We start from the raw sequence: 60,948 nt of genomic DNA, 5'->3' as shown, positions 1-60,948 counted from the left end.
CCCCGTCCCTGCCTGCCAGGCTTTTGCGCGTGAGCCCCGCTTCAGTGCCCCAAAGAGACACTTTCTTTTGAGAGAGGGAGGGAGAGAGAGCATGAGCAGGGGAGGGGCAGAGAGAGGGGGACAGAGGATCCGAAGCTGCCAGGCTCCGTGCAGAGAGACAGATGCAGGGCTCGAACTCACAAGCCGTGAGTGAGCTCGTGACCTGAGCCAAAGTCGGACGCCCAACCGACTGAGCCCCCCGGGCGCCCCTGAGACCTTCTTATTTTCAACCCCTCCCTCACACCTTCACCCTGGATACCTGTGCCCAGGAAGGAGGAGAAGCCGGGCCTCACTGAGCACCTGTTTCTGGCACAGCTGCTCCCAGTCGTTTTCTTGGATAGGACCGGCCTGTGAGGGAGGCGGGATCATCTCAGCCCCATTTCACAGATGAGGAAGCTGAGGCTTAGGGAAAGAAGGCCCGCTCAGTAAGGGGCAGGGACGGGATTTTTCCTGGTGGCCGTACCAGCACCCCCTCCGCCCTGCTCCCTGGGAGGAACACAGCAGCTTCTGGGCAGGAGCCGCGCCGTGAGCCGGCAGGATGAGGCACGCCTGTCGCTGTGGCTCCAAACACAAGCAGCCAGTCTTGACCCTCTCAGGATGTTGGCAGCCACTCCAATGGTGGAGCAGGTGCCTCACGACCCTCAGGTGCCCGAGGTACATCACAACGCTGCCCTGGGACTCTGCTGTGTCCTCCCTCCAGGCCCCAGGCGCCCAGGCAGTCGCCCTCAGCCCCCGGAGCGTTTGGCGCCCAGGGGCCAGGGCGGATCGAGGCAGCGGATGCTCAGACACCTGCGCCATGACATGAGTCCAGGCAGGCATCGGGAGCGGAGCGGGGCTCAGGGAGGGACGTGCCTGGGCGAGGTCACGCGGCCAGTAAGCGGCAGAGCCAGGATCGGCACCCAGGTTGGGCAGATCTGAGCCTTAGAAAGAAGAGCCGTAGAGAGTCAGGGACCCCGGCCTTTTATGGGGGTGAAGGTCGAGAGTGCCGTGCCAGGGACAAAGCCACGGACGCTGGAGTGTAGGGTGCATCCCTCCCATTTACTCGCTCCCACTGAGGGTGGTTTGGGCCACTTTATGGGTGAGGAGGCAGAGGGGACTCAGAACCCCTGCCTGGCCCCTGTCCACTGGGCTGAGCCCTTAGGGCCCAGGAACGGGACCACCTCGCCCCCCACCCTAGGCCCCTGCACTCCCGTCGAGAGCTCCCTGAGTCTTCTTCTCCAGGAGCAGCACCCCCTTTCTTCACCTCCCTGTGGGACACGGTTTCTGGTTCTTTATCCACACCGTGGCCTCCTGCAGGGGCCACCCCGTCCGCTTCACTTCTGACGTCTAAACTTCTCTCAGCGGGGTGACTGATGAGGTTAGGGTCTCTGGAAACTGGCCCTGAGGCCTCCCCGGTGACCCTCCTTTGAGGATCTCTGAGCCAGGCTGGCTGGGGTCGCCTGTCTGCCACACCTTCCCAGGGGAGGAGGTCCTGCCCACCTGCCCCTGGTCCCACCGTAAGCCAGACCGGAGCTGGGTTTCCAGCCCCCCACTTTTGCCCCGGAGGAGGCAGCACGGGCCGGAAAGAAAGAGGGGAAATGGGGAGTGGGGTGCAGGGTAGCAGACGGAAGGACGTGCAAGTCAGAGGACAGATTGGAGGGTCGGGTGGGGGAGAGGAGCTGCTGTGCCCCCTCCATCCCTGGGGCAAGGCCTCACTTGGGGGTGCCCCCTGCACGCCATCCCCCCTCCAACCATCTTGGCAAGGGGAGGAGGGAGGTTCAGGGCGGCCCCTTCCAGCCCGAAGCAAATGGAGCTAGTTCCTCTCCGTGAACACGGGGGCGGCAGATCTAAGGCAAATTCACGGCCTTTCCTGGCCCCCGTTTTCTTGTCGCCTCCCCCCCGCGTACTTTGCGTAAGCCTATCATGGCTCTCCATCACCTCGGCCGCCAGTGGCCACACAGAGGCGAACGCGGGGACGTTGGGCCCGCACTGGGCCACGCGGGTGATGGTTGTGTCAGGCCCAGGCCACCCTGGGGCGCGTGCTGTGTATGCAACCCTGAACGAGAGTCACGGCACCACGGGGTTCCCGGGCGCTTGTCCTCGGAGCGGCCCGCACCCCAGCCTCACCCACCTGCCCCTCCCAGATGATGTCAAGGCCACGGGGGCTGCGGAGATGATCCAGTCCGGGGCACCGAAGCCCAGGGCTCACGCAGAGCCTCGTGCACCGAGCCTCGCGCACCCTGGGGTTTGAGTCACTGGGTGTATGTGTGTCAGTGTTCAGGGCTTTCATCAGAATCTCAAAAGGATCCTCATCCTCGAAATGTTAAGAGCATTGATTCCATTTTACTCGTAGGGAGGCCGCAGCCCAGAGAATGGCAGTGACTTGCCCAAGGGTAGTGGCTGCACAGCTGGCCCGGAAACCAAGGCTCCTGGCTCCCCGTCTAGTGCTCCTTCCTCAGATTTTGGCCTTCAGAGAGATCATCCCTGTCAAGGGGGCCCCTTATTCCTTTCCCCTGGGAGCCCCTCAGTCCCCACCACTTTCTGCAGCCCACATTCGGGTCTCCGATTCCTCCAGTCCACTCACTCGCTGTGTGGCTCTGGATAAGTGACTGTCCCTCTCTGAACCTCAGCGTCCTCATCTGCAAAGTGGAGACATACCAAGAGCACATCAGAAGGTCGCGAGAATAGGGCGCCTGGGAGGCTCAGTCGGTTAAGCATCCGATTCTGGATCGCGGCTCAGGTCATGATCTCCCGGTTCGTGAGTTCAAGCCCCGCATCAGGCTGTGTGCTGACAGCACAGAGCCTGCTTGGGATTCTGTCTTCCCTTCTCTCTGCCCCTCACCTGCTTTTGCTCTCTCTCTCTCTCAAAACAAATAAATAAACTTAAAAAAAAAAAAAGGAAGGTAGTGAGAAAGAAGTGGGATAACAGAGATGGAGAGGGCTCCACGCGATACCTGGCATGCTGCGAGCCCTCAGAACACGTTAGCGACGGAAGTGACCTGTGCGCGTTGTCACCACCATCCCGGCAGGCCTCGAGGCTTCGACCCTGCCTCCCCCGCGGAGCTCACAGTCTCCGAGGCTCCGGGCCACGTCCCCCGGGTGTCCTGTCTGTGTCCCTCGAACCTCGCCTAGCCCTGCCGCACCGTGAGCTAGTCAGCGCCTGCTGGGTTCGTGGTTCCCTCCGCCATCGTGCACCCTGGGGCTGGGGCCACACCCAGGGGCTCCGGTTAATTTAGATGCTTTCTTTTCTCTGCCATCTGCTTACCCCCCGAGCTTGGTTAGAGAGCCTGACTTTGCTGGGAGTCTCCAGAACGTCCCGGGACCTCCCAGCAACCGCTTTATTCTCCCTCCTTAGAAGTGACGCGTGCAGTCGCTGTGCCTCTGCAGCTCAGAGCAGGGGTGGTTCCTGTGAACTGGGGCCAGGGATGGTTTCCTGGAGGGGGCAAGGCACCGACTAGCCCTCGAAGAAGGAGCCGGGCTTGGCTGAGGTGGGACAGGGGGAGAGCATGAGGTTTTCGGCCAGCTTTCTGTGCCTGGGAACCCCCTCTCCCCACAACCCCGGATCCCAGAGGCCTTAATGGGCCCCAGCTGTAACAGACTCGTCTGTGTCGAGCATTCCACAGTAGGTGTCCCCAGGCTCCCTCCGGGCCACCAAAGGACCACAACGACATTACGCGGACAGGGTCTCAGTTTCCGATGGGTGCCCTGTTTGCTGGAACCATCTCCCTTTGGAAATTTTCAGCTCTCTTTTCTGACAGTAACCCCGCCCCTTGGTGCTGGGTACGAAGGGGGCACCCAGAGCGGGGCTCACCCAGCAGCGCTGACTGCTGCGTTGTCGGGCTAACGGGTATTAACTGCCTCCCTCGCCGCTCCCATTCTCTTAGCTGCTGAAACGCTGCTTTTTAGCAAAGGCCGTGACCTCATGATGTTATACGTCGTGGAGATTGAGAACCAGGTCCTAGCATCTGACTGTGTGCTTTGAGTCCCCACTTTTGCTGGTTGTGCAACCCAGGGTGAGCTTCGTAAGCTTCTCTGTGCCTCAGTTTTCTCATCTGCGGAATGGGGCCGGTCATAGTCCCCGTTAATGTGATCATCGAGCGAGATGGTGAATGGCGAGCACACAGCATGATGCCTGGTTCTTACTGGAACACCTGTCCTGGGTCAGGGGCCGTACATAAAGTACTACCTGCCAGGATCAACTTGATCCGGTTCTACTCTGTCTCCTGGGTGAGTATCTGTGCCCTTTACTCCCAGATGTTGGAAATGTCAGGGGCATGGGACCTGTCCTTAACCGAGTGGCAGAAGGTTAAGTTTGTGTCCGAGATAGCAGGACATGCTTTCTCTACCTCCACAGGGCGTTCTCCCAGACCCCCCAGGGCCCACCATGCCCTAGGAAGGGATCATCCTAATTCTAGCCTCTTCTTCCCCCCCAGAGTTCTCAAGCTTCTCCACCTGTCCAGGTGTTTCCCCACCCCTTCGGCCATGGCAAGACCGTCACTATGTAAATGTCTGTGCAAATCCCCTGGTGTCAAGGCAGGGCCACCTCCGGGGACCCCTCACTTCCCAGCCATGGGACCCCGGGCCAGGGAAGTCTGCTCCCTCATCATCCTGCCGCGGCTCCTGGCTGAGCCGGCTGAGAACTCAGACTTCTACTTGGCTGGGGATTACCTCCTCGGCGGCCTCTTCACCCTCCATGCCAACGTGAAGGGCATCGTCCACCTCAACCTCCTGCAGGTGCCCCAGTGCAAGGGGTGAGTCGCCAGTGTGGGGCTGGAGGTGGTGACGGGGGCGGAGTGGGAAGCCTGGGCTGGTCCTGTGCTCCTCAGGGGACCACGCCAAGACCAAGGGCTCAAAATGCTCTTCTTCATTCATTGCCAACCTCTCATCCCGCATTATCCCCACCGGCCTGCAGGGAGACCCCGTGCGGTTCATGTTACCAAAATCTTTGGCAATTGTATTCTGAAATATGGAGAGCTGGTTGTCCCACCGCGTGTCTTAATAAATAAAGAGTTACAGGGTATTTGAGCCTGGAGGGGTTGTCGAGACCACCCCCACCTACTTTGTCAAGTGGGGAACTCCCACTGAGCCCATGTCAAGTCCAAGTCTAGAAACCAGGGGTTATGCCTTTGGAAGGCGGAAATGTGGTTTTTCGGTCGCAGGTTCTCAGACTGGAGGGGAAGGTTTGCATTTCTCTAGGGCTGCGGTTAGGTGGGAAGGGGTGCTTCCAGGACCAGAAGGGATTTCCTCCACTCACCTTGTCCCCTGTGAGCCCTGGGGGTGGCTGCATCACTCAAGGTTGGGTGAGACACCTTTGTGCAAGCACGAAGGCTGGGATAGCGGACCCAGCGTGGGATGATGAGATAGCGACTTGGTGCAGAGAGGGTGAAGGCGTCCTGTGAGAGAGGGAGAGAAAAAAGAGTGTGTAAAAGCTGACTGTAAGAAGTGCCCCCTTTATGTGACGTTGGGGAAGATCACACGCTGGCTCGGGAATGACCAGTGTGGTGGTTACCAGTGACGGCACATTGGCGAGTGAATGTGCTGACGCCGGTGATGACAGAGGGGAGTTCAGTGATGGTGGTGATGCCGATAAGATTGAGAGCAGTAATAATGGTGATAATGCAAAGAGTGAAGACTATGGTGAGAATGGCGGTGGTGGTGATGGTGATAGGTGACAACGATGAGATAAAAATGCCGGAATCTTCTGGAGTGGCTCCTTCTCGGGCCACTCCTCGGCTTTCCTATGGCAGGCAGAGGGGACTCCCCGGCTCTCCCATCCCTTCCTCCTCTCACTCTGGACCTGCCTCTCACTCCACCCCACGTGGCTCCCCCAGGTATGAAATAAGAGTGTTGGGCTACGATCTCATGCAGGCCATGCGCTTTGCAGGGGAGGAGATCAACAGCCAGAGCAGCCTGCTGCCTGGCGTGCTGCTGGGCTACGAGATGGTGGCTGTCGGCCGCACCTCCAACGACGTCCAGCCCGTGCTCCACTTCCCGGCAAAGGAGGACTGTTCCTTGCCCATCCAGGAGGACTACAGCCACTGGGTGCCCCGTGCGGTGGCTGTCCTCGGCCCTGGCAACTCTGAGTCCACTGTGACGGTGGCCCACTTCCTCTCTCTCTTCCTCCTTCCACAGGGGAGGCCCCTGGGTCCTGGGGTAAGGAGCTGGGGGGCAGAGGAGTGGTTATCCAGGGGGCTCACTTCCCCCCACCGATCCTGGGGGTAGGAGGAGGCGGGAAGTAGGGTCAGAATGTCAACCCCAATCCTAGGAAGGCAGCCCAGCCGCGTGGTTAAGAGCTCAGGCTTTGGAGGCAGACACACCTGGGTGTGCATCTTGGCTCTGCGTCTTGGCCATTGTGAGGTCTTGAGCAAACCTCTTAACTCTCTGAGCCTCATCTTCCCCACCTATAAAATGGGATGATAAGAGTTCCATCCTAGGACTGTCTGAACGTTAAAGGCTTTAAGCTATGCAGGAGTTTGTAGGACACAGAAGCTAGTCGCTTATGTAATGGTACGTAAAGCATCTTGCACAAAGATGAAAACTCAGGAAGTGCTGGACACTATCTTGTACGGTTGCCCGGCACAAGGCCTGACGCATAAGAGGTCCTCAAAAAAGTGCCATTGGTATGACTACTGTCATTCTAAGTGTTGTCATCGTCATGATTAAAGGTGCCTCGACCAGAACTGGCATAAGGTTTTTACGCATTAAAAAAAAAAAAAGTTTTTATGCCCTAAAAAGCAGCTAGCACGAGGCTCGGCACATAGTAGGTAGTTACACTGTTTGCTGTCATTTTTGTTATGTAAAGTGCCAGGGGTCTGACACGTAGCAGGTGCTTAGTAAACATTAATACGCTTACATGAGGCATCTAGTCCAGGACTAAACTCATTCTTTCTTATGTTTAACAAATATTTATGGAGCAGGTGCTGTTGTAGGGCTGGGGATACGGCAGGGAACAACACCTAGAGCTCATCTCTTGGCGGGAGAGCCAGGCCATGTCCGTAAACACTGTGATATAGGCTGTTGGAAAGTGAGATGTGCACCGGACAGAATGAAAAGGCCAGCAGGGCGAGGGAGGCTGGACAGGTCGGTGGGCAGGCGGGTAGGGGGAGACCTCAGTTTCAAGCGGGGTGGCCAGGAGGCTCTTTCTGACAACTGGACAACCACCTGAGGGAGGGGAAGGAGTGAGGGAGCTATGTGGGTGCCTAGGAGAAGAGTGCTCCGGAAGAGGGGGCAGCGAATGCAGAGGCCGGCAGGAGCCTGGTGCGTTGGCCGAACCGGTGAGCAGCCCCGGGACCAGGCGGGACAGTAGGAGAAGACGAAGCCAGAGAGGCGAGGGCCGGGGTCAGTGGTGGAGCCCCTTGGGGGCCACGGAAGGACTCTGGCTGTCCTCGAGTGACATTAGGAGCTGTTGGGGAGTTTTGAGCTGAGGAGTAAGGTGACGGACAAGTGGTCGCAGAGGCCACCGGCTGCCACGAACAGCAGCAGAGACAGCCAAGGGGAAGGGTGGGGGGATGCTGTGGTGACCCCGGGGTGGGGGGGTGATGGCGGCCTGGTGAGACCCTAGCTCACGCTGGCGGCCCTCCGCTCTCGGGCAGATCACCTACAGCGCCATCAGTGACGAGCTACGGGACAAGCAGCGCTTCCCGGCCCTTCTGCGCACAGCGCCGGGCGCCGATCACCAGACCGACGCCATGGTGCAGCTGATGTTGTACTTCCGCCGGAACTGGATCATCGCGCTGGTGAGCAGCGGCGACTACGGCCGCGACAACAGCCAGCTGCTCAGCGATCGCCCGGCCGGCGGCGACATCTGCATCGCCTTCCGGGTGACGCTGCCCATGCCCCAGCCCAGCCAGGCGGTGACGCAGTGGGAGCGCCGGCGCCTGAAGGCCATCGTGGACGAGCAGCGGCAGAGCTCTGCGCGCATCGTGGTCCTGTTGTCGCCAGAGCTGGTCCTGCACAACTTCTTCCGCGAGGTGCTCCGCCAGAACCTCACGGGCGTCGTGCGGATCGCCTCCGAGTCCTGGGCCATCGACCCGGTCCTGCACGACAGGCCCACGCGCTGCACAGGCTCCTGGGCTGCACCCAGACCAGCCGCTCCTAGCGGGTCGTTTATCCCTGGCAGGTGAGGCCCCGCCCACGGAGAGTCGGGGCCACACAGCGCAGGCGCCGCCACAGCCCTGAGTGGTTGCCACGGAGACCACTGCCCTGCTCTAGCGTCCCCCTCTCTGGCCAGGTCCTGGGCAAACTGGCAGGAGAGGCCAGGGGACGTACCCTGTCCCCAGACACATAAAACCAGAAGTGCTTCATGGTGACAAAACTCCTTTTTTTTACATTAATGTAGTCCTGGCCGTCCAAGATAGCCTGTCCCGGCAGGAGATTTGGGTGAAGTTCCCTGGAAGGAGGCCTGGCAGGCAGTGGGCACCCCGGGCCCCCTGCCGTTTCTCCAGGGTGGCAGCCTTGGGGGAGGACTTCTGTGTTCAGCTCTCTGAGGCTCTGCCTTGGGTTTATGCACCTTCTGTCGTTCCAGGTCTGGACGATTCAGAGGAGTAAGGAGGCAAGGAGTCGCCTGGATTCAGACCTGGAATTTAAATCTGTATTTTTCTGATCTGCGTGCTCGCGCGTGCACACACACACACACACACACACACACCTAACCACGAAGTTTATGTGGGTAGAAGATTTTACTGAGGATCTGGAGGACCAGAGGGGAATTTCATCAGAGACGCACACTGTGCTTGAATGCTTCCTTGTTCGTTTGTTTGCTTTAAAGTTTGGGGCTTAGGTACTCCCCTAACGCTGTCTATATTTTGTCTTTATTCTCGCCTTCCTCCCCTCTTCTCGATCCCCCCTCCCCAAATGCTTGTCTGCTTCCTCCACAGAGCCATTGAGTTAGCTCTTTCAAAAACTCCCCCTTTCCCTTAATCTATTTATTTGTAACCTCTCTACCCCATAATCTCAGAGCCTAACCTTGCAACCCTAAGTGCTTATTTTTTTCTAAAACTACAATGATTCTTTAAAGGAATTCTAGCCTCAGCCAGCAGAATATTATATTTTACTGTGTGCCCTGCTACATTAATAATATACATAATTATTATGGGTGCTTTACTGTCTTTTGAGCATCCAGTGGTCCATGAGTGCCTGGAATACATCACCCTAAATCGTGGCCATCCTACGAGGTCGATAATCCACAGATAGGAAGGCTGAGACAGGGAGTCAAAGTGACCTGTCTGTGGTGGTTTTAGTGGTGAGCAGTGGTTCGTGGCTTTGAACCCAGGTCGGCCCTTTGAACCCACCGATTTTCCCACCGTACTGTTCAGCTTTCCTAGACAACTGTGGCAACGGCTGTGATGAAGGACCAGTTGACTTCTTTCCTCTCCCAACAGTGGAGACCAAAGAGCACCAATCATGGCAACTCATTTACTGAGCACCTGCGACGTGCCAGGCCCAGGCTGGGCACTGCGGGTGCCCCGGACCCTCACCCTGGGAAGGACAAGGACAGTCGGGAAGATCTGTCTCTGCTGAGTGCTGCAGGAGGTCAGAGGTGCAGTGTGTGTGTGTGTGTGTGTGTGTGTGTGTGTGTGCGCGAGAGGCGGCATCGCTGGGAGTGAGAAGGGCCAGGGAGGCACTTGACATCTCAGGAGGAGAATGGTGGTCTGGGTCGTGTGATCAGGCCACTGTGACCAAAGGATGGGGGACAAGGGGAGCTGCAGGTGACATTGGAGGGCATTAAGTGCCGGATGAAGGAGCTGGGGCTTTGCTCTAGACGCAGTAGGAGCCCACAGTGAGTTCCAAGGCAAGCACCGAAATTGCTGTTTTGAAGGCAATCCAACAAGCCAGTTTGGGGTGGAGGTGGAGGGGTGACAGGGACAGGAAGTAGGGACCCCAGCCCATCATCCTATGGCAACGTCTCCCAGGGTCTCCACTGGCGTGAACAGTAGAAATGATGCCCTTTTGTGCAGACGCGTTAGACCACGATGCCCTCTGCCCGGGGGTAGATGCCACCCTACCGCGGGCATACTGCCCGGTGAGGGGATAAGCTGAGCTCCGGCTGTCCCTCTCCGTTACCCCAAAGGCCCCACTTGTGCAGGGCTCCCTCCCCCCAATGCTGGGTCATGCCACGCCAGCCTGTGGATTTTTGTCATAACTCTTACCCCGAAGTGTCTTTGTTGTGTTTATTTACTTGCCTTCTTGTTTATCGGCTCTTCCCCACCACCCTCCTCCTCCCAGACGTAGGCCGGGGAGAGCAGGGACCTTTCAATCCTACCGTCCTGTTCTGTGCTGCTGGAACCGGATCTGGCTCAGAGTTGACTCTCAGTGGATATTTCTTGAATGAATGAATGAATGAATGAGCCCCTACTATGTCCCGGCACTGTGCTAACCCCTCTGTGTGAATTATCATCTATCCCCAGACGCCCTGTGACTAACCACTGTTACTCGATGGTTGCTGCCCATACAGAGGGGAGATGGAGGTTCAGAGGAGTGACGGTCACCCAGCTAGGGAGTGGCCAGGGGGTGGTGACGCTCCAGGACAGGGGCAGTGGGGATGGAGAGGAGGGCGCCCCTTGGGGGCAGGGAGGAGGGGGAGGCCCAGGTGAAGGGGAGACTTGGAGATAGAGGCCAGGAGGACGCTCCGCCCGTGATGATGGGGAGGGGGCGATTAGGGGGAGGCTGGGGAAAATCCAGGCTGGCAAATGAGAGGGGGCTTCGGGAGTCCAAGGGAAGATCTTCAGCAGGTCGTGGAATCATAGAGCGTTGGAGTTGCAAGGTGTTCTCAGAGTCTTGGGGTCCCATCCTTTTACTTAATGGGGTTGGGACTGGGGCCCTTGGGGCTCTAACAGTGACCAGCCGGCCGGGACCACAGGCCACCTGCTCACCACCCTCACTGGCTCTTCACTGCGTCCTTCTCTCCGCCTCTGTCCACCCCAGCGTCTCAGCTGTGGCCCATCTGTCCGTCCGTTGGGAGGCAGAGAGCTTTGTCCTCAGGCAGACCTGGGTTTGAGTCCAGCTTGGCCCCATTAGCGGTGCAACCTGGGGCAAGTTAATTAATATCTCTGAGCCCCAGGTTCCTCCTGTGCTGGCTGGAAAGGATAATACGCACCCTGCTGAGCTTTTGTGAGGATTAGCAGTGATGTGTACACATTACCTGCTGCCGAGTAGAAGCCGAATGTCCTTCTCTTTCTCCTCATTCATTTCTGACACCAGTGTCTGGACAATAGTCCAGACCTCCTCCACTCAGGAGGGTTGCAGGGACAATACTTTCTGACCCCCTGCCTTCGAGCCCTGGAATCCGACACCAGGACCTTGTTGGTTCCCTGTGGGCCCTTCACGGCATCCGGATCCCCATCCAGAGGCCGCCACCGGGGAGGAGTTTCCTCCTCTCAGCTCCCAAGACCACTGCCCTCGGTCCCAGCAACATGTGCAAATTCCAAAGAGGCTTCTGGAGACCTCACTCCCTGGGCAGAGCAGGAAGAAGGCTAGGGCCCGAAGCGCTTGGCTGTCTGTCTGTCGGTCCCCGAGGCGAGGTGAGCTCTGGACCCCCAAGACATAGCCCAATAGACTCTCTCATTTATGGAGGGAAAGCCGAGGAGTCAGATTGATGGGGTATCTAAGTTGGAAGCTCTTTCGAGGGCGGGGGGTGGGCGGTGGTCTGCCCAGAGAGGTTCAGTGACTTGGCCAAAGTCACACAGCAAATTGAGGAAGGAGCTCAGATTGGGATTCAGGCCAAAGGATGCCCAGTCCAAAGCGTGTTCCAGTTTGTACAGCTTCTGCATTCTCAGAGTGACGGGGGATGGCACGGGGGAGAGACCGGAGGGTCGCCTGCAACTGTGGGGAAGCCGGAAGCACCCAGGGGGCAGGGGTGAGGGCAGCTGACCCTTGCAAGTGAGAGAAGCGGTGGACTCTGGAGCCCAGGTGTTGGGTCCCCACGGGATGGCCGAGGTGACTTCCGGGGAGCAGGAACAATGTCGACACCTCGGCCGGAGGGGAGAACTTCCTAGTTTGCAGGCCCTGTGCTAAGCTCCCAACATTGGGAAACTCACGTGTTGCTTCAGAGCCCGGGAGACAGGGTTTTTGTTGTCCTACTTTGCGGAAGAGGAGACTGGAGCTCACGGAGGTTGGGCGACAGGCCCAAGGCTCAGAGCAGGTGGCAGAGCTGGTGCCTGAACCCAGGTGTGTCCGACGACAGAGCCGGGGCTCCCAGCCGCTGCCTCCCGGGTGGCCACATCTGCGGTCTCATTGCCCCCTTGTAGGGATGTGGACGCCCAGTCTCGTGGGGTAGTCACTCTCCCCCAGATCGGGCCCGACTTCTGACGCCAGCTTCGCTTCCTTTCCCTGTGGCCTCTCCAGCTGCTTCAGGAAATCTGGAAGGTCAGCTTCACCCTCCTGGGCCACCGGATCTTTTTTGACCAGCGAGGGGACCTACTCATGCGCCTGGAGATCATCCAGTGGCGGTGGGACCTGAGCCAGAACCTTTCCGGAGCATCGCCTCCTACTGCCCGGTGCTACGACGGCTGAGGGCCATCCGTGACGTCTCCTGGCACACGGCCAACAACACGGTCAGCTCTCGGAGGGCTGGTGGGGGGCTGGGACCTGGGTCTGGGCACTGGCTCGTGCAGGGGTGGCAAGGGCCCTGTGGACCTGAGATCCATTATTGAGCAATGATGGCGTCCCTATTTGTGGGTGTCCCTCCTCCCATTGACTAAGCACTGTGGAAGTCTAGAGCTTTCTGGATCCTCAGGACCCAGGGGCTCAGGGGGCTGCGCAAAGTGAACGTTAGGGGGACACGTGTGTGCTAAGGACTTCAATTCTCATGTCAACCCTGGGAAATAGAGAGTACTGTTCCTCCTGTCTTTGGGGTTGGAAAACTGGAGGCACAGAGGGGGTCGTGTGACCCATAAAAGGCCACACAGCTTTCGCACGTCTCTATACGCAGCATTCAGTCTACATCCCATCGATTAGTACTCGCGTTTTGGGGACAGTAGCTGTGCCTTCACCTGTGTCTGACGTCTGTCAGTCTGAAAGCTCCTTTGTTGTACCCTCTTAGGTTACAAGCTGTCAGAATGGCCGCGATGTGGGGAAGGGTAGAGACCCAGCCTCGTGGGGAGGGGGGGAGGCGGGGGATCTAAAAGTTCAAAGAGCCAGGGCACCTGGGTGGCTCAGTCGGTTAAGCATCCGACTCTGGATCTCAGCGCAGGTCTTGATCTCAGGGTCGTGAGTTTAGACCCCTGTGTTGGGCTCCGTGCTGGGCGCGCAGCCTACTTAAAAATAATAATAATAAAAAAGCTCCGCCTGCCTTCACCAGTCCTCCCGATGGACTGCACACTTTATCCACAGTTTCTGTGGTCCCGGGTGCCTCTAGTTCCTATGCTTCGTGGGGGTTTTTATGGAGTCAGTTGGGTTGGTGTCTTTAATGGTTTGCTAGGGCTGCTGTCACAAAGGGCCACAGTCTGGGGGCTGGAAGTCCAACTCAAGCCGTCAGTAGGGTTGGTTCTTTCTGGAACCCTCTCCAGAGGGAGGATGTTCCAGGCCTCTCTCCCAACTTCTGGTGGTTAGCTGGCCATCGCTGGCTTTCCTTGGCTTGGGGTTTTCTCACCCGACCTCTGTGGTCACCTCCACGGGCACTCTCCCTGTGGGGGTGTCTGTCTCCAAATCTCCCCTTTTATAAAGACATGGTTCATATTGGAGTGGGGGCCCGCCCTACTCCAGGATGACCTCGTCTTAACTGATTACCTCTGAAATGATCCTAGTTCCAAATTCACATTTTTAGGTCCTGGGGTTTCAGACTTCAGTGAACTTCGAGGGGACGCAAGTCAACAAATAACAGTGTCTTTGCCTGGGGTTTTTCCTGGGAAGCAGAGCCTGAGGCAAGGGTTTATGTGCAGTTTATTCCAGGATATGCTCCATGGGAGCAGGAGTGGGTGACGGGGGAGAGTCCATTAGGGATAGAGAGAAAGTCAGTAGCAGGGAATGTTCTTAAGCTGGACACCGGCTGTGAGCTCGATCTTACCGGAACCTTCCGAGGGACCACTTTGGAATTGTCCCCAAGGGAAGGAAGTGGATGGAATGGATCCACTGGTCTGTACCACCCCCCTCCCCGCTGTGGCCCAAGGTCGCCGCACGGGGCATTAACTCCCTTGTGCGCAGCTCCCCACGAGCATCTCACACGACAGCCCCCGGGCAGAGAGCGAAAGAGACCGAGTGCAGCTTAGGGGAGGTGCCGACAGGTAACCCCTGCGTGGATTGGTTGCTATGGCAGGGGCAGGACTAGAAGGTGGGCTGAGAAAACGTGAGAGAAGCCACAGAGATGGATGGCCTCCCGTCGCTGTGCTCACGTCCTCCCCACAGCCTGGTGGGCTGCCATGTTTGGGGCAGCAGCCAGCCCGGCGTCTTCACGGGGACTCGAGTGGACACCATCACAGGCCCTGCAGCTGCAGTTCCCTCCTTCCGCCATCCATTCCGGAGTCCTTCGCCCTTGGCCACTTGGCTGGTGGGGTGTTCTCGACATTTGTCCCCGGGTGTCTGAGCCCGCAGTCGCCTTGTCCGTGCCGGCCCGTGGTTGTGGCAGGTGCCCAGTAATGACCCGGCCACTGCGCTGAATCTTCTGGACTCCTTCCTACCCTCTTGTGTGGTGGGGACCTGGCCCCTCCTGCTAATCCAGGTTAACTACCTCCTCCTTTCTTGGCCTTCTCGTTCCCTGACGTGCGGCCCCTGAAAAGCCAGGAGGTAACCTAGCACCCATTTTGTCTGGGGATATGTGGACATGTTCCCTCTTTGGAGGCCAGACCCTGGATTCCAGGAGAGTCCAGCCTGTGGGGACAAGAAACACCGGTTCTACAACGAGCCCCCGAGAACAATGGTGAGCGTGGCCGAGCCTTCTTCCACCCCGTGGTGGCTGGACCCACGTGTTCTAGCTGTTGGGGCCACAGTGCTACATACCCGCCTTTCATTCAATGCTTATACCTCACCCTGAAGGGCAGTGTCCTTACCCTCAAGGTGTTGTCTGTCCCCCAGCTGGTACCTTACCTGAACGCTTAATACACCATACCATCGTTTTATCAGACGGGATACTTCTCGATGGTGGTGTGGAATGTGTTGGTATCAGTGGATCCTGTGGTCGTGTGCCCACATCACACCCCCTTTGCCGCACAATGGGTCTCTTGTCTGGGGTGACTTTGTGGGGGGACGCATGACAGTAACTCGTTCACTCTGTACGCCCTGGGATGGGGGTGCTGCGTGGCAGACAGGGAGGCACGTTCTTACACGGATGAGTCAGTGCTCCCTCCAGGGAAGAAGGCACCTGCGGTTGATAGATGGGCCGGCATCCATGTAGAATGGTACCAAATCAAGGGCTCAGTGTGGGTTCCGGGCTGGAAGGTTAGGTGTTCAGCGGTGCCGACCACGGAGAGGAAGCCCACGCCGCTGAGCTCCCGCCCACAGCCCCCATCCTCGCCACCGCGGGCACTCCGTGCAAGCCCCGGGGCGGCTGACCCGTACTGGAAGCTTCGTCCTGTCCATCTGGTTCTTCATCGCTCCCTGGGTTCTCGACGGGCATGGGCCCGAGACACAAAGATCATCAGGCTTTGCCTCTCGTACATCCACGCACACACCCTTCTGCCCAGACGATGTCTTCTCCACTCTTCTGGTCTTGTTCTTTCCAGGCCCACCGAGCAGCCGGCCAAGCCATTGGTCGCTGCCCAGCCATCCAGGAATATCCGCTCTCCGGGGCCTTTCTCCGTCCACACCAAGTGAACAAACACGTGCTGTGCTCTCAACTCTACCCCCTGGGGACACGTTCCCTCGTTACCGCCCTTCGGGGGCGTCCCCGAGAGGAGCCTAGTGTGGCAACGGTCCGTTTTGAGCTCACGTTAATATATCAAGCTGGGGATAGATTACCTGTGAATCACTGACCTAAGAAACATACATGTCCGTGCCCCCTCCCCGCCGCCCCCGGGGCCTGCTTTGGCCTGATCCCAAATGTGCCATTTCCGTTGCGTGGACATGTGCCACTCTTCCTGCCTGACCACACAGCTCCATGCCTCTGAGAGTCACTTGATGTCCTGAGGCCACGTGCTTGTTCTCCACGAAGGCCCGGCAGGACACCAGGAGCTGATTTTCAAATAGAGAGTCGTACTCTGGTGGAAGGTATGTTACAGCTACGTTTTGCAACCTCTCATACTGGGGCTGGACCCTCTTGTCCCCTGCAGATGACGCTGGCATCAGCAAATCTGCTTGGCCACATGGCCCGAGTGGCAAGGACAGCACGTCCTACAGACAGAGCCTGCTTCAGAGTCCTCCTCCGGGCTTGTCATCGTTTGCCTGGAAACCGGATGTCGTCCGAGCCACCTGATAAATGCGGGTTGCAGCAGTCTTTCCAAGAGCGATTTATGCGGTCGCCCCCGATCTCGAGAGGTTCGCCAAGTGCCATACGTCTCTAACGGCAGAAGGCAGAAGATGTCACAAGTCGCTCTGTCGCGTAGACAGGATGTCCTGGCCTTTCCCAGGCCACAGGAGCCCTGAAAGCATCACCAGTGTGGCAGGGCCGTTATCATATACCCTCGTACCTAAGTATTTGTGTCTCGCGTGGGCGTGAAGGGTGCTTCCTGCTTCCTACTCACCAGATCCCGTCGGTACGATGCCATGAATAAAGTGGACCCGCATGATGTTCTGCCGAATGTCAGAGCGATCCAGTGCCATGTGGACAGAGAACAGTACAAGAGTAAACTTAACTGCAATAAGACAGCAAATGGTAATGATTTGAGAGCTTTCTCCTCTTTTAATCAGGCATTTAGAGCTGCACAATCCCCTCTAAGTACTGCGTTCACTGCCTTCTATAAGTTTGGGTATATATTAATGTAAAATAATTTTTTAATGTTTATTTTTGAGAGAGAGAGAGAGAGACAGAGGCAGAGCATGAGCCGGGGAGGGGCAGAGAGAGAAGAAGACACAGAATCGGAAGCAGGCTCCAGGCTCCGAGCTGTCAGCACAGAGCCCGACGCGGGGCTCAAACCCACAAGCCGTGAGATCATGACCTTGAGCCGAGGTCGGATGCTTAACAGACTGAGCCACCCAGGCTCCCTGAAACTTTATACTTCTCAAACACTAACTCCCCACTCTCCCCTCCTTCCCGCCCCTGAAGCCACCCTTCTATTTTGTGGTCCTATGAATTGGACTCAGAACCTCATATAAACGGAACCACACAGCATTTGTCTTCCGTGACTGGCTAATTTCACTCAACATCATGTTCTTACGGTTCATCCGTTTTGTGGCGTGTGTCAGAATTTTCTTCCCTCTTTAGACTGAATAATTCATTACAGGTATATATCACATCTCGCTTATCTGTTCATCCATCAATGGACACTTGGGTCGCTTCTTCGTTTAAGCTATCGTGAATAACGCTGCATTAAACATGGGTGTACAAATGTGTCTTTGAATCTCTGCTTTCAGTTCTTTTGAGTAGACACCCAGAAGTGGAAGCCGGATTGTGTGTTAATTGTTTTTAATTTTTTGAGGAACTGCCATACCGTTTTCCACCACCGCCATCCCCGTCTACACTCCCGGCGGTGAATGAGGAGGTCCCGGTTCCTCTGCATCCTTGCCAGCCCGGGTTATGACCCGTTTTTTTGATAGCAACCATCCCAATGGGCGTAGGCTGGTCTCTCACTGTAGCTTTCATTTGCCTTTCCCTCATGATTACTGATTGAGCAGCTTTTCAAGTACTGATTCGCCATGTGTGTATCTTCTTTGGAGAAATCTCTATTCAGGTCCTTTGTCCATTTCTGAGTTATCATGTTTTAGGAGTTCTTTGTATATGCTGGATATTAATCCCTTGGTAGATGAACAACATGCAGATATTGTCTCCCATTCTGTGGGATGCCTTTTTACGCTCTCCATACATTACTCTCTGTCGTTTGGTGGACAAACGTTTTCCATTTTCACGAAGTCCTATCCAGGAAGGTCATTGCCAGATCCAGTGTCCTGAAACTTGTGCCCGGTGTTTTCTTGTAGCAGCTTTTATGATTTTAGGTCTCCCTGTGAGTCATGGATCCATTTTGAGGTACCCGCACGTGGCATTAGGTCCAACTTTATTCTTTTGTACGTGGATATCCAGCGTTCCCAGCACCATTCATTGGAAAAACGATCTTTCCCCCACTGAATGGTCTTGGAACACCCGTCAAAAATCATTTGACCGTATGTGTGAGGGTTTGTGTCTGGACTCTCTGTTCTATTTTATTGGTCTGTATGTGTGTCTTTTTTAAAAAAAAAAACAACACAAAACTCTTTTTTTTTAATCTTTCTTTATTCTTGAGAGAGAGACAGGGTGTGAGCAAGGGAGGGACAGAGAGAGAGGGAGACACAGAATCCGAAGCAGGCTCCAGGCTCTGAGATGTCAACACCGAGCCCGACGCGGGGCTCGAACCCATGAACAGCGAGTTCGTGACCTGAGCCAAAGTCGGACGCTCCACCGACTGAGCCCCCCAGGCGCCCTGTATGTGTCTCTTTATGCCAGCACCACAGCGCTTGGGTTACTGTAGCTTCGCAGTTCAGTGTTGAAGTCAGGAAATGTGCATCCCCAGTTTTGTTCTTTTTCTTTTTTTTTTTTTTTTAATTTTTTTTTAATGTTTATTTATTTTTGGGACAGAGAGAGACAGAGCATGAACGGGGGAGGGGCAGAGAGAGAGGGAGACACAGAATCGGAAGCAGGCTCCAGGCTCTGAGCCATCAGCCCAGAGCCTGACGCGGGGCTCGAACTCACAGACCGTGAGATCGTGACCTGAGCTGAAGTCGGACGCTCAACCGACTGAGCCACCCAGGCGCCCCAGTTTTGTTCTTTTTCAAGATTGCGTTGGGAACTCAGGGTCCCTTGAGATGCCATCTGAATTTTAGGATGCGTTTTGCCCCACTCTACAAAGTGAAGTTGTTCCCTCCCATCACCGAAAACTCCAGGAGTGGACCTTGAGACTCCAGGCACGGATAGATCCAGGGTCTCATTCCCTCCAGATCTCAGGTCCTTCCTTGGAATGTCCTCCCTCTATGGAGACACGATGGCTGCTGGCAGCCCCAGAGCCACATCTTATCTGCCCGGCAATCTCAGAAAGTCTCCGTCTCGACAGTCGCGCGCTGTTACCTGAAGAAGGTGGACCAGGTCTCAGGCAGGCCAAACGAGGGGGGGGGGTCCCTACAAAGGTCCCGTTCTAGTGGCAATCCCTGCTCCTGCCCCATCCCGGACAGGGGCCAGGCTCCCTTTCCTGAGCATCCTGCTGGTTGGGCTCAGGATCTCTTGCCTTCCTCCCTCCAGATCCCTGTGTCCATGCGTTCCAAGGACGGCCAGCCTGAGGAAGAAGCCTGCGGGTATGCATCCCTGCTGCTTCGAGTGTCTCTCGACTGCCTTCCAGGCACCTTCCTCAACCAAACTGCACGTGGGACTCGCAGACCCACACCCCTGCCCCGCCCTGGGGCTCTCAGGGCCGTTCATCTTTGGCAGGGTCTCTGGAGTCTCATCCAGGGGACACAGGTGTCCAAAGGCCACGGACCATGTCTGATTCCGCTTGTATCTCCCTAACCGCTGGTGTAAGAAAAATCTTCAATGCTGTGAGGGCGTGGGGGTGGGAGAAGGAACAGCCCTCAAGCAGGCGGGGCTGTAACTGATCCCCTCTGCACACACATGTAGCTGAGGGCCCAGGGGGGTCAGGCCAGAGAATGTCCACTGGATGAATGAATGAATGAATGAATGAACAAACAAACAAACGCACAAATGAATGAATGTCTCTGTCCGTAGAAGAAATGTTCCTGGCAGACAGGGCTAGGATCTGATTTCTCTCTGTGGCCTCCCAAGTGCCTCGTGTAGTTCGGAGCATATAATGTTTGCTCGGTGAATGTTTATTGAGTGACATCCTTGATGAGAAGAATCGACATCTCCCCCTATAGATCAGAAACTCCAGGAAGGGGGGGGGACAATGTCATCCCTCCAGTGTTTAGCACAGTTCACCGTTGGGGCCGAATTATTTTTTTTTCATGACTTCACAGATTAGTAACTAAGCGGTCTGTACATCTACCGATCCGAGTACTTACGACGTGCCCAGCAGAGCCCAGGGCACAGAGTAGGTGCTCAACAAAAGTTTGTTTGCAATTGGTCGGTAGCCGGAAGTCAGGGGGCTCGGTTTTATCCACGTCTGTGCTCTCCCATCTCAGATGCCTATCACAGTGGATGGCGCTCAAAAAGAAACTTGAATAAACAGTCGAATGTCCATCTCACCAGAGGGTACGGTCTTGGAAGGGAGGCATTACGGTCGCCAGGCTCTGAGTCAAGGGGGCCTTGGACCACATCCTGCCTCTGTAACTGTCTGGTTTTGTAACTGCCTGGAGGAGCCTCAGATGCCACATCTGTGAAATGGGGTTGCAGTGAGGATCTGATGGGCCGGTGGATACGAGGGACGCAGTGAGAGGTGGCTACGACCGCAGGCATCGCCCTTGGCTCGCCCCCTCCCTGCCCCTACAGCCTGGCCGGGTGCAGGTGCAGAGGATGTGGGTGCTGGGAAGGTGGCTATATCTGACGGGAACTGCTGTGGGCTCTTGCAGACGAGTTTGGCTGCCGGCCCTGCCCGAGTTGCGGGTGGTCCCAGAGGAACGACGCCTCCTGCTTCAAGCGGCGGCTGGCCTCCCTTGAATGGCGAGAGGCACCCGCCGTCGCTGTGGCCGTGCTGTCCATCCTGGGCTCCCTCCGCGCCCTGGCCATCTTGGTGATCTTCTGGAGGCACCGCCACGCGCCCATGGTTCGCTCGGCCGGGGGCCCCAGGTGCTTCCCGATGCCGATGCCACTGCCGCTGGCATAGGTGACGGTCCCCCATGTACGTCGGGCAGCCCGCGTTTTTCACGTGCCTCGGCCGCCAGACCCTCTTCGCCCTCTGCTTCACCGTCTGTATCTCCTGTGTCACCGTGCGCTCTTTCCAGATCGTCCGCGTCTTCAAGATGGCCAGGCACCTCCTGCATGCCTACGGCTACTGGGTCCGCTACCACGGGCCCTGTGTCTTCGTGGCGGGCAACGTGCTGGCCACGACCGCCGAGCCCGCCGCCCGCCCCGGCCCCGATGACCCCAAGATCGCGGTTCTCGCCTGCAACTACCACAAAGTGCTGCTGTTCAACATCAGCCTGGACCCGCTCCTGTCCGTGGCGCGCTTCAGCTTCGCCTACGTGGGCAAGGAGCTGCCCACCACCCACAACGAGGCCAAGTTCATCACCTTCCGCATGACCTTCTACTTCACCTCTTCCATCTCCCTCCGTACCTTCATGTCTGTCTACGAGGGGGTCCTGGTCACCATCCTGCACCTCGTGGTCGCAGTGCTCAACCTTCTGGGCGCTTTGGCCCCTGGGCTACTTCGGCCCCAAGTGCTGCGTGGTCCTCTTCTAACCGGATCGCAACACGCCCGTCTACTTCAGCAGCATGATTCAGGGCTACAGCACGGGAAGGACTAGCACTGCCCCCTGGCTGCCCAGGGGGCCAGAGGGCTCCACCCTGGGAGATGGAGACGGGGGGGGGGGGGGGGGGGGGGGGGGGGGGGGGGGGGGGCTGGGGGTGGTGGTGACTCGTTCAGCCCCTGCTGGGAGCAGGGACGCCACCCCGCCCTACTCTCTGATTTGGCCTCCCCCTCCAGGTTCTCTGCACCCTGGCCGTTTTTACCCACCCGCTGGTGGATGCCTAAAAATACTCACGCTTTCCCTGCAACTGTTTGGCTTGCCAGGCACTGCCACCCATTTTAGGAAAAGGATCCGGGGTGACCTCCCTATTGGTCTCCAAGACAGAGATGTCGGAGCAGCCCACAGTCGCCATCTGGTGGTCACAGCGGGTGTCGGCAGGTTCCGGCTCCTTCCCTTCCTCTCTGTTCCCCCTGCAGGGGCAGCCATGCTGGAAGGCTGGGCTGGGGCTGGTGTTGGGGGACATCTGCCCGGCATCATTCACTCCCTGCCCACGTGTCTGCGCCTCACCTCCCAGACTCCCCCGCCCCCCAGCTTGGAACCCAGCTTGGGACCCAGCTTCTCTGAGTCATGGCTGCGCATAGGGGCTGCTTCATAAAATGCTTATGAATAAACCTCCCTTGGGTGAAAAGAAGGCGTTTCCTTCTTGTTTCCAGAGGTTCCCCCCTCCCCCCACCCCGCCCCAAGAAAGAAGACTGGGATCGGAGACCTCAGCTTCCATTTCCGCGTTGCCACTTCTGAGCCGTGTACTCTGGGCCAATTCTATTTACTGTTTCGGAGCCTACATGGCCCCTTCTCTAAAACAGGAACAATAAACCAAGGGCACCCTTGACACACTGTGTATTAGCCAATTTGACGACAAATTATATTTAAAAAGATTAAAAATAAATCAGATAAAATAGGAACAATACCTACTTCGCCGGGACATCAGAGGATCGGAGAGAATGGGCGTGAAGTGCATACAGTAGGTAGTCAATAAATGCCAACCATTTTGCAAGTTCACATGTTCCCTCGAACCATCAGGCTTCAAAAGGAGGTTGTGTCTCCTCTTTACACCCAAATGCCCGTGGTATATGTTCGAGTCCGTGGTACCAGCCTCTTGTGGCAACTGGCTTTGCCCCCAGCAAATTCTGGGCGTCGTCTTGCGGTGCTTGGGCCCCCCATGTGCTCGGAGCCGCCCCGGCACCGCTGAACCTGGAAGACGCTGCCATGCTGAGTTTAGCTGTGCCCGTGCCCATCACCCTCGATGGCGGGAGGAGCCCTGACTTCGCCGTCCAGGGGTCAGAGCCGGCCTGTCACAGCTCACCAGGGAGCCCCAACTTCCCTGCCGACGCCTCCGAGCTGCAGCCTGGAGAGGCTGAGCGACGGGCTCAGGAATCAGTGACTGGAGTGACCTCGTGACTGTGTCAGGACTCCCCTGGGAGTGATTCCTGGATTGGCCCAACACCGGCCCTGGCAGGAGCAACTTTCCGGAAGCTTCATGTGCGGCACGGAAGGCAGGACTATCTCCCTCTGGTCCTGAGTCTCTGTCCTTCATGCTTCAAGGTGGCGGGTGATGGGATCTCGCTTTGAATCACCTGGAGTTTGGGAAAACAGCCTTCGTATTTTGGGAGCTGCTTCTCCATAACAGCAATGGCAGGGACGGTCCCCGTTTCCCTTTCCTGAGCGTCTTTCCAGAGCCGGCCCACAGCAGGTGCTCCACGAATATCGACCGGACAGCTGAGTCACGGTGCTCGTCTCCCCTTCTCCTCCACTACTGTTCCCTCAGGCCACTGCATCATGAATCCCATTCATGCCCCGTGGCCTTGCGTGCTGGACCCTGAGAAGCATCTAGAAATACAAGACAGGGGTGCCTGGGTGGCTCGTCGGCTGAGAGTCTGACTCTTGATTTCAGCTCGGGTCATGATCCGAGGATCGTGGGTTGGATCCCCGCATTGGGCTGAGCGTGGGGCCTGCTGAAGATTCTCTTTCTCTCGAGGGCGCCCGGGTGGCTCAGTCAGTTGAGCATCCAACTTCAGCTCAGGTCATGATCTCACGGTCTGTGAGTTTGAGCCCCGCGTCGGGCTCGGTGCTGACAGCTCGGAGCCTGGAGCCTGCTGCGGATTCTGTGTCTCCCTCTCTCTCTGCCCCACCCCTGCTTGCACTCTGTCTCTTGAAAATGAATAAACATTAAGGAGATTAAAAAAAAACAAAAAAACTTAAAAGATTCTCTTACTCTCTCTCTCTGCCCCTCCCCCTGCTCTGTCTCTAAAATAAACAAATAAAACAATAAACAAATAAATAAAAGAAATGTAAGGCAAACACCTGCGCTCACCATCGATGAGGAGGCAGCTAACACGAATTACCCTCCCCGAAGGCTTCACTATCCCGTCCTTGTCTTACGGGTGGGGGGAGCTTCCCCAGCCCCTCACAGCCGGGCCCCGACGCCTCACCCAGGGAGCTGGTGCGGGCAACCCAGTCATGGAGGGAGGGGCACAGTCTCTCCACTTGGGAAGGACTCTGGGGCGGTGGGCGGGGGGAGGCTGGCGTTTGGAAAGAGCAACCAAGGGCGGAGAAGTGCTTGGGGCGGGGGCGGGAAGTCTGAGTGTGAAGACAGAAGGTGGGGGCGGCAGGAGCTAAGGTGGGTGCGAGGAGACCCGGGGGGCGGCCCGAGTGGGGTGGCCAGTGTGAGAAGCGGGCTTGGAAAGAGAGCCGGGGCTAGACGGGGCGGACCCTGACCTTGCCCACCTGGTACCCACTTCAGGCACCCGTGCGCACGCTGCCTCGCTCCCTCCGGGGTCCCCTGAGGGGCTCCTGGCCACCCCTTGCTTCTGGTCCTATTCCTACGGTCCTGAGCGCTGGCCTGGCCCCTACAGCTGGAGACTGCCCGGGAAGCCCCCAGGGGAGAACGATTGCACCCCTTCTCTGTCCCCTGCTCTTGCCTCCCACGGGAGACCCCGCCCAGTCCCCAGCTTCCAGGGAGCAGCTCTGTGCCCCGTCTGTTCCTTGATGTGCCCATGTCCCATCCCCCTCACCCTCAGGACCAGATTGCCAAGCTCAGGGAGTTTTAAGCGCTTACTTCTCTTTCCTTCCATGCTTCTGACGCCTTGGTTTACAACTTTTTTTTTTTTTTTTTTTTAAGAGATAATGACTTCCTTTTCCTGCTTCTGCCTCGTGGACCCCCATTAGAGAGGGAATCCTGGAACCCCACTGCCCTCGGAGGCATCCGCTCCACACCTCCCCCGACAGCTGCCCTGAGCTGAGATGTTGGTCCTCTCTTGTTCCCCTCCAGTGACGGGAGGCCCATGGAAGACAACGCCAGCTGTTAGAAATTTTTCTTAGATTGACTCAAACCCGACCCTTGGGGATTTCCGTTTACGGACATCCGTTTCATCTTTGGGGACGGCACATTAAACCTCATTTTTCTTGCTCACGATGGTCTTTTATACCCAATGACAAAAAGAATAGTGGCCTCTAGGGGCGCCTGAGTGGCTCAGCTGGCTGAGCGTCTGGCTTCAGCTCAGATCATGATCTCACAGTCTGTGAGTTCGAGCCCCGCGTCGGGCTCTGTGCTGACAGCTCAGAGCCTGGAACCTGCTTTGGATTCTGGGTCTCCCTCTCTTTCTGCCCTTCCCCCACTCATGCCATGTCTCTGTCTCTCAAAAGTAAATAACACTAAAAAAATTTAAAAAAAAAAGGGGGGGGCTCCTGGGTAGCTCAGTCGGTTGAGCGTCTGACTTCAGCTCAGGTCATGATCTCATAGTTTGTGAGTTTGAGCCCCGCGCCAGGCTCTGTGCTGACAGCTCAGAGCCTGGAGCCTGCTTCCGATTCTGTGTCTCCTTCTCTCTCTGCCCCTCCCCTGCTCCTGCTCTATGTCTCAAAAATAAAGATAATCATTAAAAATTTTTTTTTATTAAAAAAAAAAGAATAGTGGCCTCTCGAGGAGGGTGCCACACGTGGGATCTCTAATCCCCACAATGACTGCCCCATGGGTACCAGTGACCCCCCCCGGCATCCCTTTCTCTCCCACCCTACCTGGAAGCCCCCATGCTCCTAGGAGAGATCTCTGCTGTTCTAGGGGAGCTGACTCTGTCCTGGCCCCAGGGAATGGAGGCAGGTGACCTTGGCCGAAGGTTGGTCCAGGCAGAAGGACTCCCGGGATTTTTCCTGGGACAAAGGTTCTTCCTGTCGAAACTGGCAAGGCTGAGACACAGCAGCTCGGGGCAACGCTTGTGGGACCGCAGGGCAAGTGAGCCTTAGAGGAAAGCTGGACTTTGCAGAAGGCCAAGTGCAAAGATGGAAAAACTGGGTCCTTGGAGCCGTTTGAGCCCACGGATCTTACTTGGAGGCGGCCCTTCCTCCGAAACCTCCCGCGAGTCCATTAATCGCCTCCGGTAGTTTGAGTTGGGTTTTCTCTCACTTGCAGCCCAACACATCTGTGTCTTACCCAAGAGGAAACCGAAGCTCAGAGAGGCTGATTAACTTGCTCGGGGCCAACCTTGGAGAATTGGGGGTGGGGTCCGGCTCTTGCGATCTCAGATCATCCCTTTTTTTGTCTAGAGGTTTGTCCGTCGCTCTGGGGACCGGATTTTGAATGCCACCGTCGTCCTCTCCTTTGGACACGCTCTCTCTGACCTCGTAGGGCATCTCTCAAGCTTCCCCCTCTTGGAACCCTGACCCCTTCCCATACCAGTCCAGCTGAGTGACGCCCCCTTGACCCAGTGTCGGTCGCAGGCCTCCGCAGCTCAGACCCCTTCTGTGGCTCCCCAAGGCCTGGCCTCCTTCGTGGAAGAGGCAGGTGCTTTGTGCTTCAGAATCTGGCTCCCACTCGCCTCTCCAGCCTCACCCCCCAGCGGCTCCCGTGGGATCCTGGCGATTCCCCAAATAGGCCTGGCTTCGCATCTGTGCTCAAGTTGTCCCTTCTCTCTTATCCCTGCGGGACTTGCATTCATCCTTGAGGCCCAGTTGAGACACTTCAGTCCCTGGGGAAGGCCTCCCTGCCTTGGGGCAGAGGAGGTCCAGAGCTGCTTGAGTTTAACCCTCCTTGGTCCCGGCCTGTGACCGGCTGCTGCCTTTTCGGTCTGTGAGCCCTTGAGTCAGAGGTAGGCCAGTCTCTGTGTGGCCTTCCTCTCACCTGTGGAGTCACCTCCAATGCATTGGCTGCTCGAGGCGCTGGGCATTTGTTGCCTGGGCAGTGAAACGCAGGGTGGGGGGCCTTTTGCAGGGGCTGGCCCCCACCTGCTGGGACCTGGTGGGACCTGGGTGTGGTCTGGGGCCCTGGGGCCAGGCCAGGCTGAATGGGCTACCTTCCGTGGTGGCTGGGCTGCAGGGGTGTGGAGAGGGTGACAGAGGGAAGGCAGAAAGCTGGACCTTGGCCTCACAGGCAAGGACAGGTTGGCAGTAGAATCAGTGACGACGTCCCCGATCTTGTCACCCCTGACTCCTCTCTCTCACCCTGCATCCGATCTGTCAGCAACACTGAATAGATCCCAAACCTGGGGTGACCCTGGGTTCCAGCGACAGCCTCCCAGCTGCTCTCCCTGCTTCTGCCCTGCCCACTGCAGTAGGTCACTTCCTATCCCTCCTCTGCTCAGTCCCGGGGCTCCCCCTCTCTCTCTGATGAAGAGCCATGGTCCTTATGCCGGCGTGAGACCCCCAGGGCTCCCCACCACCTCTCCTACCTTGCTGTGGACACCCCACCCTCTACGCTCCCTGCAGCCACACTGGGCTTCCTCTCCATCCCCAAATGTGCCACGTGTGTGCCCCAGGGCCTTTGCACTGGCTGTTCCCTCTTCTTGAAATGCTCTTCCTCAATAAGCCATACAGAGAAAGACAGATACCATATGGTTTCACTCTTATGTGGATCCTGAGAAACATAACAGAAACCCATGGGGGAGGGGAAGGAAAAAAAAAAAAAAAAAGAGGTTAGAGTGGGAGAGAGCCAAAGCATTAGAGACTGTTAAAAACTGAGAACAAACTGAGGGTTGATGGGGGGTGGGAGGGAGGGCAGGGTGGGAGGGAGGACAGGGTGGGTGATGGGTATTGAGGAGGGCACCTTTTGGGATGAGCACTGGGTGTTGTATGGAAACCAATTTGACAGTAAATTTCATATATTAAAAAAAAAAATGTATTATAAAAAAAAAAAAAAAGAAATGCTCTTCCTCAGCTTGTCACCCGGGTGGTTCCTTTGTTTCCTCGTTTATTTTTCCTGCCTGCTTAGCTTTTCGCCTTCACACGTACCACTGACACACCATACATTTTACCTCTTTGGCTTGAGTGTTGTTTTTATCCCACAATAAACCGTCAGCCCCGTGAGGGCAGGGAGCTTTGTCTGCTTTGTTCACTGATGCATCAGCCCAAGCACCTAGAAAAGTGCCTGGCACAGAGCAGGCTCTCAACAAATACCGGCTGAGTGGCTGAGTCAATGGATGAGGCAGGATTATAAACGGATCATGTGGCTAGAAGCCGGGAGAACCAGGCGCAGATCTCTAGGGGTGGAAGGTCACGGTTAGGGTGAGCCGTTCAGGTCCCTGAGCAAGGGAAGGGCGTGGGAAGTTGGCATTCATTCACTAACAATAGTAAGCCCTACGAAGGTCAGGCCCCCGCAGCACCGAGGATCAGGGATGGCCCGAGAGGACGGTCCCTGCGTCCAGGCAGCTCATGTTCTGGTGTAGGACTCAGGACCCCCAAAGGGGGAGATGAAGGGAGAGAGAGGGAGGGGGGGAGAGGGAAGGGGTATAGAGGGAGAGAGAGAAGGAGAGAGGGAGGGAGAAGGAAGGAGGACTTGAAGAGGGGAGAGAGAGGGAGGGGGAGACAAGGACAGAGGAGGGAAGGAGAGGCGTCCCGCTGCTTGACTCTGGGGATGTTCACTTACGCCCCTCCCCGCCCCAGGCTGCAGTTCTGTGTCCTCCATAGAATGAGGCGAAGGTCACAGCGCCCACCCCCCAGGGACGTACGTGTGCCGTCCCGCGCGAACACTTAGAGGATGCCTAGGACACAGCAACTGCCAAGGCTTAGCCACGATCTTTATCAGGAACTTGGCCTTTGTCCTAAGAGAGACGCTCGGAGAGCTTTCGGAAGGGAGACAGGTGCGCGGGTCTGAGGGAGGAGGCGGGAGGCCCTTGGGGTGTCAGCCAGCAGGTGAGTGCGGATGATGTCCCGGACCAGTGGTGCCGTGGAGTTGGGGCATCAATGCTCCTTGGGGACAGGCTGGCCCTGGAGTGAGGGGAGGGATCCTGGTTTGGGTGGGACTGGTCGGAGAAGCTGTCTGTGGGTGGGCTTGGGGCCACCTAGGAGTCGGAGGGGACCCCAGAGGGACCGTTTCATTCACAGCACCCCTGCCTCTGTGCAGCCTGGGCCCAGCCCAGTGGCGGGTGTCAAGCTGCTGCATAAAGGGCTCCCGGGCAGGCCCGGGAGCCCTAGATGGAGGGAACCGGCAGCAGCTTGCAGACGCCCTGGGACTCTGGGGCCACGTGGGTGGGTTCTCACCCCGGCTCACTGCATATCCAGCTTCGGCAGTCTCCTCCAGCTCTCGGGGAAGGGGAGACGAGGCCGACTCCCCCGGGGTCAAGCCTCCCATCCGGGACCCCCCGGGGGGAGGCCCTCGGAGCCGCTGCCGCCGCAGGGGTGTCCAGGGTGGGCCAGGGGAGACGCGCAGGGCACCGCCTTCCCCTTCTGTCGGGAAGAGGGAAGTGTGCGGTCCCCGTACGATAACGTATCGGCCCATCTGCTTCCAGTTAGCGGCTCTGGGTGAGCCTAATTGGCAGATCAAACCACTCGATGTTCCACGTTAGATAAGTAGTCAGAGGAACCCCAGCGGAGTCTGACACGTTCTGGACGGAGCCCAAGCCCTGCGTCCGACCACCGCGGGGCCTGGGGTGCTAATGCGAACCAGACCCGCTCGCACGGAAGCGGGAAGACATTAACAAGTGTCAAAGAGCTTTGAGGCGCCCGGGCGGATGCGGCTCGGCCTGTGCCCCCCGCACCGAGGAGGGGCCCGGCGCTCCCCACGCGAGCTCGGACGTTGAGGAGGGAGCTCTGTGGCGGGCGGGTGGCTTCCCGACAGTGGCTGGGGCGGGGGCAGCCAGGAGTCACAGGGATGCTCAGAGTGGGAGGGACCTCGGGCTCACCTCCCACGGGACCTGCTGGGAGGGTCACGTGGCACAAAGGACTGGGTGCTTGCCATGGGGTGCCGGGTCTCCCACCTCCCCTGGCCCATGGCTTTCTGGTGGATGAAGGTGTTTTGCGAAGGGAAAGGGCGACCGGGACGGTGCCGGTGGGGGCCATTTATGAGTGTTTCCCACGAGCAGGTGCTGCGGTCAGCCTCTCCCACACGTCCTCCCGTCTAATCCCCGCAGCCACCTGCTGGGGGGTTGTTGTTATCCCCACTTGACAGGTGAGACAGCTGAGGCTCAGGGGAGTCCCGGGGCCCCGTTCGGTCATGGATCCAGCTAGGATTGTAAGTGAAAACGGCAGCGACCCTTCCAGTCACTAGGGCGGGGATGCCCATGGAGTAGGCTTCATGGAGATGCTGTGGCAACAGGTGACATAATAAGGTCCCCACAACAACGGTAACCGTCAAGGAGACAGTGGACGACAGGGTGCGGCCGTGTGGAGGCGGGCAAACCTTGTTGCTCCTGTCATACGTACACTGTTTTGTCTCATCCTGATGGCAACCTTGTAACACGCTGGTCAGGACGGTGACGGAGGTGGTGGCTGCTCAAACAGGGTAAAGGACGGTAGGCTGTAACAAAGGGGCCTCCAAATGCTTAAACACAACAGAACCGAAGTCTCTCGCACGTAATAATCTGGAGGGGTGCGGTTGAGAAACGGTGGGCAACTCTGCTACCCTCCGCATGGAGCATCCAACTCTGGACCCAAAGTGGCTGCTCTGGCTCCCATCTTCACAGCTGCATCCCAGCTGGTGGCAGGAGAGTCGGAAGGGCAGGACACCAGGCACAACCCGCAAGTGGCACGCGTAACTTCCTCTCACGTGCCATTGGCCAGAATTTAATCCCCCTGCCACGCCGGGCTGCGAGGGAAGGTGGGAACATAGTATGTAGGGGGCATCTGTGGTGGACGTGGTAATGCACCCCCCGGCTCCCCCTTTAGGACTGAAGGACTTCTTTCTGCAGCCGCTGGGAGGGCTGCTGGCTCATTGTTCTCAGACGCTTCCAGAATGGCTTGCCCCCCCGGGATTGGATGCTGCAGGGATACCAAGGAACATCAAGGCCGAGTTTCTCGGGCGCAATGCAGGACAGCTGCGGGGAGGGCCTCGTGGGGTCGGCCGAGACCTTTGTCGTGCCCGCATCGCAGCCCAGCCTCTCCCTGGGCCCACCCCAACTTCTTCCCCTTCTCGTGGACAGGTGTCCCCAGCAAACCTGCCCACTGCTGTGTCCATCTCAGCCTCTGCTCCCGGGGACCCCAACCTTCGTGGGCATCCATCACGTGCACGAGGGAGCGTGCCCTCAAGGGAAGAAGGGAGAAGGGGGTACGGAGGGCCGGCAGCGGCCTGCCCCAGGAGGCCGCCGCCATGCGGGGTAACCGGGAGGCTGTCACTAGTCGTGGCGGATCGCGGTGGCGAGAAGAGCAGGAGGCCACGGCGGAGCAAGGTGGGTATCCGCTCCCCTGGGGTAGGCTCCCCTACCTGTCGAATCCCAGCCAGGGAGCCGCTCCCCCCAAGCCCTCGCCTCGCGAGCAGTCTCCCGTGGGGCTGCTCCTCTCTCTCCCCACCTAAACCGCCGTCACCTGCTTTCTAGCTGCTCAGACTCCCGGTCCCCCCTCCTCGTGGTCAGCCTGACGCCCGCCCTGGAGGGGCCCCGTCTGCCGCTTCTGCTCGCCGGTTCCAGCCCTAGGCCCCTCCAGTCCTCCCAGACGCGCGTCCCCGCCCGCTAGTCGAGCCGCGTGGCCCTCCCTGGGGGCTGACACCCAGCCCTCTCACTCTCCACAGCTACATGTCTGGGCTCAGCGTCAGCTGCGGGGGGCTCCCCGGTGCAACCCAACCTAGGTCCTCTCGACAACGATGGTGGAAAGGGCGGCGAAGGGCCTGTTAATGCCAATCCTTTTCTTTCTGGCTGAACGCCTCCACTGCTTCGGGGGCCAAGGGCCAAGATCACCTGTTTTGTCTTTTCGTACGCTAGCAGGGTGTAGACTTCACTCTTACGCAGACCCGGGTGGTTAAGAAGCAGACCACGGATGGAATAGTGTGGTGATGAAGTCTGCTGGACGAAGCTGTGCTCCTTCCCAGCCCCCACCGCGACCCCCTTCTTTGGAAAAGGGTGGGCAGGCCTGACCAAGCCCCTGACGTCTGTCACCACAGTCCTGCGGGGCAGACCTTGGGCTTGCAGCATGAGAGAGAGAGCGAGCCCGGGAGACTGGTTCCGACTCCCCGAATGGCAAATCCCTTTGCGGTTCTGTGCGGCAGTGTCCCCACCTGCATAATGAGGGGACCGGACAAGAGCTGGGGGCTAAGCTGCTTCTCGCAGGGGCACGAGACTGCCTCTGGGGCAGCAGTGGGGCGGGAAGTCCACACCGCGGTCCCCTGCTGGCCCTGCCTGGGCTCGTCGTCAGCTTGCCCGGCTGGGCGTCTGCCCCGCGTGCGGTTCGACGACCCGAGGACCACGCGGGAGAAAGTGAGCGGGGTGGTGTGACTGGCCCCCAGACAGCTGAGGGCGGGTTCGCTCATGGCTTCACCTATGATCGCGCACGTGACTACCTTCAGAACAGGTCACAAATGCGACCTCTTCCAGCCCGGCCCCCCCCCCCTCAGGTCACACCTAGATTTCTGGGCAGCCCCTCACCAGTCTCCCGGCTTCGGACTGTGCCCTCTCTGTAGTCTGTTAACCGCACAATGTCCAAAGTGCCCTTTGAAGCTTCCGTTAGATCTTGTCACTTTCCCTGCTCAAAATGGCTCCCATCCATCAGAGTGGAAGCCAGAGTCGTGAGAGGGGCCCACAAGACTGCCTGATCCCCCTCTGACCTCCTGTTCTCCCCTCTGCTTTCTCTGCTCCAGCCACACTGGCCCCCTTGTTGTTTCTCGAGCACACTCACCACACGTGCTCCACCCCCCCCACCCCCCCCACCTCAGGGCCTTTGCACATGCTATTTCCTCAACCTGCAAGGCTCATCCGGTCCTGGAGGACCTGGCGGGACCTCCTTCAGGTCCCTGCTCAAACGTTCCCTCCTCAACTGCACCTTCCTGAGCCTCCTCCTGTTTACGGTCACAACCTGCACCCCTTACACACCCCCTATCCCGCCTCCATGCTCTGCTTTTCTCCACCGCCCCCATCACAACACGGCAGGGCATGTTTTTTGCCCTTTCAGCTTGTCTGTCTGTCTCCCAGTTGAAGGGAGCCTTGTCCGTTTAATTCTCTGCTGTATCCTCCGCACTTAGGACTGTGCTGGGCACACAGCAGGTGCTTAATAAACACTTGCCAATGAACTTCTGTGTTTGTGTACCCCTGCGGCAGTGGGGCACCAACGCTGCTGAATGGATTCAAAGATGCCAACCGTGCCCTGGCCTGTGTCTGGCAGAGGGGGCTGGGGAGAGGGGCTTGGGCTTAGGGCCAGGGTCCCAACGGCGAGTCCTGGTACAGCCACTTGGCTCGCGGTCCTCGTCCGCAAGTGGGATGAGAAGAATCTGCCTGCGGGTAGATGGCCCCACACTCCCTAATAACCAGTAGCTACTGTGATCTGACCACTGCTGTTGGGAATCCCTTAACCCCTAGTAGGCATTTATCCACGGGATACAGGTGTGCTGTTTCGAAGGGACACAGGCACCCCCATGTTTATAGCAGCACTATCGACAATAGCCTAAGTCTCGAAAGAGCCCGAATGTCCATCGATGGATGAATGGATAAAGAAGATGTGGGATATATGTGTGTGTGTGTGTGTGTATACACACACATACACAATGGAGTATTACTCGGCAATCAAAAAGAATGAAATCTTGCCATTTGCAGCTACGTGGATGGAACTGGAGGGTATTATGCTAAGCGAAATTAGTCAGAGAAACAAAAATCATATGACTTCACTCATATGAGGACTTTAAGAGACAAAACAGATGAACATAAGGGAAGGGAAACAAAAAGAATATACAAACAGGGAGGGGGGACAAAGCATAAGAGACTCATAAATATGCAGAACAAACAGAGAGTTCCTGGAGGGGGTGTGGGAGGGGGGATGGGCTGAATGGGGAAGGGGCACTAAGGAGTCTACTCCCGAAATCATTGCTGCACTATATGCTAACTCATTTCGACGTAAATTTAAAAAAAATAAAATTTAAAAAATCATTAAAAAAAAGAATCCCTTAACCCCTGAGAGTCTATGATATTTTTGACTTCATAGGACGTTGCCAGGGACAGGGATATGGGTTGGCCTGGGGCTGGGCTTGGGAACCTGTTTGAAGCCACCTTGTCCCCGGGTTTCCTGTACCATCAGATTCGTCAGAGCCCTCCGGTCCAGGAGGGAGGCCTGCCAGGATGTGAAAAGAGACCCCCACCCCCCCGGAAAGGGTAATTCTGAACCTGAGGGAAGGAGGGGGCCGGCCATGTGGAAGGCAAGAGCTCGGGGCTGGGAGTCAGAGGACCTGCACCGATTTCTAGCCAGCCATCGGCTTCTGTGACCTCGGGGACCACTCCTCGCCCTGGGTCTCAGGCTCCCCACCTGGAGAAGGGAGGACCATGTTCCCGCCTGCGTTGGGCCGGAGTCCCGCGACATGGGACTTTGGCCTGGCCTTCCTCGCATCCCTCGTCCCTTTGCGGTTCCCCGCCTGGGCCCCCCACCTTTCACAGGGTAAGTGCGTGTGCACCCGTGTGGGTGAGGCCGCCATGGGCCTCCTGTCGCTTCCCACCAACCCCCCCCCCGCCCCCCGCCCGTCAATGCCACCACACGGCTCGCCCAGAGGACTCTTTGGAGCCCAGTCGTCAGATGTGAAACAAAAAGAGAAATTTGAGAAAACACTCCATGTGTGAAATTTCGCTTCTTCCTGGGACAACCAGTCCTCTTGTCACCCCCTGACTTGGGGCCTCAGTTTCCCCATTCGTAAAAGGAGAGTGGGGCCCAACTTGGGTACGAGCCTTCCTGAGAGGTTCCGGTGATGAGCCTTGTTCTAGACCTTGGTGCTGGGGCGCCCCCTCAAACCCAGCTTGTTTTTAGGATCCTGACCCCCCCCCCCCCCCCCCCCCCCGGCCCCCGGCGCAGGTCCTCCGGGAGAACCAGTGGAGGGCCAGGCAGAGGCCTTCTGCAGGATAGTTCCAGAAGCCGACAGCAGATGGTGCTGCTGACCCCAGTCCTGGGCAAGGGGTGGGCCCGGAGCCACGGCCGCTGGCCGCTGGTCTCTGGGGCTGCTGGCGGTCTGGTAGTCTGGCTTGGCAGCACTTGGGGTCCCCTGTCTTCAGAGCCACACCTTCTGTGGCCCATCACTCGCCCTGGGGGAAGGCCCCGGGGGGGAGACCCAGCCGAGGGGGGGCGCGTGGCTGTGTAGACACGTGCCCATGGAGACGCACAGAGAACACTCAGGCTGTTCACCCTCATCTGTGAGGTGCAAGGGCCCAACCCGGCTGTGTTCACGGATCACACGTGCGTTTCCACGTAACCGACGTGGCACGAGGGTGTGCCAGGCTGGGGGTGGGGGGGCGTGAGGCAGAGAAGGCCTAAACGGAGGGCCGTGGCTGTGGGGTCCTGTGTGTGCATAGACGTTCGCGTCTGGGGTCCGTGTACGTGCATGTGGACACGTGAGAGGGCGTCGTGTGTGTGTGTGTGTGTGTGTGTGTGTGTGCGCTCCAGCACTGTGTCCCTCTGGGCACAGCTATTCACTGTGTGTGCGAGGACGTGTGTGTCCACGGCTGCCCACACATGCATCTGGGCGCACGTGTGCTCGTGTGGGCGTCGCGGCCTCCAGGCTGGGCTGACGGGCGGGTGGCAGAAGGAAGGACATGGGGTTTGCGGAACGGAGGGCGTGTGGACAGACAGGCTGGAAGGATCGATCAGCCTCTGTGTTGGGAGAGTGGGGGCGGAGGCGGGCGGACGCGGGGCCCGGAGACGCGGGCCCGGATCCAGGAGGACGAGACGGTTGTGTAGGGCTGGGAACAGGCCCGTGGGGCAGTGGAAAAATCCCAGCTCTGGCAAGACCACCACAGAGCCCCTGCCCTCAGCCGTGGGGCAGCCTCTGGGAGCCTCAGTTGCCCTGTGTGCTGAGAACCCTGCCCTTATGCAGGAAACTTGGCTGGGCACTGCCCATCCCCACGTGTCCACAAATTGAGCACCTACTATGTGCCGGGCATGGTTCTAGATGCTGGAGGCACAGCAGGCAGCACGAGCTCCCTGCATTGTACACGAGAGGGACACTGAAGAGGACAGAGAAAGCACGAATGAGACCGATCAGACTGGGGTAAAGGCTGGGAGGAATGTGCCAGTGGCTGGGTGGCTGGGTCAGGGAGGGTGTCTCACAGGGCAATGAGCCCCAAGGCAGGAAGGGGAGTGGGGCAGGGGAAGCAGCAGGTGCCTGGAGGGCTGAGGGGTAGGGGTAGCAGTGGACAGGGCAGGGCCTCCCAGGCCACACCAAGCTCTGGGGATTTTATTCCCAAGTCACCGGGGAAGCCACAGGAAGGTCTAAGCAGGCAAAGTTCGGACACCCGGACACAAGAAGAAAATTCCAAAGTCAGGGGCTCTGAGAAAACCCGCCAGGGCCTGGGAAGCTGCACACAGCACTTCCGGTCCAGGGCAAGCCTTCCGCCTGGTCTCTTCCTTCCCCTCCGTGCCCTGCGTCCTGGGACTTCCGGCTCTTTCCCGGAGCCAGAAGTTTTCCTACGCTTGGCGTGTTTCCTTGGCCGCTGTGGATCCTGGGGGTGAGGGCTCCTGGTGTAGGCCCTCTATCCCCGCATGGAGTTCAACTCCCAGCTCGTCTCTTATCGGCAGGGTGACTTTGGCCAAGTTACTTCTCTGAGAGCCTCAGTTCCCCTGCCTGTAGAGTGGGGACGGGGGACGCCTCTCAGAGCCCCAGATGGCATGAGCCCGCAGAGGGCTCCCGTGGGTGCCAGGCCCGTGGCCAGGGCCCGTAAGCATTCGTGTTGCTCTGGCGGTGATTTCTCAGTTCGTTACCCGGATGGCCTGTGTGCGACTGCTGTTTCTTCCCCTGCAGGTGACCCCCGCTCGGGGGAGGTGGGGAAGTTCATGGCACAGAGTAGGTGCTCAGAAGGTGTGGTTTTGGGCTGCTGTCTTTGGGAGGCGGGCACCAGGAGAGCTCTGCAGGGAGGTGGCTTTGGTGGAGGCCAGGGGTGTGGCCGGGGTGCTGGGGCGAGGGAGGGGCCCGCAGGCCCCCCTCTGCCTCCCTCGGGCTCTCCCTCCACCTGCCCTCCCCTGCGGCCTCCTTCTCCACCCTCCAGTGCGCCCCAGGGAGTAGGCGGTTGGCAGTTTCTCGAGTCTCTTCCCTTCTCCCGATTTGCATGTTTAAAACGTATCTGCAGGCGCATCTTGCGTCTCTGGCCCGGCCTCCCTCTCTCCCTGCCCGAGTCTCTGGGAGCTGAGCTATCTGCGTGCACAAGAGCCCAGGAAAGCACGTCCGCCCGGCCCTTTCACGCCAGCGCCATCTGGGATGCCCCATTCCTGTTGGGGGGCGCCGGGGTTTCTTTTCATTTCCCCGTCTTTTTCTGCACCCGTGGGGCTGTGCCCTCCCTCGCCGGCTGCTGGGCGATGCTTTGAGATCACAGGCCTGACATTTCGGTGTTTGTGTCTCTGTGCCAGGCAGGCATCAGCCTGAGCAATTGATTCTCCCTGCATAATCGCTAAGCACCATCCATAACGTTTCCTCAGCCCCGTCGGCCCTTCCGGCTGCTTCCTCTGGGCCTCACGCTGGGTTGCCCGGCCCCTCTCTTCTTGGACCGGGCACTCTCTTTCCAAATGTCAGAAAGAAGCACCCCCTGTCCGCACCACCATCCACCCTCCACTCTCCACGAGGTTGGTAGGGCATCCTCAATTTCTGGGCGCTCCCAGCTTGCCCTCCGTCCTCTTGTAGCATGACCTTATGTTCCCTTCAGATCTTCTAAGACCAGGTACCTTTCCCACCTCAGGGCCTTTGCACATCCTGTGTCTGCCACCAAGCACTCCTGCCCGGTAGTCCCAACATACTCTCCTTTTTACCTAAGCTCACTCGCACTTGACATTCATGTCTCAGCCTAACCGTGACTTCCTCCACGCAGTTCCCTTGGATTTCCCAGACTGAATTAGGTTATTCCATTCCACTGGATTTTACATCCCGCCCCTCTCTTTGGTGCTCTGTCCCTTCCAGAATGATTTACTTGAGGAGGCCCCATTCCTTTTTTGTTTGCTTCTGCGTCTCTTTGGCTCATACAGTGGCGCTCCATAAATGCCGATTGAATTGCATGAATGCTTATGGAATGCAGTCATTCAAACAAAGGCCCGACCTTTTTGGCCAGGAAAATTTCCTTCCAGGGCACCCTGTGTATAGAGGTGGCTACCCTGGGGCGGGAGGGGTGGCTCCGGTGGCAGGCGCTCCCCCAGGCCAGGGCCCAGGCTTGCTCCTCTGACTTGGGCTGACGTCTCTGAGCAGGCTCTGAAGAATGATGATGCAGCTGGGGGCGGTGACGGAGGTGACAACCGGGAGGTTAGTGGCCAGAGGGCTCGGCAGGGATGGCTGTGGGGCTGATGATGGCAGCTGCTACCCCTGGAGGTTGGTGGCCTATGTGATGGTGAAAATGACGGCGGTTTTGCTGTGGTTTTGGGTGAGGGAGTAAAGCATTTCAGGAGATGAACGGGAGTCAGACAAGCCCGGGCTCCTCTCCTGTCTCCATCACTTTAAGGATTCAAGAAACCCTTCAGGGAAGCAACCTCGGTGTCCATCGGCAGACGAGTGGATAAGGATGAGGTGCTGGCTATACATACACATGCACGACGGGGTATGACACGGCCTTAAAAAAGGATGAGATCGTGCCATTTGTGACGGCACGGACGGTCCTCGCGGGCAGGGTGCTGAGATCAGTCAGAGAAAGAAAAACACCATACGAGTTCACTCATACGTGAACTCTAGAAAACAAAACAAACAAATCAACAGAAAGCGGGGGGGAGGGGGGAGAAAGAAACCCTTCGGTGTCTCAGTTTCCTTATCTGTAAAATGGGTACAGCAGGTAAGAGGACTCGCCCCACAGGGGCCGGGGCAGGTCGCAGATTAGGAGCAGGTCAGGGTTATAATTTACTTATGCAAGTCTGTCGGCTAAACAACCAGCACGGCTTTGGGGCCGCACATTTTTGTGCAAAAATAAATATACCTTTCCATCTTTAGGAATCATGGGTAGAATAGCAAGTTCACGCACACGCACACACACGCAAAGTGGCAGGTGACCGGATGTCGGTAGACGTTCTGCATCAGAGGAGATGCAGGGGCTAGAGGATCAGGGCGGACAGCCCGGCGGAGGTGGCTCCAGGGCTGGACATCCCAGGACAGGCGTGAACACACATACGGCGGGTGCTTGAAGGCCCAGGGGAGGCAGGGAGGAGGAGCCCTGGAGAGGGAGGAAGAGAGACAGGCTCAGAGAGAGGAGAGCCGTGGCCAGGTGTGAAGGGTGACGGTCCCTTGTGTCCCCATGAGGCATCTGGTGCCACATGAGGAACCCCGGTCTCTGATCTGGAGCCCTGGCTCTGGTCCCAGCCCTGCCACACTGCCCGGCCGTCCGCGTGACCCCGGACGGGTGTTTTCCCTCGAAGTAGGCCCTGGATTCCCCAGGGCTCCTCGTACAGAACTGACTACGAGGGTGGAGAGCAAGTGAGGTCTAGAGAATTAGGGACGAACAGAACTAACCCTTTAGTGGACTTTGGAGCCAGAAAGGCCTGGGTTTGAATCCCAGCTTTGAATTCCTTGTACTAGCTGTGTGACCTCCGGCCGTCCACTCGACCTCTCTGTGCGTTGGCTGCCTTGTCTATACAATAGGGAAAATGGTAGGACCTCCCTCCCTCCCCTGGGTTTCTACTGAGGATTAAGTAAGTCCGTACAGAGCCCCTAGGACAGTGGTGTTCGTGTCCAGTATTCCGTGTCCTGCCCATCCTACATACGGACTTGCCTCTCCAATGTCCCCCTGGAGGTAGGGATTGTCCCCATTTTGCAGATGAGGAAGCTGAGGCTCAGAGAAGGCTCGGGAGTCGTGCCAGCCCGGGCCGGCCCCATGCCCACTAAGCTGCCTTGGCAGGGGGACGTGCACGAGGGGACGTGGAGCACTGGTCCAGGTGGGGGGTCTGGGAGGAGAGCGGGAAGCCAGGAGCCTGACACAGGCCCTCAAGAATGCGACCCACTTCCTCCTGGGCCCCGGGAGCCTGGGAATCCCGGGGCGGGGATGTGGGAGACAGCTGCACAGGGTATGCTGGGGGGCAGGGTGGAAGGAGGTTCCGGGAACCCGGACCCCCCGCCTTCTCTGTTTCTCCCGCAAAGGTGGGGGCCGCTGGCTGATTAACCCTGGCAGGGCCGGAGCCGGGAGGTGGGAGAGGAAGGCTGGGGGTGAGACGGGCCCGTTGGGGGGCCCGCCCCAGGTGCGGCCAGCTGGCCCTCCCAGAGAGACTCGGGAGACTTCACTTCGGAGCCTCTCGAAGGAGGAAGAACAGGCCTTTCACGGGGTCACAGCTGGAAGGCCCACGGCGGCGGGGTCAGCGGGCCCAATCCCCTTGCCTTACAGACGGGGAAACCGAGGCCCGGAGAGGGGGCAGCCGCCAGCTCACGCTCACGCAGGGGTCAGCGACCGAGCTGGGAGCAGACCGCCCGGGCTGCCCCCCGTGCCTCCGTCCCGTGGCTCCCACCGGGCGGCGGGTGCAGAAGCTGGCAGTTCGTCTTGGTGGCACCGAGGCGCCTCCGTCGCCGTGTGCCCGCCCACCACCGGGAGCCTCCACCCGAAACCGCAGTCGTGACGGCGCTGAGGAGACGGCGGAGCTTTCGGCTTTATGGTTTGTGGTGTTTTACGGCTTCCCGGGCTCTCTGTACCCTTCGCCTCGTCTGGTCCTCACCGCACTCTGCGTGAGCCGATGTTCTGGCTCCCATTCCACAGACGTGGACACCGACGCTCAGGGAACTGGAATGACTTAGTCACGCCCAGAGTGGGAACAGCAGGAAGCCTCTACGGGCACATACTGAATACAGGCTCCGGACCGCGAACTCTTCCGGGGACGCAGGGGCCCCTGCCGGCCACGCGGTCCGCCTCCCGGCCTTCCTTCCCGCACCCCACAGCTCGCTCGTTCCCCAAACCTTGGCCCCGTCGCCACCGGGGCCGTGCTGGAAGTGACTGCCATGCTCTGGAGGCTGGACGGCCCCCGAAGCCCCCCTCGCTGATCTCTGCCTCTGTTCCTGCCCCCTCGCCCCTGCCCGTTCTCCACAAAGCAGCCAGCAGCTTCCCAAGGTGGGAAGCGCATCACTCGCCCCTTTGCAACCCTTCAGTGGCTCCCACCCTCCTGGAAGAAGCTCCAGGTTTCCCAGACAGCCCAAAGGTCCCGCCACGGCCCTGCCCCCCGCTGCCTCGATCTCGTGTCCCGTGGTTCTCTCCTCCCCCTTATCACTGTCTCGGTGCTTCAGACACGAGGGTCCTCCTCCCTCTTGTTCGAGCCCACTAAGCATGTTTCCACCTCAGGGCCTTTGCACATGATGTCCCTGCTCCTGCCTGGAGTGCTTTGCCCCACGTCGGTGCACAGCTGTCTCCTTGCCAGCTCAGCTGACGTGTGCTCATCGCTCTGGCTAAAGCTGGTCTCTGCTGTTCCATCACCGGGCTTGACCTTCTTCTCCCTAGCGCTCTCTGGCATGTGACATCATCTTGCTTCTCTCTTTGGTTTCTGAGTTTGTGATCGGTCTCTCCCCGCTAAGATGCAGACGTTCCAGGCGCAGGGGCTTCATCTGCTCTCTTCCCTGCTGTCACCCCCCTTCTACAACAAACCAGCGCACAGTAGGTGCTCAACATACCAGTGCCAACGGGCGGACTGCACGGCCAAGGTTGTTGCGAGCTCAGATGTAGCGTGTTTCCTCTCTGCCAACCTACCTGCCGTGTGACACTGACCCCCAGACTGCGGCCCTCTCCCTGTTTCCCTGCTGCTGTCAGAGGGCACAGGACCCTCTGGGCCCAAAGCCTAGTGCACTGAGACCCCAGCTGCTTCATTTGATGTTCGAATCATGGACCCCTTACTATGTGCTGGGTGACCCTCCAAGCCCAGAAGTAAACAGAGATGAACGAAAGTAAGTTCTTGCCTTGAGGGTGCTAAGATCAGAGAGACAGAGCGTTCTAATACCAGCTCGGAAGCATTGATTGAGCAGAAACTATGGGGTAGGTGCTTTGCAAACATTGTTACCTTGACTCCTCACGGACTCCATAGCTGTTTGGTGGAAGACGGGATAAATCCTCACACAGTCCCAGCCCGGTGGGGGACCGTCACCTCCATTCTACAGACGGGGAAGGTAAGGCGCGCAGAGGACAGTGACTTGCCCAAACACGCCCAGTTCGTGAGGGGCGGAGCTGGGTTCAAATCCAGATCTGACTCTGGAATCCATGCGCACGAGACAGCAGGAGGTCGTGTTTGCCCTGTAAGAGGGGGGGCAGGGGGTGGAGGGGCGGAGGACACGACTGAGCTGAGTCTAGAAGTAGGGAAAGGTTTGGGGGGGTGGGGAGAGAGGGGTGGGGGGGTGAATTCCTGGCAGGGGTACGCTGAGCTCAGGCAGCGAGCGAGGCAGGGAGGTAGGGTAGGGAGGCAGGGAAGGGGAGTGGTCACGGGATCAGGAAGTGGCTTGGTTTTCCCTGGGGGACACAGGGCAGCGTGAGGAAGGAGGGAGGGAACCGAGGGAGAAAGGTAGCCCGGGGTTGAGCCAGCCCCTCGTTATTTGTTTTAGCATCATGACGACACTGAGGGGCAACAAAGGGAAATGCGGGGTTGAAGTTGAACCCTGGAAAGTTCCCAGCCCGTAGATCCCGAGGACTAACCACTGGGGCGGGGAGGGAGCCTCTCTGAGGGGTTTTGGGGGGAGCAGGGGGGGAAGGGAGAGCCCAACAAGCAAATGGCGTGAGTTGGAGGGAATTGAATGTTGAGACTTGGGTGCAGGGCCGGGCCCTCTGCTTTGAATGCACAGTGGCAGGAGCTCTGGGTTTGGGGCTTGTCGGACCCGGGTCTGAGCTCCAACGCTGTGTTCTGGGCTGTGAACTTCGTAAGCCACATGTGTCTCTGAGTCCCGATGCTTCATCAGTAGGATAACAGGAATTCCCATCATTTAGAAGACTGAAGTCTTTTTTTTTTTTTTTTTTTTTTAGTTTATATATATTTATTTTTGGGGCGCCTGGGTGGCTCAGTCGGTTAAGCGTCCGACTTCAGCCAGGTCACGATCTCGCGGTCCGTGAGTTCGAGCCCCGCGTGGGGCTCTGGGCTGACGGCTCAGAGCCTGGAGCCTGTTTCAGATTCTGTGTCTCCCTCTCTCTGCCCCTCCCCCATTCATGCTCTGTCTCTCTCTGTCTCAAAAATAAATAAACATTAAAATAAAATTTATATATATTTATTTTTGAGAGAGAGAGAGAGAAGGGAAAGAACAGAGAGAGGGAGAGATAAAATCCCAAGCAGGCTCTGTGCTGTCAGTGCAAAGCCCGACGCGGGGCTCGATCTCACAAATCATGAGATCGTGACCTGAGCCGAAGTCAGCTGCTTAACCGACTGAGCCCCCCAGGCACCCCAAGAGAACTGAAGTCTTACTGTGTGTCGTGCACCCAGAACAGCGGCCGGCCCAGCATCACCCACTCAGTAAAGATTCATTTCCATGTTTCTGTGACCCCCTTTTGTACCCCAGGGGAAGTCCGGCCTTCAGGGTCCGCAGACTGAATTACCCAAGGACGCCAGGCTGATCCTGTAAGGGGCTATGGGGAATGACACAGCCTTGCCACTGTTTTCACGAGAGGCTAGAAGTAGGGATTTTAATGTGACATCTTCCCCAGCTGTGGTACGAGGATCCCCCTCCTCTCCAAATAAAATGCCCGTGGGCCCCAAGCCTGCCAGTTTGCAAACCCTCTGCCGAGTGCCTGGCTGAAGAAATTGGGGAGGACCTTCTGAGGTTGGGGTGGGGGGCGTGAGGAGGGGTTTGAGGCAGTGAGTGTGTTAGCTGACAAGTTAACGAGGGAGAAAAGCTTGGCTGACCAGGTCAAGGTCACAGTCAGCACAAGTCACTGGAAGCAGCGAGGCCTGGGAGTGGACAGCTGGGGATCTGGCCTTGGCTCAGGACAAGGCTGCTGTGTGACTCTGGGCAAGCCCCTCGCCCTCTCTGAGCCTCTCCCCCCAGTCCTGGCTTTCCAGGCTTTGGGGGTGGGTGGGGCCCGAGGCTCTGGCCTGGAGCAGAAGCTGGGGGAGAACTCTGGATCCTGGGAACAGCATGAGGTCTAATCTGCTGTTGACATTCCTCTGGGTCTAGGGGCTTAGGTTTCTCTTGGCCTGCGTGATCCCCAGCCCCTCGCGGCAGGCAGGCGCTGGGATGGGGCACTTGCTGCGTGCCGATCGGGGGTGGATTAGGGTCCCCGGGGCCAGGGGATTGGGGGTGCTGAGAGGCGGCGAGGCTGGGGCAGGGCTGAGGGCCAGCTGTCAGCTGGGCGTTCTTCTCCCTTCAGAGCCCATTTGTGAGACCAGACTGGGCCCGTATGCTAACTGAGCACCTTCTATGTGCCAGGGGTAAACAGGAAAGCAACAGTCTGCTCTGTCTCACCACTACTATCCCCAGATAACAGAGGGGGAAACTAAGGCCTGGGGAGGGGAGATGACTGGCCCAAGGACACATGGCTGTTAGCCGGTGGTGGGATTTAAATCTGGGTAGCCAGGCGCTCAAACCTGCACACTTAACTCCTGAGCAGTCAGATGGACCAACACTGGGGGCACAACACGAGAGTGATGGACACCAAAGGGGCGTGGCCCGGGCTCCCGTCAGTGGGGTCTGGAAGGAGCTTCCCGTGAGAGCCTATGGGCGTCGTGGGCCCCGAGGGGTCTTCGGTGGGGTCTGGTTTGTGTCCGAAGGGCTCTCTCCCAGCTCGGTTCCCCGGAGGCTGACCTGACCAGGGATTTCTGAGGAGCTGGGCCAGTTCCCAAGGTGGCCCCATGCTGGGTTCTGCGCATCCAGGGCTGACCGGGGACAAGAAGAGGGAGGTACGCACCGGTCTGCCAAGACTTCCTCCTTGAGCTCTGCCTCCAGCAAAGGCCCTCGGGCTGCCGACCCTCGCCGACCCTCTTTATCAGGCTGGGACGTCAGTGGTGCAAGCGGTGATGGAGGCTGGCAGGAGGAAGGGAGGGCTGCTTCCCGAGCCTCAGTTTCCCCATACCACACCATCATGGCGGGAGCCAAATGGCCTATCACAGCGAAAGCACCTAATAAAGCCCTGCCTACTGGCTTCATTACTCCTTCCTTCCTTCCTTCCTTCCTTCCTTCCTTCCTTCCTTCCTTCACACACGGGGCCAGGCCATCTTCCAGGATCTGAGTCCTAACGGGCAGCATTAATTACTCAATGCCAGGCCCCGTGTTGAGAGCTCTATATTTGTGACCTCTTTTGCCCCACCCCGGCACGGCGGAGGGTGGGCACTGTTCTCATGCCCACTGCACAGATAAGGCGTGGAGAGGTCAGTCCTAAGGGGCAGGGTGGCAGTCCTAAGTTCGAGCTCAGGCCAGCCTGGAGGCAGAGCGCAAGCCCCAGGCCGTGCTTCACCCTTGACCTCGTCCTCAGTCCTGTACCCCACGGGTGGGAAGGAAATTGTAGACTCGTTCTTTTGGGGGCCTGCTAGATTGAAAACTCCATGGAACCGGGCACTGTGCCTGGCACCGTTCCTTTCTGCAGCATCTTTACCTGGCACATAGGAGGTGCCCGGGACACGAACGGATGATGAATGAGTGGACAAGCGGCCACCCAGGCCAAGGCTCCCGGGAGTCCCGGAGGGGACGCTGAGGGCCGTTCTCAGGGCAGGTACTGGGCCCGGCAACCAACCCTCTGTTTTGTGGCGATCCCTCTGGACTCTCCACTACCCAGCCTCCTCCAGGGTCCGTGGAGATGGGCCTGTGGTGGGTTCCAGAAGGCCTCGGATAGAATATCAGTGGCTGAGCCCTTGAAAATCTGATCTCGCCCCAGCCCACCTCCCCAAGGTTCTCCCCGGACCATCAATCAGCGGTGAGACGCGATCGTATTTTATAGCCAGGCCGGGGTGGGGGGTGGCGTGAAACCCAAGCCCCCCATTCTGCCTGGGCTCCTGCCTGCTTAGGAGGATCAAGGCAGACTCGGAAAAGCCTTAACTCTTTGTGACCCTGCTCCTACCAGCTGTGGGCCTGGCTCGTCTGCCCCACAAGCCCTGCCAAACTGAGCCCCTCAGGGGTGATGGAGGGACTCACGGGGAGAAGGGTAGCTGTTCTGATGTCTTGACCAGCTGCCGGGGACCTGCAGGGAGGCCTGTGGATCAGAGCATGGTTCTGGCCCAACACTCGGGAAACCTGGGCTCCGGACTCAAGGTCTACCCACTGTGGCTGCGTGACCTCAGGCAGGTTGCATCCCCTCTCTGGGCTCCACTCTTCAGCTCCAACCCTGGAATCCTAACAGCACCCTGCTTATCTTCCTAGGGGTTGTCCTATTACCTTCCACGAGGGCGGAATTTGATTCTTGGCTTTGGGTCCCTCTGGCTCTAGAACTGGCCCTTCCCCACTGGAAACAGTGTATCTATAACCTCTCCTAGGCACTGGGGTTTCCATGTTGCAGACAGGGAAACTGAGGTCCATGACCCCGGGCATCAGCGGGAATCGGGCTGGAGCTCTGGTTTTCTTCTGTCCAGCCCAGGACTAGACCCCTCTTCCCTTCTCCCTTCCTTCTCTCCTTGTAGACGGGCCATCCCGGGGCCTGGATTGCCAAGGAGAAGAGACAGGTGTTCAGTGGGAAGGTGCCCCAAGTCATGAGGCCACCCACGGCTGGGGAGAGAAGCTTTGGTGGGCGAAGGAACTTGTTGGTAGCATGCAGGGGGGCTGGTGCACCAAGACTGATATCCCCGCTTTGGGGTGGGCTGGTCCTCGGGTGGAAACTTGGCCGGGTAGCCTTGGAGAGCTAACCCACTTTTGTCATCTGTTGAACTTGCCTGTCTAGAGGTTTGAGTAAAATAATGACACCCCCCTCCCAGAGTTATCACCACGGCTGCCCCAGTAAGGGCTGAGCCCCCCGTCTCTGAGGGGCATTCAAGCAGACCAGTGGTTGTGAGGCCAGAGAGGCATCTTGGGGGAGGGGGGGAGGCTAAGCGACCCTGAAGGCCCCTCTCAGGGCTGCTGGGGGTGGGGTGGGCGGAGGGTGGGGAGAGAGGTGCTTTTCTGGTCTCCGGTTACCAGCTTCTGGAATCACAGAGGTCATTCTGCGGAGGGGCGATCTCCAGGGGCAGTTTCCTCAGGTGGATGAGGCTCTGGGGACCCTGTGTCCCACCAGCAGCTGGACGTGCCGGGTTGATGGATGGCTGTTAGAAAATCAATTTTCTGAAGCCCAGTCGGGGGGGTGGGCAGGCAGCCTTGGGGAGCCTCAGGCCAGCATGGGGAGGGGGGTCTGTGCCCAGCAGGTGGAGTGCAGCCCCCCGCCCCCTTACGGTTCCAGAGCCCTGTCACCCCTCCCTGCCTCTTCCCCTGGCTGTGCCTCAGGCTTGGAGACACCTCCCCTGACCCCTTCCTGGGCTCCCGGGGGGAAGATAAGCGCCCAAGCCTTGGGCAGGTGTCGAGACATCTGGTGCCTTATCCCAATTCTAGGACTCAGTTTCCCTCTCTGTAAGTAGGGGAAGTCGGGAAACTACGTTTCTCTCACTGCCCCAGGCTCACTCCTCCTAGTGCCTCGGGTCTCCTTTTCAACATTTCAGAGCCGCCTCTCCCCTCCAACCACCCGGTCGCGTGCTGTCCACTGCTTCACTCTGCATAGCCATCTGCTCGCCTTCCTGGCGCTCAGTGCCGTCCCCAGCGACCCCCTCGGTGCCCGTCCCTCCCATGAGAAGGGCAGCCCAGGGGGGCAGGGGCTGTGGGCGGGGAGACCCTGTTGTATCTCCAGGGCCTACACAATGGCTGGCGCATAGTAGGTCTTCAGTAAATGCTTGCTGTGTGCATGAATTGATGGTGGGCCCTCTGCCTGGTAAAGCCATAATGAGCTTCTGTCCCCAAGGAGCTAAAGTCTGATGGGGGTGGGGGAGTGGTCCCAAAGTACTTTAATTCTGAGCAGTGAGCAAAAGTCCGGGAAGGGAGAAGGAGGGAGGTGGCCTGGGGCACAGAGTGGGATCAGGGGCGAGGGGACGAAGGGGGGCGGAGGAGGAGGGCAGGGGCGGATCTCTGCCTCTGGCCCAGGGCTTGGCAGGAGCGAGGAGGGTCTGTTCCGGAAGCAGGACCCAGGTGACTCCCCTCCTGCTGTGCCGGAGGCTCCCGCTTTCATTTAGAGCTTTCAGTATTTGCTTGAGGCCATGGGATGAGGTTCAGGTTCAGATCACTTGCTGGGTGACCCTGGGGCAAGCTCTTAATCCTTTCACGCCCCCTCTGTGACCCTGCGGGGGTGGGGGTGGGGTGCCACAGGTAAACATTTGGCACGTCTTATGTCTGCCTGTACAGAGTCAGCACTCACCTCAGTCCTGTCTTTCTCCACCATCAAAAGAATATTCATACCCATATCTCAGCAGGGAACAGTGAGTCCCAGGGAGAGGCCCTGCATTTATCTCATATTGAATTGGGCGGGGCGCCCGGGTGGCTCAGTCGGTTAAGCGTCGGACTTCGGCGAGGGTCACGATCTGACAGTTTGTGAGTTTGAGCCCCGCGCCCGGCTCTGCTCTGACAGCAAAGAGCCTGCTTGGGAGTCTCTCCCCCTCCCTCTCTCTCTCTCTCTGCTCCTCCCCCCCCGTTGCGCTCGCTCACGCTCTCTCAAAATAAATAAAGAAGTAGAAATACAGAGTTGAGTGCCCCACTAAGTTGCACCCGGGGGTGGGGGTGTCAGGGCAGGTGGCCACTGTGCCTCCTTTCTCTGCCTTCGACTAGGCTGTTGACAAACCCACCAGAACCCCGCCCCTGCTTCTGATAAACCCAGGCTGGCAGGAAGCAGAGCTGGACGGGGCCTGTCGTCAAGGTCTGTGGCCCGTCTTGTCCACCGGGCAGGGCGAGTGAGGCCTGGAGCGCCAGGGCCTGGCCCGCGCTCGCTCCGCTAGACGGGCCGGTGGAGGCAGGGCAGGTCAACGAAACCTGAGCCAGAAGTCACCTCGGGAGCTGGCTGGTGTCTCCTGGGCTGTGCCCACGACAGGCAGCCGGAGTCGGGGACGGTGCGACGGAAGGTCTTTCCTCCTTCTCCCTCTCTTTTTCTTCTTTCCTTTCTAAAAAAAAAAAAAAAAAACAAAAAAAAAAAACCTCCAACAAACAACCAATCTCCCATGACTTGGAAAAATGGCCTGAATCCCGTGTCTGGCTCCAGAACGTTTTATGGCCCTTTCCAGCCGAGGATGTGAAGCCTCCTGTGACATGAGCCCTCTGTTCCGAGGCCCTGGCCGGGGAGGGCCCATCCATCTTTCCCAGCTGGCGGCCGCGTGTGGGAAAGGCCCCGCTGTGGAGGGGGTGGGCGGGGACACCTGTTGCTCTCACTCTTCCTAAGCTGGTTGTTCTAGTCCCCGGTGGAGGCTGTGATGGGGGCGGGGCGGGGGGGAGGCCCTGAGGGGCTGTCTGGGCACCAGTGACATGGCCCAGGGTGGCAAGGCTGTGATGAGAGTGAGGGGCTGTCCAAGGCCTGGGTCTTCTGGCCGCTGTGTTCTTGTGCTTTCTTTCCAGGAGAGGTGGCGGGTCCCCCAGGGTCCCCAGACGGGGACGGAGCCGGCCGGGGCCTGGTAGGGGAGGCCGTCACCATGCGGTGCGGAGCCCCGGCAGGGAGGGGTAGAGCGAGCCGGGCTGAAGGAACAGTGTCCCACGGCACAGTGTGGCTGGACGTGTCTGGGGAACCGTGTGTGGGGCGTGAGGCCGGGGAGGCAGGGCACGGCGACGAGATCACAGACACCGGCCACACACTCGGACTGGTCCTGAAGGCGACGGGAGTCACCGCGGGTCCTGAAGCGGGCCTGCATTCCACCAGGAACCTCTGTGCCGTCGTGGGGGGCGGGAGGCGGGGAGGGGGGAGGAGGGGTTGAGGCCAGCCCGTGAGGCAGAGCCGGATGCAGTGTGGATGAAGTCAGAAACGCATCCTGACTCGAAGGCGGGGGCGTGGAGCGGACCGAGAGCCGTCTCCAGGGTCAGGCACACCTGGGCTCATGCCCAGCCCCCATACCCCTGGCAGCCTCCCCTTGGCAAGCCACCTCCGCTCAAGCCTCAGTTTCCCCACCTTTGGAACGAGGGCGTCGGACGGGCAAGGTGTGAGGACCTTAGAGCAGCCCAAGGCACTCCGCAGCTGTGCGCTTTGCCGGCAGTGGGGACAGCAGCCTACGTCTCTGAGCACGCGGCCCTCTTTGCAGCGTGGGTGTGGGGAGCACGCACTGGCCGTTTGTAAGGTGACCCACATTAGCCGGCATGTGCTAGGTGATCAGCGACTGGAGAGTTCCTCTGCTTAAGCCCCGCCCAGGTTGCAATGACTCTTTTTGTGATTGCTTTCAGGGGGGCCTGCTGGGGAAGCGAGGGGAGCATTGAAGGAAAACGGTGCCGCTGGTGGGAGCCCTGGGTGGGGCGGAGCCAGAAGGCCCGGGGTTCTGCAGGAACCACTCAGGTTTCAGATGACCTGGGACCTGCAGAGCTCCTAGGAATTTTCCCAGGCCGGGGCGGCAGGCAGCTGGAAGCCATCCGTCCCAGGGAAGGAGAGAGGATCAGGGGTCTTGCCAAGGTCTTTTGCTGGGAACGAGAAGTTGGGAGGGGGGCAGGATTCCCCCGTCCAGTCTGGAAAGATGAAACCTTTCTGCCCGGGCAGCTGCACACGAGGATGCCAAGAACCCAAGAGGCCAGGCCCCTGGGGCTCCCCTGGGGCTGTGTCAGGGTTGGGGGGGGCCTCTTGGAGCCCCAACAGCCCCAGAAGCCAGGAGGGCAGGCTTGGAGTTTGTGCCTGAACGGCCCCTGGTGTAGACCCGCCCTTCGTGGCGGACTGAGGGCGTTGCCCCAAGGTGCCGAGGTTTCTCCTGGTTAGCCAGGGTGCCACAGGGAGGCGGAGGGCCCTGAGGCTCCGTGAGAGCCCCACTTTGGAGCCAACCAAAGTGGGGAGCCCAAGTTCAAGTTCATCTCCGGGTCAGTATCATCTGCTTTGCAAGGTTGTGAAGACGGGAGATGCTCTATGGGAAGCACCAGCACGTAGTAGGTGCTCACGGCTGATCACGATGTTCCCGGAGGGGGGATAGGTAGTGACTAGGAACACAGGCCCAGACGAGCTGCCTGGGTTCAAATCCCACCTCTGCCACTTCCTGCGCGTTAATTAACGACCATCCCCGAGCCTCGATTTCCTCACGCGCCACCCTAAGATACTGCCCGGCGACGCATCGAGTCCTCCGTAAGCCCTAGGGGCCATTATGATGATTGTTGCTACCAACAGCTTGTGCATCCTTTGGGGAATGAGAACATTCTTCTTTTCTTGCCAACTCTAATAACAATGACAGCTGCTACCCACAACGTGCCTTCTGAGTGCCGGGTGCCCTGCCTGGTGACTTACTCTACCTTGGGACTCTGCCCAGCGCTCCGGAATGTAATGGTTTACTGTCCCATTTCGACAGGTGAGGAAGGAGAGACCCTGAGATGCGTAGAGGCTCACCTAAGGCCTCGTAGCCAGTGAGTCCCAGGGAGACGAGATTTCAGGCCCACCTCACAGAGGGCCAGGAACACGCTCAGGGACCATTTCCGGGTCAAGGAGGTGGGCGAGGGTACGGTGGGAAGAGCACCGGACTGGGAGTCAGGAGCGGGCACTCTTGTTGTAACACGCTCTGTCTAACCTCCCTGAGGCCCCGTCTTCTCTTGGGTAAAGCGGAGGTAACTCTCCATGTGCCGTGTGGAGTCGGGCTGAGCGTTCGTTGCAATCCTGCGTAGGGTGCAGTGCCACGGTGGTCGTGGCGCGTGGGCAGGGGGTGTGAGCTGTTGACGCTAATGTGCTGTTGGGTTTTCTGTTAGCGTAGAGGCTGGTGGTGGCAGGTTGATGCGGCAGGAGTGGCCGGCCGGCGATGCCAATGTGATGATGTTGGTGTCCACACTGTGGCTGGGGGTGGTGGTTTGGGAGATGCTGCTGCTTTCTGGGCCCAACTGGGCTGAGCCAATGCCCAGTGGCCGACGACTCTTCAGCTACTCCGTCCAGACTTTCCGCGAAGAGGGTGCCCTGCAACCAAGTCTCTGTGCTCTGGCATCTGGCCTTCTTCACCTTCCCTTGTTTTCCTTTTGAAAAACTCCAGCCCGGGTTGAAAGAGCATTTGCCCACAACCGAGTCGGGTTCTGGAGGGGGCTCCTGGCGCCTGCAAGGTCACAGGGAGAGGGGAAGTCGTGTGGCGGGGGCAGGGGCCGGCTACCTTGTTGGTCACCATATTCCCAACACCTGTTGAAGAATGAATGAATGAATGAACACACAGACGAAGTCCCGCCAAGATGATTGGGGGGGTGCAGTGGGAGTCTGACTCGGGACTCCGGGAACGTGAGGGACGGATGGAGCCTCCTAGGGGCTCTGGGGAAACCTCCCTGAGAGGCGGCGGTTGTGCGGGGGGCGGGGTGGGGGGGTCAAGCAAGGACGCGCAAAATGAGAAGCGCCCCGTGGTAAAGGAGCAACCTTCCCCTGGAGCCACCCGCCCTCGCTCCTCCGCCTCCCCCTTCCGGAGACTGCGGGTGGAGGTCTTGGGCCTGAGGAGCGGGGAGCTGCCCTCCTGGGAGGCGGGGTGGGGTTGAGGGCTCGGCCAAAGCCTCGTGGGCGTTAGCGTGGGCCACTGTGCCACTTGGGGATGTCCTAAAACCCTCACAGAGCCTAGGATGTCAGTGCTGGGAGGGCACCGAAGGGGTGGGGTCGGGGGGGGGGGGCGGGTGTGGTCATCGGCCCAGTGGTTTCCAAACTGGGTTCCTGAGGGCCCCGGGGTTCCCTCCGAGGTATCTCCAGCCTCTGGCACAGCAGCACCTTTGTTGTCTGCTTTATCTGTGTGGCTTCTGGGTGGGAACTTTTCAAGACGCAGACCTTATCCTGTCTTTACCGTCAATGGCTGCTGGCTGTTTTAAAGATAGAGATCAAAATCCTCAGGCTGCCTGCAGGGATGTATCAGGCCAGCCTCCCAGGGAGCTTTTGATCCTCACCCCATGCCAGCTGCACCCCCTGCCCCGGGCTCATGGTGTCCTCTGTGTCCTCAAAGGAGTCATGCCCTGTCCCACCTGCCCTGCTCCCTCCTTTGGGCCCTGCTCGTCTAGGGAAGCCCACCGTGGTTCCCCAGGGAGGCCCTGCCTCCCGTCATTCACAACCACAGCACCTAGACCTGCCACCCGGGTGCGGGGTGGGGGGGTCCGCTCATTGCTCGGTCCCCCCTTTCTTACTGAAATCCTTTGAGGTCTGCCCTCCCCAAAGACCCTCAGCTCCCAGGGGGCGGGAGAAGGCCTCTCTCCTTTGCTGCTTCCCTCCCCACCACCCAGGGGCGGCCCAGAGACCCAAACACGGGTTGGGAGGGCGGGTTGCTCAGTGAACACTGCAGAGTGAGGCCCTGAGAGGGACATGTCCTGTAGCACAGCAGGCCAATGACAGAGGTAGCCTGTGTCCTCGGCCCCATGCCTTTCCCCCGTTTCCTGTGACCTCCCCAGGACCCTTCCCCCGTCTGCCCTGGGCACAGCTCCCCATTCCTGCCTTAATCCCTGCACTTCCTGAACACTCCCAGGAACATCTGCAAGCTGGGATGGGCATGGGAAGCTGGCAGTGGTCGCATCTCCCCCTTGGGGGCAGGAAGTCCGCCCTAGCCCCAGCTCTGGCCACTTGGCCTGGACCCCTCTCATCTAAGCCCCAGCCTGGGAAACACTGCCCTGGCCCCGGCGTGACATTCCTGACCCAGCCTTGCCAAGGGGCTCAGCTGGTGAAGGCTGGGAGATGGGGCGGGTGGGTGGGCGGGGTGCTGGCGCCCAGACCCATGGTGGGGGGTATTTACGGGAACCAGCTTCCTGCCCCAGCTGCCCTCCCGTCTCAGCCCCAAACTCGAGAGGCGGTGAGGGTGGAGAGGGTTGGGCTGGGAGGCCGCGGACGGCCAGGGAAGGATGAATAACAACACCGGAGAGGCCAGACCACTTCTGGGAAACACCCTTCAAAATCGATTCTTAGTGTGGCCGGCCAGCGGGTGAAGCGGGGTCTTCCGGGCTCTTTGGAGCTTGTGGGCTGTGGTGCGTTCCCCTCGGTCCTCTGGGGCTGCCATTCCCAGGGCGGCTCAGTTCCACCCGGGGCCTCCACCCCACTTCCCAAGGCACCGCGCCCGTCTGGAGGGACGGCGAGGCTGCAGCCAGCCAGCCAGAGACAATAACACAACGGCGAGATCACAATAGTGATGTTGTCTGTGTGGCCACTTCTGCCCTGCTGTGCTCCAGGCGGGATGTGAGCCGGCCCGTTACGTCGGTGTCCCATTTGGCGAGCGATGGAGTGTTCCCACACAGTAGGTGTGCAGTAAGCCGGCGCTTAGGTGGGATACAGCATCGTACTCCGTCAGTCTTTGGAACAACCCCGAGCAGTGCCGAGGGTGACCGATTCCCATTTTGTAGGTGAGGACACTGAGGTCCCAGGTTACAGTCTTGCCCCAGGGCTCCCCGCTGGTGTGGAGCAGAGCCGGGGCTCTCACCGCAGACCTCACTGCCTACAGGGCGGACGTGGGTGGGACGCAGGCCAGAGCGCCCTGGACGCGGGTCCGATGATGCCAGCAGTCAGGATAGAGTGTCTTTGAGACAGAAACCATAGATCGTGCCGCGGGTTCCAGAACAAACAGGCAACCCACCAAGGAACACTTTCCAGTGTTTGCTTGTTTTTTCTTCTGATTATCGCAGTAAGACATGCTTATTAGAGGAAAGAGAGAGACTTAGAAAGAAGAAAATAAACACCACCACCCAGTGATGCATACCGCTAGACGGAAGGCAGTTGGGAGCCATTGAGAGCCAGATAGTCTGGGTTCATATCTTTGTTCTGCTCCTGGGACAGGCACTCAAATTCCCTGCGACTCAGTTTCCTCTTCCGTAAAATGGCCATAATAACCCCTTTCAACCTCATGGGAAGATCGGGGAACGAGATGACTGGAAAGCACCTTCCATAGGGCACGTGATCGGAGCTCTGTTTCCTAGGGCGTCACTACAGAAAGGGGGCTCCTTCCCCCCCAACCATATCCCATCACAAAGATCATGCTGTATGTACTTTTGAATCCTGCTTTTAAAAAACTTCTTGGGTCGGGGACGCTGAGGCGGCTCATTGGGTTAAGCGTCCAACTTGGGTCATGATCTCATAGCTCGTGAGTTCGAGTCCTGCGTCGGGCTCTGTGCTGACAGCTCAGAGCCTGGACCCTGCTTCCCATTCTGTGCGTGTCTCTCTCTCTCTCTCTCTCTCTGCTCCTCAACCCCCTCCCCCTGCTGTCAAAAATAAACATTTAAAAATTGAAAGATAAATACATAAAACCAAAAAACTTCTTGGGGGCACTTGGCTGGCTTAGCGGGTAGTGCGTGTGACTCCTGATCTCAAGGTGGTGAGTTGGAGCCCCGTGGTGGATGTAGAGGTGACTTAAAAAATTAAAAAAATAAAAATACATTCGTTTTGAAATACTTACGGATCCTCCGGACCTTGCCAAGACAGGACAGAGAGGTTCTGTGTTCCCTTCTGCAGCCGTTTCCTGCAATGGTTACGTCGTGCATGGTGTGGCGGAATCGCCAACCCAGGAAACTCACATCGACGCGCTGTGCGCTGTGGTTCTCGGCCGCTTTGTCACGTGTGTGGGTTTGTGTAACCACCACGGCAATCAAGGCACAGAACACAAGGGTCTCCCTTGTGCTACGGGCACCTCCCTCTCACCCACCAGCCCTAACCCCCTGGCAACCACTCATCTCTTCTCCATGTCTATAATTTTGGGTCGTTTCAAAAATGTTATAGAAGTGGAATCTTACCGTATGTGACCTTTTGAGTTTGGCTTTCTTTTTTTTTCCACGTCAGGATAATTCTCTAGAGATTCATCCGTATCGTTGCCCGTATCGAAACTTCTTTCCTTTTTATCCCCGAGGAGTATGGATGGACCACTGACCGTTCACGTGCGGAAGGACCCTTCAGTTGTTTTAAACCTTTGACTCTCGCAAACGAAGCTGCTCTGAACATGCGTTCGCAGGTTTTTGTGTGGCCGTCAATTTTCATATCTCCGGGATGAATGCCCAGGGTGGTAATTGCTGGGTTGTATGGTAAGAGTATATTTAGTTTCTTAAGAGACTGCCAAACTGTCCCACCAGCCGTGGACGAGAGATCTGGTTTCCCCTCATCTTCACCAGCATTTGGTATTGTCGCTAATTTTCGCTTTAGCTGTTCTAACAGGCACGCCCAGAGAGCTCCCTGCGGTCTCCATTCCCACTTCCCCAGCGACCGGCGATCTTGAACATCTTCTCGCGTGCTTGCTTGCCGTCCTGAATCCTGATGGTTTACCCGACGTTAGTTAGCCCTGCCTGTGTTACCGCAAACTCCGAAAACGTCATTCGTGGTGACTGCATAGCCGCTTCATCAGATTCGATCTCACTGTTCTCCTATTTTCCCTATAAACAATGCCTTGATGAACATCACTGCATAAATCATGGTCCCCGTGCCATGTCACTCTCCTAGAGCGGACTTCTAGAAGTGGCATGGCTGGGTCAAAGAGTGTGGACTATTTTCAAGGCTTTGCTACGCATCCCCGAGGTGTCCTTTGGGAGGTTTCTTCACACAACCCGCCCCGGTTCTCCTGTAACCTCTTTTGCAGCAACTGTTTCAGAGCACAGAGGAGCATGTGCCATTCTCAAAAGGAGATCCTCCCCTGGGGCCAGGCTTTTGGTGGTTAAATCCCGGCTCTGCCATCCACTTGCTGGGTGACCTTGGGTAAGTCACTTAACTTCTCTTTGCCCTCCTATGTACAATGGTGGGAATTAAAGAGACTTCCTGAGTGAGCTCCTGGCCCTGTGACAGAAGACCGAGGCAACACCCCGGGGTGGTGACCCCACCTAGCCCCGCCCCTCACTCTGTACCCCTCCCCACATACCGCTGAGACCTCCCAAACTTCCTCCCCGACTGGCCTCTCTGGAGGCCACCTTCTTGGCCATTAGCCAGACTTCATAGCTGAAATCTCAGTGACAAATGGAAGCTGATGGCTGAAAGTCCTCTCTGTCAATCGGGGCCTAACCAGAGGTGGCTGCAGCCACAGCTGGGTTGAGGGAAGGGTGCCGCCCGCAGTGCTGGTCCCCCTGTTATCCCTCCCGCCACCGCCACGGAAGAAATCCGAGTCCCAGGCTGTAGGGTCTTTGTGGACCTTCATCCATTCATTCCACAAAGACATATGGGGGTACCAACCTGCCAGGTGGCAATGATACAAGGACGTGTTGCAGACAACTGTGTCCTGCCTTCAGGGGGCCGACAGTCTAGAAGCAGAGTCCGATGGTAACTGGCAGAGGAGATGATGTTGGCTGGGACAAGTGCACTTGGAAAATACAGCAGGCAAGGGGATGGAAACTTCGGGGGGGCGGTGGTATTGTGCTTGAGGAAAGGTGACATTTGAGCTGAGACCTTAAGGATTGAGAAAGGGAGCCAAGCAAAGATGTGAGGGAAGAGCATTCTGGGCAGAGGGGAACAGCAACTGCAAAGGCAGAACTTGGAGCCAGAGTCTTGGGTTCAAAGCCAGACTCTGCCACGATGTGCTGCGTGGCCTTGGGTAAGGCCATCGCTATCCTGGCGGGGTTGGTTCAAGCCTCGGGGCGGCGGAAGGGGAAGCTGGGAGCTGGGTGGCTCTGGCTGAGGTGTGGCAAGTCCAGCCGGAAGCCTTCTGGGCTCTGGCTGCAGGCAGGCTTGACGTCTGAGCCTCACACGCCCCGGCTAATTAAATTAACTCTTAGCACATTAGCAGCCAAGGCCCCAGCTCTAGGTTTCTCACATTCAGCCAACTTTCGCAGTAATTTAGGAAAGGGTATTTCATTTCTCCCAGGCGGACAGGGTGGGAGCCCTTGGGAGGTAGACCAGATGTCTCCAGGAATGGCTGGCCCTCAGAGGGGAGATAAGGACAGGCAGGTGCGAACCGGCGGTGAGACCCGATGCTCCCCTCCTGTCCTCGCCCCGGGAACTTCCAGAATGGTGGGGAGAGACAGCCCCTGTTTGGGGGAACTCTCTGTCTGATGGAGGAGACATAGCACACAGTGTCTGATGGGAGAGGTGGGGCACTTAACCCTGGGACGGTTCTTGGTCTGATTTTAAACCAACAAACGTAAAAACACATACCAAGAAATTTATGGAAGAAATGAGACCTGGTTGCTGAGGACCCCAAGGGAGCACCGCAGCCGCTTTGGTTTTCCACGAGTGCGGCAGGTGCTCGCTCAGGCCGAGTTGCTCATCCGCCTGACCCGTGGAGAGAGGCTGTCGGGCAGGAGGGGTTAAGAGAGCGGGCTCAGAGCCAGACTGCCTGGCTTTGTACCTGGCCCTGCAGGTACCCGCACTGTGTGACCTTGAACATGATATCCGAACTGTGTTTTAGCTTCTTTCGTCTGGAAAATGGGAGGCGGTGGGGCTTAAATTAAATTCAAATCATACCTGTAAAGAGCTTGGAACAGTGCCTGGCACGTAGAAAGTGCTTGACAAATAGCTCTTAGCTTGATTCTTCTCTTCTCCATTTTTCAGTTGAGCAGACAGGTTCCGGGAGGGGCAGTGACTTGCCCGAAGCCCCTCAGCTAGCTGGTGGCTGCCTAGGACTTGAACCCAGACCCCCTGACTCTGTTTTGGGTCTTCTTTCCACGGAGGCCCCGCTATGGCCACATTAACAACTTCCCAGCATCCTCTCAATTGCCCTGTGAAGCGGCCCAGGGAGACGTGGGCGCCCCATTCTGCGGGTGAGGAGACTGAGGCCCAGAGAACTTTGCCTGAGAGCCGGACGGCGTCTTATTCGCTGCAGCGTCCCCGGTGCAGCATCTCTCTCCCCCCACCACACGGCCCGTCCCAGATCTGGACATTGCTGGGGCCCCTCTTCTGAGCTGGGGGTGATTTGTGTGAAGGCGGTGGGGGCGGGGGCGGGGTGTGGGGACCCCGGGCCCGGACTCGGAGGCCTTGTGTCCAGGGCCCTGGGAAACCTCACACCTGGCTGGGGAAAATGACGAGCACGGCAGAACAGTGTGTGTGACATCCTGCGAATTAATCTGAGCGTCCTGGGCCTCGGGCAGTACAAGCAGCGGCAGCGGGGGACCCTGTCTGCAGCCTTGATTAAATCAGAACGTTCTGCCGGTCTGTACCTGTTAGCACGGCCAGGGAGGGGGCAGCTCAAGTGGGGAAGAGGCGGCTGACACGTGAGGGGAAAGGGACGCCAGGGCCGGGGTGCAGGGCCAGGCAGAGGGGGCTGGGCAGCCTCGAGGGGGCAGGAACAGGGGCTCCCCCCCTGGACAGAGGCTCCCCCCGCCAGCTCCCCTCGCCTGGTGACGCTTACGGCTCCAGGGGCTCCCGGCGGAGCGCTGGCTGAGCAGGCGCCCTCGGTCTCTGCAGACCCCAGAAGTAGCCCTTATTCCATGTGTGTGGAGGAGACCTCTCGAGCCGGGTGTTGTGAGTCGAGTAGGAGTTTTCCTGGCTCACTCCCACCGCCCGCCCGTCTTGCCACCTCCCCACCCCACCCCGTGGCTGGCTGACTCACACCTCCTCGCCTTCTTCCTCCCCTGCGGGGCCACCTGGCAAACCCCTTCCTACAAAAATAAACGAGAGCGGCCAAATGAGGAAAGCCAAGGTTTTCATTCTGCGCTTACTGTAGCAAGGGGGTCAGGCACCGTCACTCGTGTTTCAGAGACTCAGGGGCAGGCAGAGAGGTGGGAGAGGTTTAGAGCGGGGAGACAGGGAAGGCTTCAAGTGTGTCCTGACTGGAAGCCACCGGCACGGGGCAGCTGCAGGTGGGCTGACCGGAAGCCGGGGGGTCCCACGTTGACTGGTTAGGGATGCGTCTTTGACGCTCTGTGGTTGGCCCTAAACTGGAGGTGGGGACAATCGGGGAGCTGCTGGTTATTAATCAAGTCTGAGCCATCTGACGCTGACTGTGACCAAGTCATGGTTTAGCTTTCCGGGCTGTCACTGGAGATGGCCATCTGGCTGCCAAGCAAGTCTGACTTGTAGCAGGCTGACTTCCTGGCCGGTCTGTAGATGAGGGGTTGATTTCCTGCGCAGGGCGGCTGCAGGCTGAGGGTCAACGTTCGACCGTCACGTAAGGCCTGGCAATTGTCCCTGTGTATAGTCAGTCTCTCAGCAGCCCGCGGGAACAAGAGCAAAGGTCACCTCCTCCAGGAAGCCTTCCCAGATTCCCCCAAGATCAGCACAGGTGCCCTTCTTCCGTGCCCACATATTCCGCCACTCTTCACGGAGGTGTCGTGGCTCTTAATTCAGACTGTTACGGGTTCGAATCCCGTGGCTCCCTCTCCTCAGCAGGGTATCTTCCGGGCAAAGTGATTTCATCGCGAGGCTTCCTCATCTGTAAAATGGAAGGTAATGAATATAAATAATATAATATATTAATATTATCAGCGCTGTTATCATACCACCACCCCGACAAGCCTCAGGGTGGATGGGGGTGGTTTGCTGAGGGATCTCTCTCCCCTCTAGACTGTCATTTCCGGGCCCCACCCCTCCCCTTGAGCCACCCCTGGCCCTCAGTACAGCCCAGGTCAGGTACCCTTGCCTGCCAGCCTGATCCCTACTGAACTGGGGGCAAAAGCAGTTTCTCACTCATCCCTGTTCTTAATGCCTCCCTCAGAGTCGACACAACAATGGGAGCCCAGAGGATTGCACGAGCGAGTGCCCGATGCACCGTGTGGCGTCCCAACCACTTCTGCCTTCCTTCTCCCTCCCACGGGCCCGAGCAAGCCTCCCCATCCCCGGCTCTGACAGGTGGCGTGTCTGTGGGGGAGGGAGCGGCCGGGACCCAGGTCCCTGGGGGAAGTTTATTCTGGAAGGGGGTTGAGGATACGGGAGGAGGCGGATGGGGGGTGGGGGGTGGGCTCCGTCCAAGGACAGCCTTCTAACAACTGGAGCTCTCCAGGGTCAGGCTCCCTCCAGAAGGGGTGAGTTGCTCCACACTCTCAGCACAAAGCCCGATGCTGGGCTCGATCTCACGAACCGTGAGATCACGACCTGAGCCGGGATCACGAGTCGGATACGAAACTGACTGAGCCACCCAGCTTGTCCCTCATTCGCTTATTTTTCGATGTACGTGTTCGCCTCCGGAACACCTCTGCGTGCTCGCTACTGAGGTGGGCTTCCAGGATGGAGGATAAGCAACACTGGCTGGAAAACATCATCAGATCGGTGATTTCCAAAGAGCGGGGTACGGAGAACCCCACTTACCCCACCC

The 60,948-nt window shown here is 58.3% G+C and overlaps 1 protein-coding gene and 1 long non-coding RNA gene across 2 annotated transcripts; both read left to right on the top strand.

The window, feature by feature from the left end:
- The first annotated feature begins 4,587 nt into the window (after positions 1–4,587).
- TAS1R2 (taste 1 receptor member 2) lies at positions 4,588–22,884 on the top strand. The gene is given in 13 exon segments (XM_042953568.1): positions 4,588–4,769; positions 5,850–6,171; positions 7,611–8,137; positions 8,543–8,651; positions 12,361–12,478; positions 12,481–12,569; positions 19,310–19,344; positions 19,346–19,388; positions 19,391–19,430; positions 20,590–20,852; positions 20,854–21,372; positions 21,374–21,507; positions 22,608–22,884. Coding segments are annotated over 13 exon segments (2,658 nt in total).
- A 7,254-nt stretch (positions 22,885–30,138) lies between these two features.
- LOC122227545 lies at positions 30,139–31,545 on the top strand. The gene is made up of 3 exons (XR_006206109.1): positions 30,139–30,190; positions 30,828–31,073; positions 31,221–31,545. It is a non-coding gene; the product is annotated as an uncharacterized LOC122227545 (long non-coding RNA).
- The last annotated feature ends 29,403 nt before the right edge of the window (positions 31,546–60,948 follow it).

The sequence above is a fragment of the Panthera leo genome, chromosome C1, assembly GCF_018350215.1.
Source record: "Panthera leo isolate Ple1 chromosome C1, P.leo_Ple1_pat1.1, whole genome shotgun sequence".
In the NCBI taxonomy this organism is placed as follows: domain Eukaryota; kingdom Metazoa; phylum Chordata; class Mammalia; order Carnivora; family Felidae; genus Panthera; species Panthera leo.
This window is presented reverse-complemented; position numbering and strand designations above follow the sequence as displayed.